The following is a 72089-nucleotide window of genomic DNA, read 5'->3' on the forward strand; positions in this document are numbered from 1 at the left end:
CAAAATTTGACACCGAGCCACAAAAGGAGATATTAGGACAGGTGACCAAAAGCTTGGTCAAAGAGGTAGGTTTTAAGGAGCGTCTTAAAGGAGGAGAGAGAGAGGCGGAGAGGTTTAGGGAGGGAATTCCAGAGCTTAGGGCCCAGGCAGCTGAAGGCATGGCCGCCGATGGTGGGACGATGGAAAAAAGGGTCTCGATAGGGTGAAAAGTCTAACAAGAAGACAACAGGTTTTGCAGACAGAAAGTTGGCACGGGTCGAAGATTTTTGATGTATTACTAGTCGATCGCTCGTGCGGTGCACTCAGGGAGTAAAGAGCAAGTGTAGTCTTCATTGTTAGCAATTATCCCCCACCTTCTAACCCTGCTTCACATGGAGACTACACTTGTTCTTCACTCCCTGAGTGCAATGCATGGGAGATAAAGCTTTTTTCATTCATGGGCCAACATTTTTTCTTCAACTCCACTAATTTTTAGTAGCTCTTGTCACCAACAAATATACTTGTTTCACTGAGATAAAGCTTTTTTTGTTGTCTTATGAGGAAAGATTGAACAGGTTGGGTCTATACTCATTGGAGTTTAGAAGAATGAGAGGAGATCTTATTGAAACATACAAGATTCTGAGGGGACTCGATAGGGTAGATGCTGAGAGGATGTTACCCCTCATGGGGGAATCTAAAACTAGGGGGCATAGTCTCAGAATAAGGGGTCGCTCGTTTAAGACGGAAATGAGGAGGAATTTCTTCTCCCAGAGGGTCATGAATCTTTGGAATTCTTTACCCCAAAAAGCTGTGGAGGCTGAGTCATTGAATACATTCAAGGCTGAGTTAGACAAATTTTTGATCAGCAAGGGAGTCAAAGGATATGGGGAAAGGGCTGGAAAGTAGAGTTGAGGGAAAAATCAGATCAGCCGTGATCTCATTAAATGGTGGAGCAGGCTCGAGGGGCCGAATGGCCCACTCCTGCTCCTATCTCTTATGGTCTTATGGGAGAGTTCCACCCCCATTTTAATGTCACACATTCTGCTTATTTTTCCTATAAATTTGCCATGTCCACATTTGTAATGGAAACTGCCTATGTAAATTATCAAGCTGTAAGTACACCCACCCACCAGTGATGGCGCCTCTGGCAGGAGGGTGTAATTACAGCGTGACAAATTTACATAGGGGGTTGCCATTATAAATGTTGACATAGGAACTTATAATGGAAAAAATGGACACAAAGTTTTTAAATCATAGATGGATAGATGAAGAGTTTAGATAGGGTAAATAGGGAAAGATTATTTCCTCTGGTTGGGGAGTTAGTGATGAGACATCATCAATTTAAAACTGAATAAGGAGAGGGATCAGGAGAATTTTTTTTAATGCGGAGGGTTGTTGGAACATGGAATGCTTTGCCAGAAGGAGTGGTTGAGGCAGAGACTATCTTTTAAAGGAAAGGTGGATAACTATTGGAAGCAGAGCAAGATACAGGGCTCTGGGGAGAGAGCAAGTGAGTGGGATCAGTTTTGGATTGCCCTAATGAAGAGCTGTCACAGACATGATGGGCCAAATGGCCTCCTTCTGTGCTGGAAACCTCTATGGTTCCTCCCCCATCTTTCAGATGTGACCCTACTGAGGCTGCTTGACTGCGGGTGGCATCACCCAAATTTCAGCCACTGGACAACGATCAGGGGAGGGAACATTGGTCAATTCTTGCTCTAGTCCAGGGGTGCAGCGGCCAATCCTGAGATTGTACCTGGGGCCTTGCTGATCTGTACAACTCAGTACAGATGTGGTGCACTTACCAACTGAGGCGTCAGGGGTGATGTACAAACAGCTGTAACAAACACACCACAGGAATCAGTTGCTCACCAGGAGCAGAAGGCGAGTCCCCAATCAAATTAATTTTTCACATACAGAAAGGCTTTTCAAAGTTCCAGTGCTTGGTAGTTGCAAATAACTTCAAGATTTATTTACAGAGAACAAGGGGATCAAACACAGAGTAAGTAAAGCACTAGAAACGGTTCTGGAAAGTCTTTGCCTGTGGGATGCAGGTTTGTGACCCAGCAGCTGAGTTTGGAGGAACGTAAACCCACTGCGATGATATCGGACAGAGAACACTGTCAGCCGGCTGTCACTCTGAACGGGCGCTTGCGAGGGAACGAGCGTCTGGCAGAAGGTGGGTGTTCAGTGGTCAGACAAAGCCTGGCTCTCACTGCGATGCTGCTCGCTCATAAATCTATTCTGAGAGAAATGTAAATTGCAGCAGTTAATCCAACAGCAGCGAAACGAGCGAGTCAGTGGAGAGAATTACTTTAAGATCATTTTATCTGACCATTACCAGCATTCCCTCCAGTTCATCGATCTCCTCTTTATCCAACAGCGCCCTGTAAAACACAGTCATCAGTAAGGGTGCGCGTTATATTCAGTACATTACGGTAACTTTTCCTATTTCGACAGCCCGCGTTGTTTCTTCTCTCAGTCAAATCTGTGTGTGTGAGAGCCCAGACAGTGAATGCTGCCACACTACTCCACCATGGGGGTATCATAGTCAAGCATGATCCCTTCTACACCGGTTGCTTGTTTTAAATGGGAGGGGGAACACTGGGTCGTTCCTGAATGGCACCGAGGCACACCACCGCCCTCCCTCGAATGGCACCGAGGCACACCACCGCCCTCCCTCGAATGGCACCGAGGCACACCACCGCCCTCCCTCGAATGGCACCGAGGCACACCACCGCCCTCCCTCGAATGGCACCGAGGCACACCACCGCCCTCCCTCGAATGGCACCGAGGCACACCACCGCCCTCCCTCGAATGGCACCGAGGCACACCACCGCCCTCCCTCGAATGGCACCGAGGCACACCACCGCCCTCCCTCGAATGGCACCGAGGCACACCATCGCCCTCCCTCGAATGGCACACCACCGCCCTCCCTCGAATGGCACTGAGGCACACCACCGCCCTCCCTCGAATGGCACCGAGGCACACCATCGCCCTCCCTCGAATGGCACACCACCGCCCTCCCTCGAATGGCACTGAGGCACACCACCGCCCTCCCTCGAACAGCACTGAGACACACCACCGGCCCCTACGAATGGCACCGAGGCACACCACCGCCCTCCCTCGAATGGCACCGAGGCACACCACCGCCCTCCCTCGAATGGCACCGAGGCACACCACCGCCCTCCCTCGAATGGCACACCACCGCCCTCCCTCGAATGGCACTGAGGCACACCACCGCCCTCCCTCGAACGGCACTGAGACACACCACCGGCCCCTACGAATGGCACCGAGGCACACCACCGCCCTCCCTCGAATGGCACCGAGGCACACCACCGCCCTCCCTCGAATGGCACTGAGGCACACCACCGCCCTCCCTCGAATGGCACTGAGGCACACCACCGCCCTCCCCCGGCCAAAGCCAGAGGGACCCTTCCTGGTCTGAAGGGCTAAGTGAGCGGGGCATTTAACCACTCCAGTCGCCAGGGGGAGCTAGAGCGCGATTTATAGTCGGCACATTACGGTAACGGACACCGTGCGCGTTCCGCGTATTACGGTACGGCCTCATGAATATTAATGAGCGGCAATGAATATTCCGGGTGCTGATTATCACCTCTCCAGGCTGCCGTTCATGTGCCGGATGTTCTGGGTCAGGGCCCGGGTGACGGCGGTCAGCTGCTGCAGGGCCGCGGCTAGCACGGCCGCCTCGGTGTGTCCGGGGGGCAGCTGGGTGAGGAGGCCGCTCTGCCCGGCCTGCGTCTCGCTGCGGCGCTCCGGTGCCGCCGCCGCCGGCTCCGGCCCGACTCTGGCGCTCGAATCGCCCGCCTCCGCCATTTGCAAAAAGCCGTGCCGCGTCACTGCGTACGAGCGCACGTCGCCTTGCGTCACACTCGCGGACGTCATCGCCGCACGGAATTGTGGGAGTTGTAGTCCTTGGGTCCAGAGCTGGTTGCACAGAATCAATCCCCCATTTGGCTCCCTCTATGGCAGCACACGTGCTATGTTAATTTATAATTATATTTAAATATACATTTATTATTATATTAATATATATTTATTTCAAATAGATCATTCATTTCCTACCCCCCCCAACCCCATGGCTAATTGGGAATCCAGATGTGGCTGATTGGGAATCCAGATGTGGCTGATTGGGAATCCAGATGTGGCTAATTGCATTAAGAACCAGAGGACACAGATTTAAGGTGATTAGCAAAAGAACCAAAGGTGACTTGGGGAAAAACTTTTTTACACAGCGAGTGGTTAGGATCTGGAATGCGCTGCCCGAGGGGGTGGTGGAGGCAGATTCAATCATGGCCTTCAAAAGGGGAACTGGATAAGTACTTGAAAGGAAAAAATATGCAGGGCTACGGGGATAGGGCAGGGGAGTGGGACTCGCTGGATTGCTTTTGCGTAGAGCCGGTACGGACTCGATGGGCTGAATGGCCTCCTTCCATGGTGTAACCTTTCTACGATTATGAAATAAAAAATGAGTATTAGACATCGTGGTGGGACCTGTCATCTCAATCCTTATTTGCAGTGTACGTGCACACACTTTAATGTTTTTGTGCATTTGCTTGTAAAATGGTAAGATGAAAAGATGGGCGTGCAAGTGTTTTTTGATCCTTGTGTGTGCTTTACTTCCTTGGTTACTGCTAACTGGTTATCTGCTAAAATGGTGTGTAAGATCGGGGCGGGGGAATGTCAGACTTCCGCACCATGGAAACACCAGCTGTCATCGTGGAACGGGGCTCATCATTGCAAAGGACAAGCAGTATCCAACTGTGTTCTGGATGGAGAGCAGGAGCAGGGTCTGGCGTCTCTCAGTGAGTGAGTCAACATTTTCAGTAATCTCAAAACCATCAAACACTACCAGGGCAGGAACACTGCATAGTACAGAATAAAACTCCCTCTGGAGTATCCCATCAAACACTTCAAGGGCAGGTACAGGATGGGTTAGATAAAGAGTAAAGCACCATCTATACTGCCCCATCAATATGAATTCATCCAAAGCAGGAGTGCTCTTTAGTGCACCAGTTTAGACATTTTTTCCATTTCCCACACCAGCCATCTGTTTCAGTAAGATTTCATACTGATTTAGGACCCTTTTGCACTAGAGACCCCAATTAATAGGAACTGGACTGAGGTCTTCCAAACTTACAGGAGTGTGCACTTTTAAAGTAGCTTAACTGTACAGTTCAGTTGTGAAGTTGACAATGCAGTGACTGTAATGTTAGCAGTCATTTCAGTTTTACAGTGCACAAGCTGAAATCCTACAAAACAGACAGGTCCAGGAAGACTAATTTTTCTCAACCCATTTGGTTTAGTAAAATGGAAAAGAATGACAGGTTTATGTAACACCTCATCATATCTCTTATGAATTTGCATTTAAATAACATCTTTCACTTCCTCAGGACGTCCTAAAGCACTTCACAGCCAATAAAGTATTTTTGAAGTGCAGTCACTGTTGTAATGTAGGAAACACGGCAGCCATTTTGCACTCAGCAAGTTCCCACAAACAGCAATGAGATAAATGACCAGATAATCTGTTCCAGTGGTGTTGGTTGAAGGATAAATATTAGCCCCGGGACACTGGGGAGAACTCCCCTGCTCCTCCTCTTTTACATCCACCTGAAAAGGCAGACGGGGCCTCAGTTTAACATCTCATCTGATAGTGCAGCTCTCCCTCTGTACTGCACTGGGAGTGTCAGCCTAGATTATGTGCTCAAGGCTCTGGAGTATGACTCGAACCCATTACCTTCTGACTCAGAGGCAAGAGTGCTACCACTGAGCCATGGCTGACACCGAGCAGTGCACTAGTCAAACCAGGAGATGTGGCGTGGTGAGCATTTCACTGACGCGGAGGTACAGCCATTGTTACCTAGCCACAAACAATGAAATGAATGACCGGTTAACCTAATTTTGGTGGTGTTTATTCAAGGAGGAATGCTGCTCGATGGTACCAGTGCTGTGGCATCTTTTACCTCCACCCAAACAGTCGATGGGGCCTGGGATTATCGTCTCACCTGAAGGGTACTAACTGGAGAAATCAACTGTGCATCGTCCTTGTGGAAGCAGAAATTTACATCGAATTTACAGCACACAAACAGGCCATTTGGCCCAACAGGTCTATGCTGGTGTTTTATGCTCCACTTGAGCCTCCTCCCATCCAATTTCATCTCATCCTATCAGCATAACCTTCTATTCCTTTCTCCCTCATGTGTTTATCGAGCTTCCCCTTAAATGCATCTATTCTATTCGCCTCAATTATTCCTTGTGGGAGCGAGTTCCACATTCTCACCACTCTGGGTAAAGAAGTTTCTCCCGAATTCCCTATTGGATTTATTGGTGACCATCTTATATTTATGTCCCCTAGTTTTGGTCTTCCCCCCACAAGCTGTTTATATTTGCTCAGTAACATCGTGCCCGCAGCAGGTAGAGTAACAAAATGATGCACAGACAGGACACTTACAGCAAATCTTTTATTTACTGAATTTTTCCATTTTCCATTTAAAATCTCTGGGTTTTGTACTACCTTACCGTTTCACTACCGCTAGGCAGCGCCGTGCCCAATTACAGACACAAACTCCATTGTACACACATTTATTATACCAGACAGTCCCATTTTCCTGCATTGCCAATGGGTTTCCCCCCCGCCCCCCCACCCCCTTCCCCGTAGGTTAAAAAGAGAGACAATGCAAGTCAGCATTACAAATCAAGGAGAATGCAGAACAGCAGGGCCGATGTGTAGCGTGGCCACAGGGCTGGGCTTTCAGAGTTTCGTTACACGAAGATAGCTCGCGGCGCAGTCTGTCCACGACAGCGGCTCCACACGCATGGTGCTGCTCGTCACGCGCGCCTTCTGCACAACCACTCGAGGTGCATCAATGAAAAGCACTGAATAGCTGCGGTGAAGTGTCAGTTGTAACTCTAGGACTCAGACGCATTTTGGGCTGATGAACATTTTCTGTTTTTGACAATTATTTTTGGAACTAGCTGCTCTCCCCGTGGCATTGCTCACAGCAGGTACAAGGATGGACTACATTTTAAGGATAAGAGCTTTATACCACGTACAATGTATTATTCTGGTGCTATAGTGCAGCTGTGAGTAATTTAGTATGTCCTTTTGTAAAGCCATGGTGCAATTATTATGCCTTCCTGGGTCAATCAGAGGCTAATTGTTCCAAGGCAGATCCTTGGGTTAATCAGAGGCTAATTGTTCCGAGGCAGATCCTTGGGTCAATCAGAGGCTAATTGTTCCGAGGCAGATCCTTGGGTCAATCAGAGGCTAATTGTTCCGAGGCAGATCCTTGGGTCAATCAGAGGCAAGACTAACTTTTAAAACTTTTTTTTAAAAATAAGAAGTGTTAAGCCTGGAGCCAATCACCAGGTATTTTCCGTTGCTGTGGAAGTTTCTCTGTACATTGCAAAAGATTGGCTTTCTTTCTCTTTTCTTTAAAACTAATCACACAAATTTGCATGAGTGATACCTGAATTATGACTGGTGCGTCTCAAAAACTTTAAATATACATATAACGTTCCAGACAAAAAAAAAGTTTTAAAGACCGAGTTGGTCAGATAGAACAGCTTGGTCGGTCTGGCCCCTAACAGATCTATGGGGGGGGGGGGGGGGGGGGGAGGAGAGAAAGGAGTGGAACCCTTGTATGGTTTCAGAGGGACATGTGCTATGTTCTGAAGTCAGCGAGTGCCCACAGCAGTGGTCAGTCTTCACGGGAGATTTTACAATGGCGGAGTGCTGCCCGATGCAGGTCTGAGGCTCACCTGGTGGTGAGATAGGCCCATAAGCGTCTGCCGTATCCATTAGAGGGTGAAAAACCTCATGCACAACTTTCTGGCCAACAGTCTGGGTGGGGGGGGGGAAGCGACCGGTGGCCAACTTCATGACGATTCCTCCAGACTCATGAAGACGAGCTCGTGGTTCTGGGTCACGACCAGCGTTACAGCACAGCAAACACAGGGAGCTGGCCTCACGGGTTCCTGCAGTGGGTCTCTATCACACACTGCAGCTCATGGGAGGCTGGCCCCTGATACCAGGCGTAAAGGAGGGAGTGGGGGGGGGGGGGGGGGGTGCGGAAGAAAGGCAGTGCGTTAAGTCATGAACTAGCAAAACTCAAATGAAGTAAAGGAAAAAAAAAGGGGGCCCAGGAGACTTTCTGGGACAAGCCAGCCTTGGCTTTCAGTAACCACGTTTATGGGCGGTGAGCAGCAATGATCACACACAACAGCTGAACACAGGAAACTCCAACCAAAATTCGCTACTGAACTCCATAAGCTTTCAAAACGACTCCGAGTTTACTGATTCCCCAGACTACACAATTCTGTGACGTTCAAGGGACCAGATTTTCTGCCCAGCTACGAGCAGGCAGAACACCCAGCCACGTGTTTCATGCGCCTTTCTCAGATGCAGAGGGGAAGACGGAGGCTGCCGAGAGCTCGCAGCGTTTTCTCTTATCTATAAAAGTCTATAACCAAAGTAGAATTTATTTTAAAAACCAGAGTTCTTTTTAAATCAGTAGCCAAACCTTTTTGCTAAGTATTTCTTCCTAAACATTCACCTCCCAATTTTCACCCACTCCCAAGTATTCACTGAAAATCTAACCCTCTGAAACGGAAGAATCCAAAAGGTATTATGCAAAGTCCTTTAATTAGAAGGGACACTTCACGCAGGCATTCTCTACAGGTGTTGTGTGGTGCACTGACTTGGGGTGGGTGGGCGGTCAGTGAACAAAGGGACTTGCCTATAATCGGTCCAGCCTGGCACTGCACCAGTTACTACATGTCTAAGTATTGTACTAACCCCCCACCCCCCACCTTGGCATGTGCCCACTAACGCACACCTCTAGAGCGCTATGGGGAGGGCCGACTACTCTTCCGTTAGGTGCAATCGCGGATCGGAAACCTGTAGCCGACCGGAAGCAATCTTGGACCGGTGATATCGGAGCTCCCCCAACCCCACCGGATTCCCGGCGATGGTACAGGCAGTGTCACTGCGCACATCTGTGCCGATCACTGGTCCGACATGCTGCGGACCAGCCAGATGTGCGCCGGGCCTTTCCCCGTACTCTTAAAAGGAACGACAAACGCATTTATCTGAAAATAGTCCCATCTCTTCCCCGCTAATGCCCCCCCACCCCTAAACTTGACATTAAAAAGACTGCGTCATACATTAATAACCAGCAGGCTAATGATTGGGAAACATCGCTCCAGTTGAAAAGCAATTTTTTTTTTTGTAAAAATTAAAAAAAAAACACGCACGCACACAAATCCAAAGCTTGCTGGAAGGCTGTGGCATAAGACTGTACAAAGTTCGAAGCATCGTAAATACAAAAAGCAACTTCATTGACTGCTGAGCTTTTTTTTCTCGTCTAGTTCAGGTCCCCACCTGTTAAGCGTTAATTTGGAAGGCAAGCTTTCCGAGAGGAGCTTTAGGAGTGAAATCAAAAGCACACAAAAAAAAGATAACACATAACAGAGCCTCCTCCCTCCCCAAAAATACATGGAGCTCATCCTGGACAGGCAAAGGGGCTTTCCCCCCACCCCACAATAAATCTCTAATCGAGTTTATTTAACGGTGCAGTAGGTCTGCACTACCTGCTCATAAGACTGAACTCAATGTCTGCAGGTGCGCAGAGTACGGCAATCTCGAACAGGGCTGACGTACGTACTGGGAGAGGTGGTTAATGGAGAACTTTGGGGAGAAGTTGAGGACGCTACAGTATGGATATATCAACATTATATTGACAGGACGTGATTTTCTGCCCCATGTCCCCATGAGCACAGCAGTAGCTTCAAGTTCCTCTCTCTTCTTCCCCATCAACCGCCCCCCCCCACCCCCGACATTTTAAGAAGCTTGACTCCCACCATAATATTTGTCTGGCGACACGTGACAGTCACCGTACCAACCCAGGGGGCTGCTCTGGCACCGCGCGGAGAAATGTAACAAAGGAGGAACGACACACTGCAAGACGCGACTTCTGCTGCTTTGTTGTGGCGTTGGGTTGTGGGAATGGGAGAGGCACGCAGAGAGAGGGGGAGAGGCTTCTGCGTGAAGTTAGGTTCCTTCGAGCCATGGGGAGCAGGTAGTGTCGGCTTCATGAGGCGGTTTCAGCTTCACACCAGTTAACGCGGGGCATGCACAGTAGTGTCGGCGGGCGAGTCTTTAGGTAGGGGCAAGTCCCGGGAAGGAGTCTCTGTACACTGGTGGGCTGGTGCGGGGTGGGAAAGAGAGGAAGTGGTGGGGGGGGGCTCGCTATGCAGAACCTGAAAGGGCTGTTACTTCTCTGGGAACTCCCACATGCCTCCCTTTCTACACGTGGGCACGGAAGCAGCTTAAGATCACATCTCGCAGCGTGCAAGACATTTCCCCCCCCAGAAAAGTTTTTGTTCGCTCCTCAGGATTTGTGCGGAGTTGGCACGGTTTACTGCCCATCCCCCCACTTGCCCTGAAGAGGTGCCACTGGGCTTCTGCTTGATAACAACTGTTTGTACAACCGAAAAGCTTCGATGGGGCATTAAGAGTTAACCACAGCGTGGGACTAGAGTCACGTGTAGGCCAGACTGTGATAAAAACCCTGGCTCTCTTAGTTAGGTTTTCACTACAACTCAGTTAGTCATTTTATCTGGTGCCAGATTTATTGAATTCTATTTCATAACTTGAACTGACGGGTTTTGAACTCAACTCGAGTTGCTAGTCTAAGCTCTATACCACTGCACCACCGTACTTTTACTACCACAGGTAAACTGTGCCTAACTGCGCCCCACTTCCCCCTCGAATTGAATGCAAGACCGCATGCCTGATACCCGACATGCACACGACAGCCTCTCATCAAAGGCAAGGGCCCCGCGGATACCGAACTTGCCCATATTTACAAAAGTCAGCACCGAAACATTCCCCGCAGAGGCAAGCGGCAATCTGCCAACGGGCGCCATTCTGTGCAACTCCACCCAGGGCGCATCCACAGAGCAGGTCAATCGGCGTTAAATACATATAGTTACGAAAAGTCGAGCACGTCATTGGCCCGTGAGTGTGAGTGCAAGAGTGTGTGCTAGTGAGATTGTGTGTGCACGAGAGAGACAGCGCATGCGCAAGTGCGAGACGAGGAGCGAGAGACAGGGAAGTGAGAGGGAGGGAGCGGGGGAGAGTGCGTGCGCGAGGGGGGGGGGGAAGGAGAGGGAGGGAGCGGGGGAAGAGTGCGTGCGTGAGGGGGGGGGGGGGGGAAGTGAGAGGGAGGGAGCGGGGGGAAGAGTGCGTGCGCGAGGGGGGGGGGGAAAAGGAGAGGGAGGGAGCGGGGGAAGAGTGCGTGCGCGAGGGGGGGGGGGAAGTGAGAGGGAGGGAGCGGGGGAAGAGTGCGTGCGCGAGGGGGGGGGGAAGGAGAGGGAGGGAGCGGGGGAGAGGGCGTGCGCGAGGGGGGGGGGGAAGGAGAGGGAGGGAGCGGGGGAAGAGTGCGTGCGCGAGGGGGGGGGGGGGGGAAGTGAGGAGGGAGCGGGGGGGAAGAGTGCGTGCGCGAGGGGGGGGGGGGGGAGGAGAGGGAGGGAGCGGGGGAGAGGGCGTGCGGGCGGACGGAGAGAGGGAGGGCGTGCGGGCGGCTGGAGAGAGGGAGGGCGGGCGGGCGGCCGGAGAGAGGGAGGGAGGGCGGGCGGCCGGAGAGAGGGAGGGAGGGCGGGCGGCCGGAGAGAGGGAGGGAGGGCGGGCGGCCGGAGAGAGGGAGGGAGGGCGGGCGGCCGGAGAGAGGGAGGGAGGGCGGGCGGCCGGAGAGAGGGAGGGAGGGCGGGCGGCGGAGAGAGGGAGGAGGGCGGGCGGCCGGAGAGAGGGAGGGAGGGCGGGCGGCCGGAGAGAGGGAGGGAGGGCGGGCGGCCGGAGAGAGGGAGGGAGGGCGGGCGGCCGGAGAGAGGGAGGGAGGGCGGGCGGCCGAGAGAGGGAGGGAGGGCGGGCGGCCGGAGAGAGGGAGGAGGGCGGGCGGCCGGAGAGAGGGAGGGAGGGCGGGCGGCCGGAGAGAGGGAGGGAGGGCGGGCGGCCGGAGAGAGGGAGGGCGGGCGGCCGGAGGGAGGGAGGGAGGGCGGGCGGCCGGAGGGAGGGAGGGCGGGCGGAGGGAGGGAGGGAGGGAGGGAGGGCGGGCGGCCGGAGGGAGGGAGGGAGGGCGGGCGGCCGGAGGGAGGGAGGGAGGGCGGGCGGCCGGAGGGAGGGAGGGAGGGCGGGCGGCCGGAGGGAGGGAGGGAGGGCGGGCGGCCGGAGGGAGGGAGGGAGGGCGGCCGGAGGGAGGGAGGGAGGGCGGGCGGCCGGAGGGAGGGAGGGCGGCCGGAGGGAGGGAGGGAGGGCGGCCGGAGGGAGGGAGGGCGGCCGGCCGGAGGGAGGGAGGGCGGGCGGCCGGAGGGAGGGAGGGAGGGCGGGCGGCCGGAGGGAGGGAGGGCGGGCGGCCGGAGGGAGGGAGGGAGGGAGGGAGGGCGGCCGGAGGGAGGGAGGGAGGGAGGGCGGGCGGCCGGAGGAGGAGGGAGGGCGGGCGGCCAGAGGGATGGAGGGAGGGCGGGCGGCGGAGGAGGAGGGAGGGAGGGCGGGCGGCCGGAGGGAGGGAGGGAGGGCGGGCGGCCGAGGGAGGGAGGGAGGGCGGGCGGCCGGAGGGAGGGCGGGCGGCCGGAGGGAGGGCGGGAGGGAGGGCGGGCGGCCGGAGGGAGGGAGGGAGGGCGGGCGGCCGGAGGGAGGAGGGAGGGCGGGCGGCCGGAGGGAGGGAGGGCGGGCGGCCGGAGGGAGGGAGGGAGGGCGGGCGGCCGGAGGAGGGAGGGAGGGCGGGCGGCCGGAGGGAGGGAGGGCGGGCGGCCGGAGGGAGGGCGCGCGGGCGGCCGGAGGGCGCGCGGGGAGAGAGGGCGCGCGGGGAGAGAGGGCGCGCGGGGAGAGGGCGGCGCGGGCGGGGAGAGAGGGTTCGCAGGCGGAGACGGAGCGCACGGGCGGGGTGAGCGAGCGGGCCTGCGGAGTGAGGGGGAGCGCACACGTGGAGGGAAAGCGCCGCGCGTGCAGGGTGAGCGTGGGAAGAGCGTGCGCATGCGCCTGCAGGTTGAGTGTGCTTGTGTGCAGAGAGCGCGGGCGGGGAGGGAGAGGGCGCGCGCGTGGGCGGGGAGAGAAGGCGGCCGGCGGGCGAGGAAGGAGGGCGCGCGCGCCGGCGGGGAGGGAGGGCGCGCGCACGCCGGCGGCCGGAGAGAGAGCGCGGGCGATCGAGCGCGGCGCGGGCGGGGAGAGAGGGTTCGCAGGCGGAGAGGGAGCGCGTGAGGGGTGAGCGAGCGGGCCTGCGGAGTGAGAGCGAGCGCACACGTGTGGAGGGAGAGCGCCGCACGTGCAGGGTGAGCGTGGGGAGAGCGTGCGCATGCGCCTGCAGGTTGAGTGTGCTTGTGCGCGGAGAGCTAGCGCGGGCGCGCGAGAGTTAGTGAGCGAGTGTGTTTTGTACATTGTGGTATTTTATATGGTGGTATGTCTGTTGAGGAAAAGCTGAAATGCCCGGTAAAGCCAGGCACTCACTTTGTTTAAACAAGAGTAAAAATAAAATTAAAAACAGAACATCTAACACTAGCCGAAAACTTGAGTAAAACCCCCACAGCCACTTGCTGCTCCACTGGAATGAAAACTATGTTGGAGGCTGGCTGAGAGCCCGGGCTGGGGGACGCACACAGTCGTGCTTTCATCGGTAGCCGTAGTAACTGTTATAGTAGCGGTTTCGCTCCTCGTAATAGCGGTGCCACTGGAGATAGAAGGAAAAATAAAATCAAATGGCACATTGATGGTTAAAATGACTTGTCTTCACCCACCCAGTTATCACCGCACCTCACCCAACTACACTGCACTACACACCCAGAGGTGCCCACCGCACCTCACCCAACTACACTGCACTACACACCCAGAGGTGCCCACAGCACCTTACCCAAGTGGTCATTCATCACATGCAAGCATGGACAGTTTGCGCTGGGGAGTTATTCAACCATGGGGAGCATCACAGCATACCCTGATCCTGCCGTTGCTCTGCACGTGTCACACACACACACACACACACACACTCACCAATGTGCATGACTGGCTAATGATGAATGGGGGGAACCCTGGCTGCCGTGTCCCCTCCCTCGCCAGAGAGGGCACCGATGCCAATTGCACCACTGCCCTACCATCCCCCGTTGCTGCTCTGGCTAGTTTGTGGACTAAAGATCAAACCTGGGACATTCTGGGCGTAGCACAGTGACACGTTGAGCTGTCGGGGTTCCAGAAAACACATGGATGCACCCACCTCTTTCCCAGGTTACAGGGAACCAGTTACAAGTCACCGACAGGCACTAACCCCACCCCCGGTCCAGATCATGCTGCAGACACAGACAGGCACGTACCTCACGGGCATATTCCCGGTAATACTCCCGGTATCTGTGGTAGTCGTAGGGCTGCGCATAGGCCCGGTCGTACTGCTGCCTGTACCGGTCGTAGGCTTTCTGGTAATCCTGTAGTAACAAATCACCGGTCAGCGTGTTACAAAATGTTGGGGGTGTATGGCCGGCCAGCTGATACCACTTTGCACCCCTCTTCACTACTGACGCCACTATTCACACCCCCCCCACAACTAACCTCTCGTGCGCCCGATCCTTGTAGATTCGATACTCACTGACTGTTAACTGGTAACTACACGTCCCAGCATCTTACTGCCACTCTATCCTTTTCCTCATACCTTCCCAAGCCATCCTGATACTCCGACGACTCAGATTCCGTCCAATTTGGCCACGGCCACAAAGTCAAGTTTGAACAATGACCAGTCAACACGAGGTGCGTTTGCTGCCAAGGTGGAGTGTCAGTTTCTCTTTGCTATCCGACTCTTCCCCTGGGCCTCCCCTCACCCTCCACCCCCCCTTACGGCAAGATCCTTTACTGCTCTACACCATCCTAATCCTAGCTGAGGACTGTGAACTGATGCATTTTGGAAGGAAGAATGAGCAGAGGCAATATAAATTAAAGAATACAATTTTAAGGGGGTGCAGATAAGGTTACGGGCAGGTTTAATGGAGGTGTTCAAAATGATGAGGGTTTTGATAGAATAAATAAGGAGAAACTGTTTCCACGGGCAGGAGGGTCACAGATTGAAGATAATTAGTAAAAAGGTCGGCGGTGAGGGGGGAGATGAGAGATTTTTTTTTACGCAGCGAGTTGTTATGATCTGGAACGCGCTGCCTGAAAGGGTGGTGGGAGCAGATTCAATAGTAACTTTCAAATGGGAATTGGATAAATACTTGTAAAGGAGAAATTTGCACGGATATAGGGAACGAGCAGGAGAGTGGGATTAATTGGATAGCTCTTTCAAAGGGCTGGCACAGGCACGATGGGCCAAATGGCCTCCTTCTGCGCTGTAAAATTCTATGATTTGTTGCTACTCATTACCAGGTGCCCGGCAGACTGGAACGTTGGCACACAATGGGTTAACCTGCAACGCTAGCCAGAGGTGTGGAGCTGGCAAATGTGTTGAGACTCCTTCACCCAAATCACAGAGAGATAAGCAACAGGAACGTTTACCAAGGAAACCTGGAAAACTGAACTAGGAAACTCATCTCACCAGACTCTCACGTGCAAAGCAAGAGGATATCAAACTGAGGGGGCAAAACCCAGGCCAGGAAAGAGATCAAGTCCCGTGTTCTATTCCTACCCAATTCTCTAGTGTGTATATCCGGCAGCACGTTCTTAACTTGGTTCTAACGGAACCAAGGCAGGTAGATGGAGTTAAGATGGACATTAGCCATGACCTAATTGAATGGCGGAACAGGCTCGAGGGGCTGAATGGCCTCCTCCTTTCCTACATACCTGCGATCGAGCATCTCTTTCTTACCTCTCTGTACGCTGGGTTGTTGCCGTAGGCCGCGCCCCAGCCCTGCCCGTACTGAGGCCGATCGTAGCTCCTGTTGTCCCACCTGCCCATACGGTTACCACCTAGCACAACAGAGAGCCAACGTGAGGGCAGTTTATTTTTTTGCACGCACGCACGCACGTCTGAAACAAATGCCTTGGTTCGGAGGTGGGGTGGAAACAGAGTTTGAAAACCCCCACACCGCAGAACGTCACTGCCCGGGGAGTACCCACACAGTGCTGGTGGTTGGGCTGCCGATCGAGCGGGCTGCTTTGTCCTGGATGGTGTCGAGCTTCTTGAGTTGTTATTGCAGCTGCACTCATCCAGGCAAGTGGGGGGTATTTCATCACACTCCTGACTTGTGCCTTGTAGATGGTGGAGAGGCTTTGGGGAGTCAGGAGGTGAGCCACTCACCACAGAATACCCAGCCTCTGACCTGCTCTAGTTGCCACAGTATTTATGTGGTTGGTCCAGTTGAGTTTCTGGTCAATGGTGACCCATAGGGTGGGGGAATTCGGTGATGGTAATGCCACTGAATGTCATGGGGATGTGGTTAGACTCTTCCTTGTTGGAGATGGTCATTGCCTGGCACTTGTCTGGCGCAAATATTACTTGCCACTTATCAGCCCAAACCTGGATGTTGTCCAGGTCTTGTTGCATGCGGGCTTGGACTGCTTCATTATCTGAGGGGTTGTGAATGGAACTGAACACTGTGCAACCATCAGTGAACATCCCCACTTCTGACCTTATGATGGAAGGAAGGTCATTGATGAAGATGGTTGGGCCTAGGACCCTGCCCTGAGGAACTCCTGCAGCAATGTCCAGGGGCTGAGATGATTGGCCTCCAACAACCACAACCATCTTCCTTTGCGCTAGGTATGACTCCAGCCACTGGAGAGTTTTCCCCCGGATTCAGGGTTAGTTAGGGGATTCCCCCGTTTACTCTCCCCTCTTCGAAAACCTGGGCTTTCTAGGAAGCTGGGAGTACAAGGGATAAAATGTGGAATTACTTCCATTCCAACATGGAATTGATCTGTGGGAACAGAAAGATGAGCCCGGGTGGTTTCTCACCATAGTTCCTGTCTCGGTCATTACGGTTGCGATAGTTACGCCGATCCTGCCGCTTCTCCTGCTGTGGACGGGCTTTCTTTGTCTCGTCTCGGTACTTGTTCACCAGTTTGTTGGCCTGCTCCTTCTCCAGCTCCACGTAAATCACCTTGTCCAGGAAGTCGCTGGTCTCGGGGAGCGTAAAATTGGCTGAAAACAACACAAAAGGGATTAGGGAAAGGAGAGTCGGCTGGGAAAGCCGGACGCAACAACACCAACTGCAGGTTAATGGTACAGAGCCGCACAGGCCAGGATGGCCCCGGTTCCACTGCCAGCTCATGTCAAGTTAGCTGGTCTCAGCTGGGGTGCTGTTTCATGCAGTGCCTTCTGGGTTAGTGAAGAAAGGAACGCGGTCTCCGCCCCCGACCGCAGTCATAGAATCATACAACACAGGAGGCCATTCGGCCCATTGTGACTGTGCCAGCTCTTTGAAAGAGCTATCCAATTAGTCCCACTCCCCCTGCTCTTTCCCCATTAGCCCTACAAATTTCTCCTTTTCAAGTATTTATCCAATTCCCTTTTGAAAGTTATTATTGAATCTGCTTCCACCGCCCTTTCAGGCAGCGCATTCCAGATCATCACAACTCGCTGCGTAAAACAAATTCTCCTCATCCCCTCTGGTTCTTTTGCCAATTATCTTAAATCTGCGTCCTCTGATTACCAACCCTCCTACCAGTGAAAACAGTTCCTCCCTATCTACTCTATCAAAACCCCATATAATTTTGAACACCTCTGTTAAATCTCCCCTTAACCTCCTTCTGTTCATGTGAGAGCCCAGACAGTCCCATCGATCAATGGGGCACCACAGCTAGGCTCGACAGCTGTGCTCGCCTGACATCTACAAGCGGGCGCAATTCTAGCAGAAGGCACTGGATAGAGATCAACACAAGCAGGAGGGGAGAAGACAAACATCAGAGGTGTAGCATGTGCCACTAAAACAAACACACCCCCCCTCACCTTTCATTTCATGCAGTGCAAAGTCTGGCACGTCCTCGCCCTCGTCCGCAAATCGCAGCTTCATCCTAGTCTTCCAGTCCTCGTCACTCGGGCAGATCACCACAGCCTTACGATAAAAGCCTTTGAACGGGATCATCTTCCGCCGCTGAGCCGAGCTGTATACATTGGTCTGAAAAAGGGAGGTGGGCACAGAGGCTGTTAACAGGAGAAATGTCACCACCCTTTCAGAATTCTAACGGTAGATAGGAGTGACCTCAAATTGTCACCTCCCTCTTTGCTCTACCCTCCTCTCCTGGCGGTGCTGCCTCTTACTGCCGATGGAGCCCCACAGTCCATAAGACCATACTAAGAGATAGGAGCAGGAGTAGGCCATTCGGCCCCTCGAGCCTGCTCCGCCATTTAATGAGATCATGGCTGATCTCATCAGCACTTTGGTACCTCGCCAAAATGGCCATCCTTCACGTGCTAGCACAGACGCTACCGGTGGGCTAACCCACCATGGAGGGCAGCATAGCCGCGTGCGCGCGCACACACACACACACACACACACACACACACACGTTTCCAGCTGCAGATGGGCCACGAACCAGAGGCCACAGATTTAAGGTGATCGGCAAAAGAGTCAGAGGCAACATGAGGAAACATTTTTTTTTTAAGCAGAATGTTGTAATGGTCTGGAATGCGCTGCCTGAAAGGGCGGTGGAAGCAGATACAACAGTAACTTTCAAAGGGGAATTGGATAAATACTTAAAGGGAAAAAATTTACAGGGCAACGGGGAAAGAGCAGGGGAGTGAGACTAATTGGATAGCTCTTCCAAATAGCCAACATAGGCATGATGGGCTGAATGGCCTCCTTCTGTGCTGTACCTACTATGAAACTTCAGATCATAACCACTGATCTCATTTTTCGGACAGCAGATGCTGATAATGGTTCTGCTGTTGTCAGTTGCACCTCCTCTGGACCCATCTTTAATGTTATTTGCCTTGCACCATCATCCCTTTTGTCATTTAATCGATCCTGCCCTTCACCCTTTCACAGACCTTCTCTTTTGTTCTTTCCTCCCCCCCCCCCCCACCTTTCTCTGGCTCTGTACTTGCTTCTAAACTGTTAAACCTCTGACTTCTTCCAGTTCTGATGAAAAGTCATTGACCTGAAACGTTTACTCTGCTTCTCTCTCCACAGCCTGACCTGCTGAGTGTTTCCAGCATTTCCTGTTTTTACTTCAGAAGGACGGTACCTGATCGAGGATGTAGTTCCGCTTCTTGCAAGCAGCGATCTGGATCAGCTTGCTCAAGGACTGCGTCGCCTGCTGGATGAGAATATTCCGACGCTCCGCATTCATTTCAGGACCCTCCAGCCCTTTGACCTAGGAGGACAGGACCAAAAGAGCTCACCGTGAGCGTTATCATTGAACAATGTGAGCGATTTTATCGTAAACAGCTACTCCTGTTGTGGGTGCTCACCACCTCCCCTTTTCTGCTGAAAGGACCGACTTCACGCTGGAGTAGTTCCATGAGTAAGTCTGGATGGAATCTACAGGATATTCAACTGTGGGGGGCATTGCAGCCAAGCCCGATCCTGTCCACACTGGACCCAAGGTGAATGAGTCATTAACCCATTATTTTTGTGGCGTTGATTGAGGGAGGAACATTGGCTAGGACACTGAGGGCAACTCCCTGCTCTTCCTCAGATTGTGCCACGAGATCAGCTTGCTCAAGGACTGCGTCGCCTGCTGGATGAGAATATTCCGACCTGAACAGTCTCATCCAAAGGATGGCACCTCCAACAATGCAGCACTCTACACAGTACTGCTCCAGCAGGCTAGATTGCACGCTCAAGTCCTGGTTTGGTACTTGAGCCCACAGCTTCCTGACCCACAGTCAAGTGAGCCAAGATGATCTATGCAGGGTTACAAACTGCTTGAAGTTACAGTTAACGTCCAACAAACCAGCTCGTAAGGATTTTTGGACTTTTCAATACCAGTTTTAAGGAAACTAACTGATTGACTAGAACCCTGGATTAATTACCTGATAAAGGAGCTGAGTTTGGTTAAAAGAACTGTTCAACTGACTGTTCAACAAGGCATGCTGGGAAGGTTGACCAAATTCCAAGAGTCTTACACAGACTGTCAGGAAGGCTACGGATAAGGAGGCCTAGAGAGACTGTGGGAAACACCAGGTGCTGTTTGGTAGCATCAGTCTGTGTAACCGTGGGAGAGAGAGAATGGAAAGTTACTGGAAAGCTGTTTTTTGTCAGCAAGGGTATAAAACCAGCCATTTCAGTAACTTCCACAAGACAGACCGAACACAGTCCACGAGACAGACCAGGAGAACAACACGCAGGATGTCGATGAATTATTAACCTCTCAGTCTCCTGAAGCAGAGGAATTGGCCATTCTGAGTTTCGAGGTTGTACTCTCTGTAAAACTCGCTCTATTTTAATATTAATAAAACCAATTAGTTAGAAAAATGTAAAGCCCTGGTTGATCTCATCTCTGATTACCCTAGAGAGTAAAGAGGGAGAGTAAACATAAACCCAAGGTCTCTTACCCTCATCCTGTCCAGAATGTTGAGTGTTCCCAGTACGGTGTACCTTTTCTCTGGATTCTCAGCCACGTGATTCTTCACCCAGGTAGTCTTACCAACTCCTGGCATCCCAACCATCAGTATAACCTGTAGGAAGAGGAGAGATTCCCTTAACAATTACCCTCAATCCAAGTCTAGGGTATAACACACACACCCTCTTCCCCACTTTTATATTCTCACCAATGTAACTCAATAAGATTCAACCCTTCTTCGAAATGTGAGTGACATGCAATATTCTTAAGAGCTCAACTTCACAAAGGCCAACAAACACCTTTTATCCCTTGTCTGTGCTAACTTTGAGGCAAGTACCCAAGGCGACCGCTCCCAGTCCACTGCTGAGCCTTGGGGGGGGGCTCTTCCATTCCCCCCGTTCCATCTCTTCCCCTGCACTAACGTCCCTCAAACCGATCAGCGCAAAAACTCATCCATCCAAAAAATGAAGCTGAGAAGAGAATTCCTGGTTTAGCAATTAAAAACTGAAATGAGTGGATGTTGTCAGGAGGACAAACACGAGTCACATTTTACACAGCTTCTTAAAACAGAGTAGTGGTGTTTCTCTTTTAATTTTCTGGATGTGGGTGCTGCGGGCATGGCTGCATACTGCCCGTTCCTGGTTAATGACCACTGGGGGGGCCGAGCAAGCCCCCCCAAGTTGTACAATTGCTACAACCCCCCCGCCCCCCCCCACCACTGCCACCTTCTCATGGTGTTAAGAATCAGCCACGTAGTGCGGACTGGAGTCCTGTGCAGGGGAGGCCAGGTAGGCAGCGGTCTCTGCAGGGCATTAATGAACCAGTCGGGTTTTTGCTACCATCCGGCAGCTTTCATGGTCTTTATTTTCTGGTGCAGGCGCACAGGCAACCAGATTTACTGAAATACATAACTTTCCCATGGTGGGATTTGAATTCTTGACCTCTAGATTGCTAGACCAGGGCCACTGTGTAATACACTACCGTACTGTATAATAAGGGATATCTGAGGTACAGTTCCCCGGTACCTCACTCAAGCAGCAACACGTGAGCACTTGACACCGGGGCTTCATTGAATAATCAAGATCAGGGGCCTTGGCTGCTTTCTCTCCTCCCAGCCATGGCTCGAAGGGCCAATTGCAGCACCCCAACTGCTGCCCTGGTTGAGAGCAGCTAACTCAGCACAGACTGGGAATCAAACCTGGGACCAACTGGCTCAGTACATCATGTGGGTCACGGATCAATCGAATGGGGTTCTTTCTAACACGCTGTACTTAGCAAGGATTCCTTGGTTATTTACGGTACTTACTTCACAGGCGTCCTTAGCTTTGGGCCCAACTGTCCCACGAACACGGTCCTCCAGGGGAACATTCTGGGTGAGAGTGTAATCCTCTGGGATTGGGAAGAAAGGTTCCTCCTTGTGACCAAAGTTGCACTCCACTGCGCAGTTTTTAGACAGGACGTGCGGGAACAGTGCCTTCTCGGCGAGAGACTCTTTGCTAACCGTGAAGGCGACGCCGAGACATACTCCGTTCTTTGAAAAGGAAAGTTCCACCTCCTCGCCATCAAAATTCTGTGAACAGAAAGCAACAAACCGGTTACAGTGGACTCCAGGCAACCCAAAAACACTACCTTGAGTTCTTATCCCAATCACTCTCACTGCAGAGATTTCCGAAAGGCCAAGCCCCTTCCCATCACAGAATTTCCAATCTCTTATCTCTGGGACACGGGTTCCAATCCAGCCCAGGATAATGGGATGAAAGTCTCCTGAGTCTGATAACTGTAAGGATTCTGTGAGAACGGAGTGTGGCAGTCTCAATGCAGTCCCTACTGGCAAAAGGCCAACAGTACAAAACTGCCTCAGTTCGGCACTAATTAGCCTCTGAGAGGCCAAAGGACGGCTGGTGTGGGAAATGCAATACGGTCACAATGGTGCAGCAGAGGTTCTCCAAGATTGGGACTGAGGCACATTGCTTGGGGCAGTGTACAGGGAGCTTTACTCTGTATCTAACCCATGCTGTACCTGCCCTGGGAGCATTTGATGGGCAGTGTAGAGGGAGCTTTAATCTGTATCTAACCCATGCTGTACCTGCCCTGGGAGCATTTGATGGGACAGTGTAGAGGGAGCTTTACTCTGCATCTAACCCATGCTGTACCTGCCCTGGGAGTGTTTGACGGGACAGTGTAGAGGGAGCTTTACTCTGTATCTAACCCATGCTGTACCTGCCCTGGGAGTGTTTGACGGGACAGTGTAGAGGGAGTTTTACTCTGTATCTAACCCGTGCTGTACCTGCCCTGGGAGCATTTGATGGGCAGTGTAGAGGGAGCTTTACTCTGTATCTAACCCATGCTGTACCTGCCCTGGGAGCATTTGATGGGACAGTGTAGAGGGAGCTTTACTCTGTATCTAACCCATGCTGTACCTGCCCTGGGAGTGTTTGACGGGACAGTGTAGAGGGAGCTTTACTCTGTATCTAACCCATGCTGTACCTGCCCTGGGAGTGTTTGACGGGACAGTGTAGAGGGAGTTTTACTCTGTATCTAACCCGTGCTGTACCTGCCCTGGGAGCATTTGATGGGCAGTGTAGAGGGAGCTTTACTCTGTATCTAACCCATGCTGTACCTGCCCTGGGAGTGTTTGATGGGACAGTGTAGAGGGAGCTTTACTCTGTATCTAACCCATGCTGTACCTGCCCTGGGAGTGTTTGACGGGACAGTGTAGAGGGAGTTTTACTCTGTATCTAACCCGTGCTGTACCTGCCCTGGGAGCATTTGATGGGCAGTGTAGAGGGAGCTTTAATCTGTATCTAACCCATGCTGTACTTGCCCTGGGAGTGTTTGATAGGACAATATAGAGGGAGCTTTCTAACCTGTGCTATGGGGATTGCTCGATTCCAATGGCCAAAATGAAATGTGATTTCAGTCCCAGCACAGAATAAAATGTTGAGAGAAGAATTTGCAGTGGAGGCAAAACAACCATCAGGCTGAGTCGGAATACTTACAGCGAAACAACCAATTACATCATTTTCATCAAACTTCTCTCCGTAATCCTCAAACTTGGAGTTTTCCCACTTTCTTCCAGCTCCATCATAGCCATAGGAAAACTCCCCGTCTCCTGCAATGTGTTAAAAATCCAGTATTATTGAAAGTAAGAACAATCAGTGGCAAGGCCAGATGACTGCCCAAACATGTGAGAAACATTGCAGTCAGTCAGTCAGTCAGTCAGGGTGTGGAGCGACAGGAAAGGAGGAGCCATTTCTACGGGTTCCTTACCCAGCTGTAGTGAGGAGCTGTCCAGCGACCAACCCACACGAACAATGTGTCGCTCACTTTCGCTCTCAGGCAGTTGCTTCACGGGGAACTTCTGGGTCACCTGGAATCGAATTTGAAAGGGCTCCCGTTAATGCAGACTCGCCCACAGGTAATGCCCATTTAGATTTCCTCGCCCCCAAACCCCTCCCCACTCCACAACAATTTTTCCGTTCCTCTCTTTGGAGACACAATTCACTTGATCACGGCAACCATCCGATATTTCACCTAAACGGCCATTCTGAGTGCTCCCAAAACTAAACGGCCAGTGTCTGCAGTCTATTCGACCACAGTAGGCTTATCGCAACGGAGTCTGATGCTCTCCTCACCGAACAGCCGCACTTTCCAGCAGGGGCTCTGGATAGAGACTGGGCTTAAACCCATTTCCACATCGTGGTTCAGAAAAGGGGTGGGGCCACACAGGAGCTTCCGCATACAATTCCACAGGTGGTAGTCACCCTGCAGCATCTCAGCCAAGCGGCCGTCCTTCACGAGGGAGCGTAGACAGGGGGCGTCAGCAGGCTTTTCAACTATAGGCAGCATCACTGCAAATCCTCAACCTACCCTCACTCAAAGGCACATTTCTAGTACATGGCGCTGGATACGAATCAGATCTAATTACCCTGTCCCAGAGGCACTGCAGCTTCCTGTAACTCCCACCGAGATCAGCTAACTATGCACACAATAGGGGAAAGAATATGTATGAACTGTTAAACACGATGCGATTAACATGTATTTGTGGGAATAATGTTCGATTGAAGTATCAGGTGATTTTTTAAAACTATACAGACACACAGTGGCCTGTATTAAGATGGGGCGTCTAAAAGCCACCAGTGACTCAGTGTGGATATAATGCCAGGGTCTCCAAGTGAATACATCAAATTTGGGTCAACTGCAGCTCACAGCAAAAGTGTTGGGACAATCAGGTCTTACCTTCACCTCGAAGCAGACTTTGCCCTTCGTCACTCCGTAGGTAGCCCTCGCACCGCCCCAGAGATACGCAAACTTCTCGGGGGAGAGCGGCTGCCCACCGTAGCGGTCTTTGGCAACTTGGAAGTGAAGGTCAGAGTTATCTGTTCAAAAGGAAGGAGAGGTGAAACACTCGGCACATGCAAAACATCAGGCTGTTGGGTACATAACCAAACCACAGCTTGCCCGAGATTGAGACACAGCAAAAATTGCTCGATTTAAGATCACAGGTTAATAGAAACAGGACACAATACAATCTTAAATGACCACCCCGATGGCTCAGTTGGTAAAGTCAACGTGTAACTAGACCAGAAAGGCCAGGAGCAGCCACGAATCACAGCAAACCCGAATCACTCCCCACTCCGGAACCTGTAAGGTACAAAGTCTGTTCTGCTGGCCAATGTAAACCCCACAAGTCAGTTTTAACCTCTGTTGAGCGCATTTATCGTCCAATATGTGCAGCGAGAAAACGGCACACGCAATGAGAGCCCTTGAGAGACGACCAGTCGATAAAGCGTCTTGGAGCGCTGGCTGAACACAGCCTGGTTGTCCGGAATTTTTAGATCTCTCGGGAAAATTAGCAACAATCTCACGAGACCAATAATCTTCACGTCTTCCGATTCCCCCAATTCCTGCAAACCCCAAAGCCATTCTGCGCGATCCGTTCTCCAGGCTTAATATAAAGATTCAAAGACCATTTTTTAAACTGATGGAGTGCACGTTGACCTTTGCCTCACAGAATGTCACACTTACAGGTGTCGAGACACACTAAACTGTCGTCAAATTCTTCTTCAGCCTCCTCATTCCCCACAGGCACCGGGGACCTGGCCCTGTAGGGATCAACAGACACAACTTAGAGATAGGTGCAGAAATCAGGGGATGGGGAGAGCAACACAGTGGCACAAGAGATTCAGGGAGCCGAGCAGAAGCCCAATGTCAGCAGGGGGCCATTTGCACTTCCCAAAACCATCTAGGGCTCACTCTGGGATCAGTTTCGACGTTGGGGCTGGCTGCACTTCTGATTAATGGTTTGGGGGAGGGGGTGGGGGGGGGGGGGGGGAAAGAGGGAAGGGGTAATGATCATGGAGGAGAGACTGTACATAGAATTTACGGCACAGAAAATTCAGCCCAACTGGTCTATGCTCCACATGAGCTTTAAAGCAAGTAGTACAGCCACTTAATGTAACAGGCAGATCATACATTATTAGACATGTACATTATAATCGAACTTTGGTACTTAAACTCATCCAATACTCGAAAGAGATTGCTGGCATGGCTCCAAGGTAATTAGATTACAACCACCAGAAAACTCTCGAGTACTTGGTACATTGTAATCAGGATCAATATTTAGACACATTTTTTTGTTCTCCTCTCTCTCTCTCCCCACCCGCCCCCCCACCCCACCAATTTTCTACCCTCTACTCCACTCTCAAAGACATCGATTCTTTACAAGGTGTATTTGCACAGATGCTAGAAGCCCTCTAATACGGCAGCATATTTGGTTTTTTTACACAAGAGGTTTGACAGTATCAGTATGCTGTCTTAGCTCAGGAGGCACCACAGAGCATCCCAACATGCACTTCCAATGAGGGTTGCTGGACAGCGGTCAAGAGGGGGAACTCTAGTCTATTTCCCCCTCCCTATCCTGGGGCACTGAGGCCAACTGCAGCCCCCAATCACCACCCTGGCTGAGATCAGCTAAAATCAGCACAGACCAGATATAGAACCCGGGATCTTGCTTGCCTCTTGGGTTCAGTTCCTCACTTCATAAGCCCGTTGAGAAATCAGGGAAAAAGCAGAGTGGAAACTTTTAATGCACTGGGGTGTTTTTAATATTTACTTGTAAACAGTCTGTGGCATTGCCTAGAATCTGCTGATGAATATAATTCTTTATATACACATACAAGGGGTGAAGGAGTTGGAAGAAAGACTTAAGAAACACGCTATATGGAGCCGTCTAGTGTCAGAGGCTGTGACAGCATTGCAAATTGCTTTGCCAACTGTCGCAATGTGAAATGTGGACACAAAAGCATGACAAATAAATCAGAGAATGTTACAGCACAGGAGGCCGCCATTCGGCCCATGCTGGCTCTTTGAAAGAGCTATTCAATTAGTCCCACTCCCCTGCCCTTTCCCCATAGCCCTGCAAATTTTTCCCCTTCAAGAATTTATCCAATTCCCTTTTGAAAGTTATTATTTAATCTGCTTCATGAAAACAGGAAGTGCAGACCCAAAACAAGATTGACAAGATGCACACACGCACACACTAGTCAATTGCCTAAAGGCACTGCACACAGGGGGTGAAGTATAGTTTTCCAAGTGATAGGGCGTGAGAGGGCAGAGGACAATTGGACCAGGGCGTGCAAACGAGATTCAGTCCCCACTTTATTTAATATATTATCGATAGATGTTCTAAGATCTTCCTTTGAATTTGTACAAAACATCTAACTGGATCAAAGTTGGATAGATTTACTTTCAGCACCAGGAGATTAACCATTAGAAATATACAGAAGCGGGGAAAAGTCCCACATTAACTCCCCAATTAAAGTGAATGATTGGTGTTACTTGACCCCAGTGGCCATTTTTGTGAACAGGTTTAACAGTCGCAGTAATTCTCTCACCGATTGTAGTACGTCTCCTCCCTGAATTCGTAGTATCCACGACCGCGATCCTCGTGACGTCTCTTCTGCCCACGCCTCTCGTTGTCAGACGGTCGCTCCTCGCTGCCCGAAGCTCGCTCTTCACTGCCTCCCTCTCCGGGCTCCTGCTCGCTATTCGGTTTACCTGCCCACACGGACAAAAGGATTACTCCTATTGCTCGTTACAAAGGAGTCCTGAACCAACTACCATATCGGGGCAACTGCATTCCCACCTCTCGCTGTTCACGCTCAGCAAGAACAGTCTGGGCCGGGGCATTCCACACCCACAGACTCCACTGCTTTAAACACGACGTTAAATCAACACATTGCTCAGGGTCTCTACCACTTGTCAAACAAACCTCAAGATCGACACAAAAAAAAGTTAACGGCAACTAGATACCCTTTCGTAGTCCTAGGTGGAGGGGAGCATGACCCAGGTACGTTGTGACGTCATGAAAGGCACTATATAAATGTACGGCTTTCTTTCTTTCCATAAGCCAGCCTGGATAGCTCAACCAAATTCACTTAACATGGCGTAGAGGACGAAAGTCAGCCGCCTTCAACATTAGCAGAAGAGCTCCCGATGTGAGGGACAGACAGATTAAAATGGGGGTAACAGCAAAGATCCAGACGCTCAGTCATAAACACACAGATCGACAAGCCCAACAGTGGATGATTGGCTTGGGTAGGGGTCTCCACGGTCCTTTAACAGATGGGTCACTAGCAGAATAATACAAGCAGACTGCTCGGGTTCATTTTTCCCCAAACAGTTTCACTTCCAACATCCCTCATTTATTTTTACAGTGTCCAAAACAACAACAGTTATTGTTGTGCATGCAAAAGGACGTCTCCTTGGGAGCACTGCCAACGCCAGCCTCCTACAGATAAGATATTTTCAGGGTCTCGCTACAGCAACGTCAGCACGCAGTCATTTCTGGTTGAAGTTGCCCCCTGGCTCCGTCCTCTCTTTTTATCAAAGTGTAAATACCTGCTCTCAGATATGGAGCCCTGATTCTTGTCCTCAAGCAAGTATTGCGGGGGTGGAGGGGGGGGGGGGGGGAAAGAGAAAGGAGTGGTCCTTCCCATAGTACATCAGTCAAACCAACACTTCGTTTAACATGACAGGGAGGACAAAAGTTGCTCACCTTCAAAGTTAGCAGAAGAGCTCCCGCTGTGGGGAGGGATGCGAGGGACGGACAGATTGAAATGGGAGCAATGACCAAAACAAAAGTTGGCCACAATGCTAAGTGCTACTGTCACCACAATCAGAACTATAGCACAGGAATAACCCTGTGCACAAGCACCTTCTGGGAGACACAGAAATTCAACAGGAGGTTTATACTTCATGCTTGTTCCGCCCTCCTGGCTTCTTTCAGGTTCCATGGGTGCGGGTGACCGCCGGGACCTCACTCAAGTGAGGTCTTGATGTGTGAGCCCAGGCAGTGAGCGTCAGTAGGATATTCAAACATATAGGAACACAGCAACAGGAGTAGGCCATTCAGCCCCTCGAGCCTATTCCGCCATTCAATTCAATCATGGCTGATCTGTATTTTAACTCCATCTACCTTGGCCAAGTCCAGATCCTGCCCTTCCCAGAAGTCCCCATGCACAAACTTTCCAGCAGGAGCCAATGGATAAGTGATCAGAAGTAGGAAGCGTTGAGACTACCAATGACAGGGAATCAAACCCGGGAGCCTCTGATTTGTGTAACTCAGTTACAACCTGCTGTAAACAAAGAACATTAGCCAGCACGAAGTGTGGAATGGGTGGGACTGAAGGACAAGTCTATCATTTACTCTAGGGGCTCAGCTGACGTCACTCCTGCAAAGACAAGCCTCGAGTGGTTTATGGATGTGATCGGAAACCTGATTAAATTACAGCATTTCATTCCCTACTCCACCATAGCCTCATTAAAAAGAAAACAAGATTAACGATGATATCCAAAAGGAGATGAAATGACATTCTCATTTTTTTTTTCACAGAAGTGAAAGGTCCTCAACTCTGCATTGACTTCTTTCACGAGACTCCTCCTTGGTGCTCGAAAGCTGCAAGTGCCTTGAATTATGTTTAACAAAAAAATAAAATGGGCCAATGCTGCCCCCAGAGGCTCGGAGTTTATGCAGTGAGTCGTTGACCTGTTCAGGCTCCCACCATTTTCTACACTACAACAGTGACCACAGTTCAAAAGTACTTAATTGGCTGTAAAGCGCTTTGGGACGTCCCGAGGTTGTGAAAGGCGCTATATAAATATAAGTTCTTTCTTTCTTACCAAGGACCCAGGTTCAAACTCTACTCTGCGCTCAGTTAGCTGATCTCCACCAGGAAGAAAGGAAGGGTGTTACAATCAAGATCGGTGCTTTTGGCTCAGGTTAGATGTAAAAATGGCCACGGTTCCAAGTCATGATCCCCAACTACTAACTTTTGCTCAAGCAGCACATCTGTGGACGTCAGGTGAGAATATTGGGTTTGGCTGTAAACTACTCTCAATCCACTAAGAGCAACCAGAATCATTCTCCCCCACCTCAACAACCAAAGTGCTCATGTATATAAAGACATCTCAAAATACTTTATAAAACCTAAATGTTCCATTCTATCCTCACCCCAGCTGAGATCAGTTAACTGAGCACAGATCAAGGATTAACTGGGGACTTCCCAGATCTGTGTGGGTCAGCTAGAGACACCATTGCAATTATATCACTGCAAAAATCAATCTGTAGATTCTAAAGCAGAACTGTAAGAAAATAAAGGCTGGTATACCTCATATTTGTACACAAACACTGCAATGTCACTCTGATCTTTACAATGCCATACAAGTTCTCTCACAATACCAGAAAGTAGGTGAACTGCCCTCAATGTTGACGCTGGGCACAGTGTGTTCTATGGTTTTGCAATACACTCTCTATGTGCTGGTCTTACCTCAAATTGCTCCCACCACCACCAATGACAGATCTGCAACCACCAGTACATCATCCTACTGTTGTAGAGTTCAAAATGCTCTCTCCAGGCACAGCCCAAGCGCGGAAAGATAAAACGTACATTTGTATCACAGGCTGTTTTCACAATTCGAGCAGACACAGTATGAATACTGCAAATTCCATGATTTCACTTAACTGGAATTGTCTTAAAACATTGTCAATTCTCTCAACATGAATCTCCACCCGTGCTCTAGACCATCTCAGGAACAAAAATACTGAGCGCTGTGCTCCAGTGGAAATTCTGCCCCCTCTAGATATGCATTACCTGGAACAGCAGAAACTACCTTGCTTTTGGTTTTCAACACTGGTTGGACAATCCTATATATTTCAGGTCACAAACAGCTTTTTGGCAACATACCCTTCCCTGACCAAAAACATCAGCCACATCAAACCCAACACAAAAAGCAAGGCTCAAAATTACAGCTGACCTCAGAGAATCATGACTACCCTGGGACCAACAACATTGATGGTAAACTGTAACATGTGTAGAGAATAGGCCGCAGGGAATTAAAATACCAGTGATTATATATATCACCAGAATGGCATTACAATGACATTTTCAAGCAGCTTAAATTGATTTTCTTGGGCTCAACTTATTACAAAGTGCCTATTGAGGTAGGGAATTCCCTAGCCCAGTGTTGTCCAATACGGTAGCCACTAGCCACATGTGGCTAATTGGGAATCCAGATGAGGCTAATTGCTTTTCCGATTAGTAAATAAAAAGTGAGTCCTCGACACCGTTGTTGGGCCTGTGATCTCAATACTCATTCACACAGTGTATGCACCTGTACTTTAATCTTTTTAGGCGGTTGTCAGTAAAATGATAAGACAAAAAGCAGGGTAGGCAAGTGCTTTTTGATTGTGAGTGCTTTACTTCTTTGGTTCCTGAACAGCGGTAGATGTTTTTAAAGTAATTATACACATATTAAGTACATTTATCAGGCGAGTGTATGTAAGGCATTTTCTACTAAAATTAATGCATGCGGCTAGTCAGTGATTTCTATTAGACAATACTGCCCTAGCGAACTCTGAGATAGGATAGAGTTTAATTGTGAGCAGAGAACACAACTCAGTCATTGTGGTTCTATGTACATATAGACACACACACACATATTATAAATATACTCAACACAGGCTCATAGCTGGAACTTTCCTGGTCTATATGGCTCGAAATACAGTGGACAGTGCATTTACAGGGAGCTGTGATATCAAGTCAGTGGGGTCACTGAGCTCATTAACGAATCGGTATGGAAATGTCATAGATAAAATATTGTTTTAAATGACATATAAGCCAATATATTTCAATGCCGTACCTTCTTGTGGGTTGATTTTAATTAACTATCTTAAACTGCAACCCTTAGTGATAGTATTTTAAGCTGATTTCTGGTGGTTACAAATCTAACTAGTTTGAATCAGGTGAACATTTTTCCACAATTGAAGCAGACATAGTATAAAATTTCACACACCCACTATTACCCACACTGAAATCCTAGTGACAACACTGCAGGGCATTTGCTGGTCATGTGCCAGGACAGTGATAAATTACGGACATTACATCTTAAGTTTAATGCAGAGCCTCAATCACAAATTAGGAACCCCTTCACACTGACACTGCAGTTAAAGTGTAAAGACAGCCTGAATCCAGTCAGAAACCCCTTCACATTGAGACTAGTTAAAGTGTAAACACAGTCAGAATCAGAGTCAGAAACTCCTTAACACTGACACTACAGTTATAGTGTAAGCACAGACTGATTCAGTCAGAAACCCTTTATACTATAACTGCAGTCAGTGTGAACACAGCCTGAATCAGTCAGAAGGCCCTTCACACTGACACTACAGCAATAGTGTAAACACAATCTGATTCAGAGCGAGAAACCCCTTCACACTGACACTGAAATTGTAGTGTAAACACTGCCTGAATCAGAGGCAGAACCTTTCACACTGACACTGCAGTTACAGTGTCAGTCAGAAGCCCCTACACACTGATACTGCAGTTGTAATGTAAACACCGCCTGAATCTGTCTGAAACTCCTTCACAATGACACTAGCTATAGTGTAAACACAGACTAATTCGGAGCGAGTTACCCCTTCACACTGATACTGCAATTATAGTGTAAATACCGCCTGAATCAGTCAAACTCCTTCACACTGACACTGCAGTTATTGTGTAAGCACAGCCTGAATCAGAGGCAGAACCCCCTCACACTGACACTGCAGTTATTGTGCAAACAGATACTGAATCAGTCAGGAATCCCTTCACACTGACACTGCAGTTGCAGTGTAAACACAGACTAATTCAAAGCGAGAAACCCCTTCACAATGACACTGCAGTTATAGTGTAAACACAATCTGATTCAGAGCAAGAAACTCTTTCATACTGACACTGCAACTGTAGTGCAAACACCGCCTGAATCAGAGGCAGAACTCCTTCACACTGACACTGCAGTTACAGTGTGTACAGATATTGAATCAGTCAGAAGCCCCTACACACTGACACTGCAGTTATAATGTAAACACAGCCTGAATCTGTCAGAAACTCCTTCACACTGACACTGCAGTTATAGTGTAAACATTGCCTGAATCAGTCAGAAACTCCTTCACACTGACACTGCAGTTATAGTGTAAGCACAGCCTCAATCCAGTCAGAAGCCACTTCACACTGACGCTGCAGTTACAGTGTAAACAGAGACGGATTCAGAGCAAGAAACCCCTTCACACTGACATACGAACATATGAATTAAGAGCAGGAGTAGGCCATTTGGCCCCTCGAGCCTGCTCTGCCATTTGATAAGATCATGGCTGATCTGATTGTGACCTCAATCCTACTATCCATTCTATCTTTGACTCCCTTGTTAATCAAGAATCTATCTAACTCAGCCTAAAAAATATTCAATGACCCTGCCTCCACTGCTCTCCGGGGAAGGGAGTTCCACAGAGTCACGACCCTCAGAGAAAAAAATTCTCCTCATCTCCATCTTAAATGGGAGACCCCCTATTTTTAAACTGTGTCCCCTAGTTCTAGTCTCTCCCACAAGGGGAAACATCCTCTCAGCATCTACCCCTTCAACCCCTCAGGATCTTATATGTTTCAATAAGATCACCTCTCATTCTTCTAAACTCCAATGTATACAGACTCAACTTGTCCAACCTTTCCTCATAAGATAATCCCCTCATCCCAGGAATCAGTCAAGTGAACCTTCTCTGAACCACCTCTAAAGCAATTATGTCCTTTCTTAAATAAGGAGACCAAAACTGCACACAGTATTCTAGATGTGGTCTCACCAATGCCCTGTACAACTGTAGCAAAACATCACTACTTATATATTCCATTCCCCTTGCAATAAACGACAACATTCCATTTGCCTTCCTAATCACTTGCTGTACCTGCATACTAACTTTTTGTGATTCATGTACTAGGACACTCGGATCCCTCTGTACCTCAGAGTGTCGGCAATCTCTCCATTTAAATAATATACTGCTTTTCTATTCCTCCTGCCAAAATGGACAAGTTCACATTTACCCACATTATACGCCATGTGCCAAATTTTTGCCCACTCACTTAACCTATCTATATCCCTTTGCAGGCTCCTATGTCCTCTTTACAACTTACTTTCCTACCTACCTTTGTGTCATCAGCAAATTTAGCAACCATACATTCGGTCCCTTCATCCAAGTCATTGATATAGATTGTAAATAGTTGATCCCTGTGGCACTCCACTCGTTACATCTTGCCAACCTGAAAATGACCCATTTATGCCTACTCTCTGTTTCCTGTTAGCTAACCAATGCTATTATGTTTATTATTGCTAATGTACACTATGAGCTCTTATTTTGTGTAGTAGCCTCTGATGTGGCACCTTGTCAAATGCCTCCTGGAAATCCAAGTACACCAGGATCCTCTTTATCCACGTTGCTTGTTACTTCCTCAAAGAACTCTAACAAAATTAGTCAAACACGATTTGCCTTTCACAAAGCCGTGTTGACGCTGCCTGATTGCATTGAAATTTTCTAAGTGCCCTGCTATGATCTCCTTAATAATAGATTCTAGCATTTTCCCTATGACAGATGTTAAGCTAATTGGCCTGTAGTTTCCTGCTTTCTGTCTCCCTCCTTTCTTGAATAGAGGAGTTACATTTGCTATTTTCTAATCTGATGGGACCCTTCCAGAATCTAGGGAATTTTGGAAAATTAATACCAATGCATCTACTATCTCTGCAGCCACTTCTTTTAAGACCCTAGGATGAAGTCCATCAGGACCTGGGCACTTGTCAGCTTTTAGTTCTAATAATTTTTTCAGAACCCTTTCCCTGGTGATTGTAAATGTTTTAAGTTCCTCCCTCCCTTTCACCTCTTGATTCACAATTATTTCTGGCATGTTGTTTGTATCCTCTACAGTGAAGACGGATGAAAAATATCTGTTCAGTTCATCCGCCATTTCCTTATTCTCCATTATTAATTCCCCAGACTCACTCTCTAGAGGACCAACGCTCACTTTACTTACTCTTTTCCTTTTTAAATACCTGTAGAAACTCTTACTATCTGTTTTGATATTTCTAGCTAGCTTTCTCTCGTACTCAAATTTCTCCCTCCTTATTATTCTTCTAGTCATTCTTTGCTGATTTTTATATTCTGTCCAATCTTCTGACCTGCCTCTAATCTTCACGGAATTGTATGCTTTCTCTTTCAATTTGATACTATTTTTAACTTCCTTAGTTAGCCACGGATGGTACGTCCTTCCTCTGGAGTCTTTCTTTCTCACTGAAATGTATCTTTACACTGTGACTGTAGTGTCAGTGTGAAGGAGTTTCTGACTGGTTCAGGTGGTGTTTACAATTGCAGTGTCAGAGCTGGGGCCAGTGTTCTAGCAAATCGTATAACTAGGGCGGTAGACAGGGCTTTGAACTAAATAGTGGGGGCGAGGGATAGAAATATAAAAACAGATCGTATGATCATCTTGTGTTATGAAATATCTCATTAAATGTCTGCCACCGCATCTCTACTGACCTATCCCTTAAACTAATTTCCCACTTCACTTTAGCCAGCTCTGTCTTCATGCCCTCATAATTGCCCTTATTTAAGTTTAAAACACTAGTCTCAGACCTACGCTTCTCTCCCTCAAACAGAATGCGAAATTCAATCATATTGTGATCACTACTACCTAGAGGCTCCTTTACAATGAGGTCATTAATTAATCCTGTCTCATTACACATTACCAGATCTAGAATAGCCCGCTCTCTGGTTGGTTCTAGAACGTGCTGCTCTAAGAAAATGTACCGAAAGCACTCTATGAACTCATCTTCCAGGCTACCTTTGCCAATCAGATTCTTCCAATCTATACGTAGATTAAAATCAACCATGATTATCGCTGTTCCTTTTTCACAAGCCCCCATTATTTCTTCCTGTACACCCTGTCCTACAGTATGGTTACTGTTAGGGGGCCTATAAACGACTCCCACAAGTGACTTCTTGCCTTTACTATTTCTTATTTCTACCCAAACTGATTCCACATCTTGGTCTTTAGAACTAAGGTCATTTCTCTCTATTATACTCACGTCATCCTGAATCAACAGAGCTATCCCTCCACCTTTTCCTAGCTTCCTGTCCTTCCGAAATGTCAAGTACCCTTGAATATTCAGGTTTCAGCCTTCGTCATCATGCAGCCGTGTCTCTGTAATGGCTATCAGATCGTACATATTTATTTCTATTTGAGCTGTCAATTCATCCATTTTGTTACGAATGCTTTGCGCATTCAGATACAAAGCCTTCAGTGCTGTCTTTTTACTATTTTTGGAACCTCTAGCCTTATCTGCTGGCGCACTCTTAAGTTTGCATGCTCTGTCCCTTTCTGCCACTCTGATTATCATTTCCCTTATGGCTAACTTGGTCTCTTGTCTTGTCTTCTTTCTTTATCAGATCTTCCCTTACTTGACCCCTTCTCACTCAAACCAATTAGTGTGTAAACACAGCCTGAATCAGAGTCAGATACCCCTTCACACTGACACTAGTTATCGTGTAAACACAGCCTGAATCAGTGAGCAACCCCTTCTCACTGACACCAATTCATGTGTAAACACACCTTGAATCAGTGAGAAACCCCTTCACACTGACACAAGTTATAGTGTAAACACAGCCTGAATCAGTGAGAAACCCCTTCTCACTGACACTAGTTTATTTATTCGTTTTTTTTTTATTCGTTCATGGCATGTGGGCGTCACTGGCGAGGCCGGCATTTATTGCCCATCCCTAATTGCCCTTGAGAAGGTGGTGGTGAGCCGCCTTCTTGAACCGCTTCAGTCCGTGTGGCGACGGTTCTCCCACAGTGCTGTTAGGTGGGGAGTTCCAGGATTTTGACCCAGCGACGATGAAGGAACGGCGATATATTTCCAAGCCGGGATGGTGTGTGACTTGGAGGGGAACGTGCAGGTGGTGTTGTTCCCATGTGCCTGCTGCTCTTGTCCTTCTAGGTGGTAGAGGTCGCGGGTTTGGGAGGTGCTGTCGAAGAAGTCTTGGCGAGTTGCTGCAGTGCATCCTGTGGATGGTACACACTGCAGCCACTGTGCGCCGGTGGTAAAGGGAGTGAATGTTTAGGGTGGTGGATGGGGTGCCAATCAAACGGGCTGCTTTATCTTGGATGGTGTCGAGCTTCTTGAGCGTTGTTGGAGCTGCACTCATCCAAGCAAGTGGAGAGTATTCCATCACACTCCTGACTTGTGCCTTGTAGATGGTGGAAAGGCTTTGGGGAGTCAGGAGGTGAGTAACTCGCTGCAGAATACCCAGCCTCTGACCTGCTCTCATAGCCACAGTATTTATATGGCCGGTCCAGTTAAGTTTCTGGTCAATGGTGACCCCCAGGATGTTGATGGTGGGGGATTCGGCGATGGAAATGCCGTTGAATGTCAAGGGGAGGTGGTTAGACTCTCCCTTGTTGGAGATGGTCATTGCCTGGCACTAATGTCACTTGCCACTTCTGAGCCCAAGCCTGGATGTTGTCCAGGTCTTGCTGCAAGCGGGCTCGGACGACTTCATTATTTGAGGGGTTGCGAATGGAACTGAACACTGTGCAATTATCAGTTCTAGTGTAAACACTGCCTGAATCAGAGTCAGAAACCCCTTCACACCGACATTAGTTATCGTGTAAACACAGCCTGAATCAGTGAGAAACCCCTTCTCACTGACACGAGTTACAGTGTAAACACAGCCGGAACCAGAGTGAGAAACCCCTTCACACTGACACCAATTACTGTGTGAACAAAGCCTGAATCAGAGTCAGAAACTCCTTCACACCGACACTAGTTATAGGGTAAACACAGCCTGAATCAGTGAGAAACCCCTTCACACTGACACCAATTAATGTGCAAACACAGCCTGAATCAGAGTGAGAAACCCCTTCACACTGATACTAGTTATAGTGTAAACACAGCCGGAACCAGAAAGATAAACTCTTTCTCACCTGACACCAATTACTGTGTAAACACAGCCTGAATCAGAGTCAGACACCCCTTCACACTGACACTAGTTACAGTGAAAACACAGCCTGAAAGTGAGTCAGAAACCCCTTCATACTGACACTAGTTATAGTGTAAACACAGCCTGAATCAGAGTGAGAAACCCCGACACACTGACACTAGTTACAGTGTAAACACAGCCAGAATCCGAGTCAGAACCCCTTCACACTGACACTAGTTACAGTGAAAACAAAGCCTGAAAGTGAGTCAGAAAACCCTTCACACTGACACTAGTTATAGTGTAAACACAGCCTGAATCAGAGTGAGAAACCCCTACACACTGACACTAGTTACAGTGTAAACACAGGGTTTCTCATTCTGATTCAGGCTGTGTTTACACAGTAATTGGTGTCAGTGTGAAGGGGTTTCTGACTCGGATTCTGGCTGTGTTTACACTGTCACTAGTGTTAGTGTGAAGGGGTTTCTGACTCTGATTCAGGCTGTGTTTACACAATATCTCGTGTCAGTGTGCAGGGGTTTCTGACTGTTTCAGGCTGTGTTTACACGATAACTAGTGTCAGTGTGCAGGGGTTTCTCACTGATTCAAGCTGTGTTTATACAGTAATTGGTGTCAGTGTGACAGGGTTTCTCATTCTGATTCAGGCTGTCACACTGACACCAATTACTGTATAAACACAGCTTGAATCAGAGTGAGAAACACCTTCTCACTGAAACTAGTTACAGTGTAAACACAGCCAGAATCCGAGTGAGAAACTCTTTCTCACTGACACCAATTACTGTGTAAACACAGCTTGAATCAGCGAGAAACCCCTGCACACTGACACGAGATATTGTGTAAACACAGCCTGAATCAGAGTCAGAAACCCCTTCACACTAACACTAGTTATAGTGTAAACACAGCCAGAATCAGTGAGAAACCTCTTCACACTGACACTAGTGACAGTGTAAATACAGCCAGAATCAGAGTGAGAAACTCCTTCACACTGATACTAGTTATAGTGTAAACACAGCCGGAACCAGAATCAGAAACTCTTTCTCACTGACACCAATTACTGTATAAACACAGCTTGAATCAGAGTGAGAAAGCCCTTCACACTGACCCTAGTTACAGTGTAAACACAGCCAGAATGCGAGTCAGAAATCCCTTCACACTGACACTAGTTACAGTGTAAACACAGCCAGAATCAGAGTCAGAAACCCCTTCACGCTGACACTAGTTACAGTGTAAACACAGCCAGAATCCGAGTCAGAAACCCCTTCACACTGACACTAGTTATCATGCAAACACAGCCTGAATCAGACTAAGAAACCCCTTCACACTGAAACTACTTGCAGTGTCAACACCGCCTGAATCAGAGTGAGAAACCCGTTCACAATGACACGAGTTATAATGTTAACACAGCCTGAATCAGAATGAGAAACCCCATCACACTGATACTAGTTACAGTACAAACACAGCCGGAACCAGAATCAGAAACTCTTTCTCACTGACACCAATTACTGTATAAACACAGCTCGAATCAGAGTCAGAAATCCCTTCACACTGACACTAGTTATAGTGTAAACACAGCCTGAATCAGAATGAGAAACCCCATCACACTGATACTAGTTACAGTACAAACACAGCCGGAACCAGAATCAGAAACTCTTTCTCACTGACACCAATTACTGTATAAACACAGCTCGAATCAGAGTCAGAAATCCCTTCACACTGACACTAGTTATAGTGTAAACACAGTCTGAATCAGAGTCAGAAACCCCTTCACACTGACACTAGTTACAGTGTAAACACAGCCGGAACCAGAGTGAGAAACCCCTTCACACTGACACCAATTACTGTGTGAACAAAGCCTGAATCAGAGTGAGAAAACCCTTCACAATGACACGAGTTACAGTGCAAACACAGCCTGAATCAGTGAGAAACCCCTTCTCACTAACACTAGTTTATTTATTCGGGGTTTTTTTATTTATTCGTTCATGGCATGTGGGCGTCACTGGCGAGGCCGGCATTTATTGCCCATCCCTAATTGCCCTTGAGAAGGTGGTGGTGAGCCGCCTTCTTGAACCGCTGCAGTCCGTGTGGTGACGGTTCTCCCACAGTGCTGTTAGGTGGGGAGTTCCAGGATTTTGACCCAGCGACGATGAAGGAACGGCGATATATTTCCAAGCCGGGATGGTGGTAGAGGTCGCGGGTTTGGGAGGTGCTGTCGAAGAAGTCTTGGCGAGTTGCTGCAGTGCATCCTGTGTATGGTACACACTGCAGCCACTGTGCGCCGGTGGTGAAGGGAGTGAATGTTTAGGGTGGTGGATGGGGTGCCAATCAAGCGGGCTGCTTTATCTTGGATGGTGTCGAGCTTCTTGAGCGTTGTTGGAGCTGCACTCATCCAAGCAAGTGGAGAGTATTCCATCACACTCCTGACTTGTGCCTTGTAGATGGTGGAAAGACTTTGGGGAGTCAGGAGGTGAGTAACTCGCTGCAGAATACCCAGCCTCTGACCTGCTCTCGTAGCCACAGTATTTATATGGCCGGTCCAGTTAAGTTTCTGGTCAATGGTGACCCCCAGGATGTTGATGGTGGGGGATTCGGCGATGGTAATGCCGTTGAATGTCATGGGGAGGTGGTTAGACTCTCTCTTGTTGGAGATGGTCATTGCCTGGCACTAATGTCACTTGCCACTTCTGAGCCCAAGCCTGGATGTTGTCCAGGTCTTGCTGCATGCGGACTCGGACGACTTCATTATTTGAGGGGATGCGAATGGAACTGAACACTGTGCAATCATCTGTTCCAGTGTAAACACTGCCTGAATCAGAGTCAGAAACCCCTTCACACCGACACTAGTTATCGTGTAAACACAGCCTGAATCAGAGTGAGAAACCCCATCACACTGATACTAGTTACAGTGTAAACACAGCCAGAATCAGTGAGAAACCCTGTCACATTGACACTAGTTATAAGGTAAACACAGCCTGAATCAGAGTCAGAAACCCCATCACACTGACACTATAGTGTAAATACAGCCAGAATCAGAGTGAGAAACTCCTTCACACTGACACTAGTTATAATGTAAACACAGCCTGAATCAGTGAGAAACCCCTTTACACTGACGCCAGTTACAGTGTAAACACAGCCTGAATCAGAGTGAGAAACTCCTTCGCACTGATACTAGTTACAGTGTAAACACAGCCGGAACCAGAATCAGAAACTCTTTCTCACTGACACCAATTACTGTATAAACACAGCTCGAATCAGAGTGAGAAAGCCCTTCTCACTGACCCTAGTTACATTGTAAACACAGCCAGAATCCGAGTCAGAAATCCCTTCACACTGAAACTAGTTACAGTGTAAACACAGCCTGAAAGTGAGTCAGAAACCCCTACACACTGATGCAAGTTACAGTGTAAACACAGCCTGAAAGTGAGTCAGAAGCCCCTTCACACTGACACCAGTTACAGTGTAAACACAGTCAGAATCAGAGTCAGAAACTCCTTCACACTGACACTAGTTATAGGGTAAACACAGCCTGAATCAGTGAGAAACCCCTTCACACTGACACCAATTAATGTGTAAACACAGCCTGAATCAGAGTGAGAAACCCCTTCACACTGACACGAGTTATAGTGCAAACACAGCCTGAATCAGAGTGAGAAACCACTTCTCACCTGACACTAATTATAGCATAAACACAGCCAGAATCAGAGTGAGAAACCCAATCACACTGATACTAGTTATAGTGCAAACACAGCCGGAACCAGAAAGATAAACTCTTTCTCACCTGACACCAATTACTGTGTAAACACAGCCTGAATCAGAGTCAGACACCCCTTCACACTGACACTAGTGATAGTGTAAACACAGCCTGAATCAGAGTAAGAAACCCCTTCACGCTGACACTAGTTATAGTGCAAATACAGCCTGAAAGTGAGTCAGAAACCCCACACACTGACACTAGTTATAGTGTAAACACAGCCTGAATCAGAGTCAGAAACCCCTTCACACTGACACTAGTTATAGTGTAAACACAGCCTGAATCAGAGTCATAAACCCCTTCACACTGACACTAGTTATAGTGTAAACACAGCCTGAAAGTGAGTCAGAAACCCCTTCCAACTGACACTAGTTGTAGTGTACACACAGACTGAATCAGAGTCAGAAACCCCTGCACACTGACACTAGTTACAGTGAAAAGACAGCCAGAATCAGAATGAGATACCCTGTCACATTGACACCAATTACCGTATAAACACAGCTTGAATCAGAGTGAGAAACCCCTTCTCACTGATACTAGTTTCAGTGTAAACACAGCCAGAATCCGAGTGAGAAACTCTTTCTCACTGACACTAGTTATCGTGTAAACACAGCTTGAATCAGAGTGAGAAAGCCCTTCACACTGACCCTAGTTACAGTGTAAACACAGCCAGAATGCGAGTCAGAAATCCCTTCACACTGACACTAGTTACAGTGTAAACACAGCCAGAATCAGAGTGAGAAACTCTTTCTCACTGACACCAATTACTGTGTAAACACAGCTTGAATCAGTGAGAAACCCCTGAACACTGACACCAGTTATCGTGTAAACACAGCCTGAAACAATGACAGAAACCCCTTCACACTGACACTAGTTATAGTGTAAACACAGCCAGAATCAGTGAGAAACCCTGTCACACTGACACCAATTACTGTGTAAACACAGCTTGAATCAGAGTGAGAAACCCCATCACACTGATACTAGTTATAGTGTAAACACAGCCGGAACCAGAAAGATAAACTCTTTCTCACCTGACACCAATTACTGTGTAAACACAGCCTGAATCAGAGTCAGTCACCCCTTCACACTGACACGAGTGATAGTGTAAAAACAGCCTGAATCAGAGTCAGAAACCCCTTCACACTGACACTAGTTATAATGTAAACACAGCCTGAATCAGAGTCAGAAAGCCCTTCACACTGACACTAGTGATACTGTAAACACAGCCTGAATCAGAGTCAGAAACCCCTTCACACTGACACTAGTTGTAGTGTAAATACAGCCTGAAAGTGAGTCAGAAACCCCTTCACACTGACACTAGTTGTAGTGTACACACAGACTGAATCAGAGTCAGAAACCCCATCACACTGATACTAGTTACAGTGTAAACACAGCCGGAACCAGAAAGATAAACTCTTTCTCACCTGACACCAATTACTGTGTAAACACAGCCTGAATCAGAGGCAGACACCCCTTCACACTGACACTAGTTATAGTGTAAACACAGCCTGAATCAGTCAGAAACGTCTTCACACTGATACTAGTTATAGTGTAAACACAGCTGGAACCAGAATGCGAAACTCTTTCTCACCTGACACCAATTACTGTGTAAACACAGCATGAATCAGAGTCAGACACCCCTTCACACTGACACCAGTTATAGTGTAAACACAGCCTGAATCAGAGTCAGAAACCCCTTCACACTGACACTAGTTATAGTGTAAACACAGCCTGAAAGTGAGTCAGAAACCCCTTCCAACTGACACTAGTTGTAGTGTAAATACAGCCTGAAAGTGAGTCAGAAACCCCTTCACACTGACACTAGTTGTAGTGTACACACAGACTGAATCAGAGTCAGAAACCCCATCACACTGATACTAGTTATAGTGTAAACACAGCCGGAACCAGAAAGATAAACTCTTTCTCACCTGACACCAATTAATGTGTAAACACAGCCTGAATCAGAGGCAAACACCCCTTCACACTGACACTAGTTATAGTGTAAACACAGCCTGAATCAGTCAGAAACCCCTTCACACTGACACTAGTTACAGTGAAAAGACAGCCAGAATCAGAATGAGAAACCCTGTCACATTGACACCAATTACCATATAAACACAGCTTGAATCAGAGTGAGAAACCCCTTCTCACTGACACTAGTTTCAGTGTAAACACAGCTTGAATCAGTGAGAAACACCTTCTCACTGAAACTAGTTACAGTGTAAACACAGCCAGAATCCGAGTGAGAAAGTCTTTCTCACTGACACAAGTTATCGTGTAAACACAGCCAGAAACAGAGTCAGAAACCCCTTCACACTAACAAGAGTTATAGTGTAAACACAGCCAGAATCAGAGTGAGAAACCCCATCACACTGATGCTAGTTATAGAGTAAACACAGCCAGAATCAGAGTGAGAAACTCTTTCTCACTGACACCAATTACTGTGTAAACACAGCTTGAATCAGTGAGAAACCCCTGAACACTGACACTAGTTATCATGTAAACACAGTCTGAAACAATGTCAGAAACCCCTTCATACTGATACTAGTGATAGTGTAAACACAGCCTGAATCAGAGTCAGAAACCCCTTCACGCTGACACGAGTTATAGTGTAAACACAGCCTGAAAGTGAGTCAGAAACCCCTTCCAACTGACACTAGTTGTAGTGTACACACAGACTGAATCAGAGTCAGAAACCCCTTCACGCTGACACGAGTTATAGTGTAAATACAGCCTGAAAGTGAGTCAGAAACCCCTTCCAACTGACACTAGTTGTAGTGTACACACAGCCAGAATCAGAGTGAGAAACCCCATCACACTGATACGAGTTATAGTGTAAACACAGCTGGAACCAGAATGCGAAACTCTTTCTCACCTGACACCAATTACTGTGTAAACACAGCATGAATCAGAGTCAGACACCCCTTCACACTGACACCAGTTATAGTGTAAACACAGCATGAATCAGAGTCAGAAACCCCTTCACACTGACACCAGTTATAGTGTAAACACAGCCTGAATCAGAGACAGAAAGCCCTTCACACTGACACCAGTGATACTGTAAACACAGCCTGAATCAGTGAGAAACTCTTTCTCACTGCCACCAATTACTGTGTAAACACAGCTTGAATCAGTGAGAAACACCTTCACACTGACACAAGTTATAGTGTAAATACAGCCTGAAAGTGAGTCAGAAACCCCTTCACACTGACACTAGTTATAATGTAAACACAGCCTGAATCAGAGTCAGAAACCCCTTCACACTGACACTAGTTATAGTGTAAACACAGCCTGAATCAGAGTCAGAAACCCCTTCACACTGACACTAGTTATAGTGTAAACACAGCCTGAAAGTGAGTCAGAAACCCCTTCCAACTGACACTAGTTGTAGTGTACACACAGACTGAATCAGAGTCAGAAACCCCTTCACGCTGACACTAGTTATAGTGTAAATACAGCCTGAAAGTGAGTCAGAAACCCCTTCACACTGACACTAGTTGTAGTGTACACACAGACTGAATCAGAGTCAGAAACCCCATCACACTGATACTAGTTATAGTGTAAACACAGCCGGAACCAGAAAGATAAACTCTTTCTCACCTGACACCAATTACTGTGTAAACACAGCCTGAATCAGAGGCAGACACCCCTTCACACTGACACTAGTTATAGTGTAAACACAGCCTGAATCAGTCAGGGGCTATGTGGCCGGGTCCTGCTCCGACTTCTTGTGTTCTTTAGATTTGTGGTTGGGATCAGATCAGCCATGATCTTATTGAATGGCGGAGCAGGCTCGAGGGGCCGATTGGCCTACTCCTGCTCCAATTTCTTATGTTCTTATGTTCTTATGAAACGTCTTCACACTGATACTAGTTATAGTGTAAACACAGCTGGAACCAGAATGCGAAACTCTTTCTCACCTGACACCAATTACTGTGTAAACACAGCATGAATCAGAGTCAGACACCCCTTCACACTGACACCAGTTATAGTGTAAACACAGCCTGAATCAGAGTCAGAAACCCCCTCACACTGACACTAGTTATAATGTAAACACAGTCTGAATCAGAGTCAGAAACCCCTTCACGCTGACACTAGTTAGTGTAAATACAGCCTGAAAGTGAGTCAGAAACCCCTACACACTGACACTAGTTATAATGTAAACACAGCCTGAATCAGAGTCAGAAACCCCTTCACACTGACACTAGTTACAGTGAAAAGACAGCCAGAATCAGAATGAGAAACCCTGTCACATTGACACCAATTACCATATAAACACAGCTTGAATCAGAGTGAGAAACCCCTTCTCACTGACACTAGTTTCAGTGTAAACACAGCTTGAATCAGTGAGAAACACCTTCTCACTGAAACTAGTTACAGTGTAAACACAGCCTGAATCAGAGTCAGAAACCCCTTCACAATGACACTAGTTATAGTGTAAACACAGCCTAAATCAGTGAGAAACCTCTTCTCACTGACACGAGTTACAGAGTAAACACAGCTTGAATCAGTGAGAAACCCCTTCACACTGACACTAGCTCATAGTGTAAACACAGCCTGAATCAGAGTGAGAAACCCCATCACACTGACACTATTTACAGTGTAAACACGGACTGAATCAGAGTGAGAAACCCCATCACTCTGACACTAATTATAGTGTAAACACAGCCTGAATCAGAGTCAGAAACCCCTTAACACTGACACTAGTTATAGTGTAAACACAGCCTGAAAGTGAGTCAGAAACCCCGTCCAACTGACACTAGTTGTAGTGTAAACACAGCCTGAATCAGAGTCAGAAACCCCATCACACTGACACTAGTTACAGTGAAAAGACAGCCAGAATCAGAATGAGAAACCCTGTCACCTTGACACCAATTACCGTATAAACACAGCTTGAATCAGAGTGAGAAACCCCTTCTCACTGACACTAGTTTCAGTGCAAACACAGCCAGAATCCGAGTGAGAAACTCTTTCTCACTGACACTAGTTATCGTGTAAACACAGCCAGAAACAGAGTCAGAAACCCCTTCACACTAACACGAGTTATAGTGTAAACACAGCCAGAATCAGAGTGAGAAACCCCATCACACTGATGCTAGTTATAGAGTAAACACAGCCAGAATCAGAGTGAGAAACACTTTCTCACTGACACCAATTACTGTGTAAACACAGCTTGAATCAGTGAGAAACCCCTGAACACTGACACTAGTTATCGTGTAAACACAGCCTGAAACAATGTCAGAAACCCCTGCACACTGACACGAGTTATTGTGTAAACACAGCCTGAAACAGTGTCAGAAACCCCTTCCAACTGACACTAGTTATAGTGTAAATACAGCCTGAAAGTGAGTCAGAAACCCCTTCACGCTGACACTAGTTATCGTGTAAACACAGCCAGAAACAGAGTCAGAAACCCCTTCACACTAACACGAGTTATAGTGTAAACACAGCCAGAATCAGAGTGAGAAACCCCATCACACTGATGCTAGTTATAGAGTAAACACAGCCAGAATCAGAGTGAGAAACACTTTCTCACTGACACCAATTACTGTGTAAACACAGCTTGAATCAGTGAGAAACCCCTGAACACTGACACTAGTTATCGTGTAAACACAGCCTGAAACAATGTCAGAAACCCCTGCACACTGACACGAGTTATTGTGTAAACACAGCCTGAAACAGTGTCAGAAACCCCTTCCAACTGACACTAGTTATAGTGTAAATACAGCCTGAAAGTGAGTCAGAAACCCCTTCACGCTGACACTAGTTATAGTGTAAATACAGCCTGAAAGTGAGTCAGAAACCCCTTCACACTGACACTAGTTATAGTGTAAACACAGCCTGAATCAGAGTCAGAAACCCCTTCACACTGACACTAGTTATAGTGTAAACACAGCCTGAATCAGAGTCAGAAACCCCATCACTCTGACACTAGTTATAGTGTAAACACAGCCTGAAAGTGAGTCAGAAACCCCTTCACGCTGACACTAGTTATAGTGTAAATACAGCCTGAAAGTGAGTCAGAAACCCCTTCCAACTGACACTAGTTGTAGTGTACACACAGACTGAATCAGAGTCAGAAACCCCTTCACGCTGACACTAGTTATAGTGTAAATACAGCCTGAAAGTGAGTCAGAAACCCATTCACGCTGACACTAGTTATAGTGTAAATACAGCCTGAAAGTGAGTCAGAAACCCCTTCACACTGACACTAGTTATAGTGTAAACACAGCCTGAATCAGAGTCAGAAACCCCTTCACAATGACACTAGTTATAGTGTAAACACAGCCTAAATCAGTGAGAAACCTCTTCTCACTGACACGAGTTACAGAGTAAACACAGCTTGAATCAGTGAGAAACCCCTTCACACTGACACTAGCTCATAGTGTAAACACAGCCTGAATCAGAGTGAGAAACCCCATCACACTGACACTATTTACAGTGTAAACACGGACTGAATCAGAGTGAGAAACCCCATCACTCTGACACTAATTATAGTGTAAACACAGCCTGAATCAGAGTCAGAAACCCCTTAACACTGACACTAGTTATAGTGTAAACACAGCCTGAAAGTGAGTCAGAAACCCCGTCCAACTGACACTAGTTGTAGTGTAAACACAGCCTGAATCAGAGTCAGAAACCCCATCACACTGACACTAGTTACAGTGAAAAGACAGCCAGAATCAGAATGAGAAACCCTGTCACCTTGACACCAATTACCGTATAAACACAGCTTGAATCAGAGTGAGAAACCCCTTCTCACTGACACTAGTTTCAGTGCAAACACAGCCAGAATCCGAGTGAGAAACTCTTTCTCACTGACACTAGTTATCGTGTAAACACAGCCAGAAACAGAGTCAGAAACCCCTTCACACTAACACGAGTTATAGTGTAAACACAGCCAGAATCAGAGTGAGAAACCCCATCACACTGATGCTAGTTATAGAGTAAACACAGCCAGAATCAGAGTGAGAAACACTTTCTCACTGACACCAATTACTGTGTAAACACAGCTTGAATCAGTGAGAAACCCCTGAACACTGACACTAGTTATCGTGTAAACACAGCCTGAAACAATGTCAGAAACCCCTGCACACTGACACGAGTTATTGTGTAAACACAGCCTGAAACAGTGTCAGAAACCCCTTCCAACTGACACTAGTTATAGTGTAAATACAGCCTGAAAGTGAGTCAGAAACCCCTTCACGCTGACACTAGTTATAGTGTAAATACAGCCTGAAAGTGAGTCAGAAACCCCTTCACACTGACACTAGTTATAGTGTAAACACAGCCTGAATTAGAGTCAGAAACCCCTTCACACTGACACTAGTTATAGTGTAAACACAGCCTGAAAGTGAGTCAGAAACCCCTTCACGCTGACACTAGTTATAGTGTAAATACAGCCTGAAAGTGAGTCAGAAACCCCTTCCAACTGACACTAGTTGTAGTGTACACACAGACTGAATCAGAGTCAGAAACCCCTTCACGCTGACACTAGTTATAGTGTAAATACAGCCTGAAAGTGAGTCAGAAACCCATTCACGCTGACACTAGTTATAGTGTAAATACAGCCTGAAAGTGAGTCAGAAACCCCTTCACACTGACACTAGTTATAGTGTAAACACAGCCTGAATCAGAGTCAGAAACCCCTTCACACTGACACTAGTTATAGTGTAAACACAGCCTGAAAGTGAGTCAGAAACCCCTTCCAACTGACACTAGTTGTAGTGTACACACAGACTGAATCAGAGTCAGAAACCCCTACACACTGACACTAGTTATAATGTAAACACAGCCAGAATCAGAGTGAGAAACCCCATCACACTGATACTAGTTATAGTGTAAACACAGCCGGAACCAGAAAGATAAACTCTTTCTCACCTGAATCAGTGAGAAACTCTTTCTCACTGCCACCAATTACCGTGTAAACACAGCTTGAATCAGTGAGAAACACCTTCAAACTGACACGAGTTATTGTGTAAACACAGCCAGAAACAGAGTCAGAAACCCCTTGACACTGACACTATTTACAGTGGAAACACAGCCTGAATCAGAGACAGAAACCCCTTCACAATGACACTAGTTATAGTGTAAACACAGCCCAAATCAGTGAGAAACCTCTTCTCACTGACACGAGTTACAGTGTAAACACAGCTTGAATCAGTGAGAAACCCCTTCACACTGACACTAGCTCATAGTGTAAACACAGCCTGATTCAGAGTGAGAAACCCCATCACACTGACACTATTTACAGTGTAAACACAGACTGAATCAGAGTGAGAAACCCCATCACTCTGACACTAATTATAGCATAAACACAGCCAGAATCAGAGTGAGAAACCCCATCACACTGATACTAGTTATAGTGTAAACACAGCCGGAACCAGAAAGATAAACTCTTTCTCACCTGACACCAATTACTGTGTAAACACAGCCTGAATCAGAGGCAGACACCCCTTCACACTGACACTAGTTATGGTGTAAACACAGCCTGAATCAGTCAGAAACGTCTTCACACTGATACTAGTTATAGTGTAAACACAGCTGGAACCAGAGTCAGAAACCCCTTCACACTGACACTAGTTACAGTGTAAACACAGCCTGAATCAGAGTCAGAAACCCCTGCACACTGACACTCGTTATAGTGTAAACACAGCCTGAATCAGTGAGAAACTCTTTCTCACTGCCACCAATTACTGTGTAAACACAGCTTGAATCAGTGAGAAACACCTTCACACTGACACGAGTTATTATGTAAACACAGCCAGAAACAGAGTCAGAAACCCCTTCACACTGACACTAGTTCATAGTGTAAACACAGCCTGAATCAGAGTGAGAAACCCCATCACACTGACACTATTTACAGTGTAAACACGGACTGAATCAGAGTGAGAAACCCCATCACTCTGACACTAGTTATAGTGTAAACACAGCCTGAATCAGAGTCAGAAACCCCTTCACACTGACACTAGTTATAGTGTAAACACAGCCAGAATCAGAGTCAGAAGCTCCTTCACACTGACACTAGTTATAGTGTAAACACGGCCTGAATCAGAATCAGAAACTCTCTCTCACTGACACCAATTATTGTGTAAACACAGCTTGAATCAGTGAGAAAGCCCTTCACACTGACACCAGTAAAAGTGCAAACACAGCCAGAATCAGAGTCAGAAACCCCTACACACTGACACTAGTTATAGTGCAAACACAGCCTGATTCAGAGTCAGAAACCCCTTCACACTGACACTAGTTACAGTGTAAACACAGCCTGAATCAGAGTGAGAAACGCCCTCACACTGACACTAGTTATAGTTTAAACACAGCCAGAATCAGTGAGAATTCCTGTCACACTGACACTAGTTATAATGTAAACACAGCGTGAATCAGAATGAGAAACCCCATCATACTGACACTAGTTATAGTGTAAACACAGCCTGAAACAGTGAGAAACCCCATCACAGTGAAACTAGTTTTAGTGTAAACACAGCCTTAATCAGTGAGAAACAACTTCACACTGATGCTGGCAACACTGTAAACACAGCCTGAATCAGAGTCAGAAACCCCTACACACTGACACTAGTTACAGTGTAAACACAGCCAGAATCAGAGTGAGAAACCCCTTCACACTGACACGAGTTATAGTGCAAACACAGCCTGAATCAAAGTGAGAAACTGCTTCACACTGACACTAGTTATTGTGTAAACACAGCCTGAATCAGAGACAGAAACCCCATCACACTGATGCTAGTTATAGTGTAAACACAGCCAGAATCAGAAGAGAAACTCTTTCTCACTGACACCAATTACCGTGTAAACACAGCTTGAAACAGTGAGAGACCCCTGAACACTGACACTAGTTATCGTGTGAACACAGCCTGAAACAGAGTCAGAAACCCCTTCACACTGACACGAATTATTGTGTAAACACAGCTTGAATCAGTGAGAGACCCCTTCACACTGACACTAGTTACAGTGTAGACACAGCCAGAATCAGTGAGAATCCCTGTCACACTGACACTAGTTATAATGTAAACACAGCGTGAATCAGAATGAGAAACCCCATCATACTGACACTAGTTTTAGTGTAAACACAGCCTGAATCTGATTCAGAAACCCATTCACACTGAAACTCGTTATGGTGTAAACACAGCCTTAACCAGTGAGAAACAACTTCACACTGATGCTGGTTACACTGTAAACACAGCCTGAATCAGAGTGAGAAACTCTTTCTAACTGACACCAATTACTGTGCAAGCACAGCCTGAATCAGAGTCAGAAACCCCTTCACACTGACACGAGTTTTTGTGTAAACACAGCCAGAATCAGAGTGAGAAACCCCTTCACACTGACACGAGTTATAGTGCAAACACAGCCTGAATCAGAGTGAGAAACCGCTTCACACTGAAACTATTTGCAGTGTCAACACCGCCTGAATCAGAGTGAGAAACCACTTCACACTGACACTAGTTGTAGTGTAAACACAGCCAGAATCAGTGAGAAACTCCTTCACACTGACACTAGTTGTAATGTAAACACAGCCTGAATCAGAGTCAGAAACCCCTTCACACTGACACGAGTTATCGTGCAAACACAGCCTGAATCAGAGTGAGAAACCGCTTCACACTGACACTCGTGAAAGTGTAAACACAGCCTGAATCAGAGTGAGAAACCCCATCACACTGATACTAGTTACAGTGTAAACACAGCCGAAACCAGAATCAGAAACTCTTTGTCACTGACACCAATTACTGTATAAACACAGCTTGAATCAGAGTGAGAAAGCCCTTCTCACTGACACTAGTTACAGTGAGAAACAACTTCACACTGATGCTGGTTACACTGTAAACACAGCCTGAATCAGAGTGAGAAACTCTTTCTCACTGACACCAATTACTGTGCAAACACAGCTTGAATCAGTGAGAAACCCCTTCACACTGACACTAGTTATAGTGTAAACACAGCATGAATCAGAGTCAGAAACCCCTTCACACTGACACTAGTTATAGTGTAAACACAGCCTCAATCAGAGTCAGAAACCCCATCACAGTGACACTAGTTACACTGTAAACACAGCCTGAATCAGAGTTAGGAACCCCTTCACACTGACACTAGTTATAGTGTAAACACAGCATGAATCAGAGTCAGAAACCCCTTCACACTGACACTAGTTATAGTGTAAACACAGCCTCAATCAGAGTCAGAAACCCCATCACAGTGACACTAGTTACACTGTAAACACAGCCTGAATCAGTGAGAAACCCCTTCACACTGACACTAGTTATAATGTAAACACAGCCTGAATCAGAGTTAGGAACCCCTTCACACTGACACTAGTTATAGTGTACACAGCCTGATTCAAAGTGAGAAACCCCTTCACACTGACACTAGTTATAGTGTAAACACAGCCTGATTCAAAGTGAGAAACCCCTTCACACTGACACTAGTTATAGTGTAAACACAGCCTCAATCAGAGTCAGAAACCCCATCACAGTGACACTAGTTACACTGTAAACACAGCCTGAATCAGAGTTAGGAACCCCTTCACACTGACACTAGTTATAGTGTAAACACAGCCTGAATCAGAGTCAGAAACTCTCTCTCACTGACACTAGTTATAGTGTAAACACAGCCTGATTCAAAGTGAGAAACCCCTTCACACTGACACTAGTTATAGTGTAAACACAGCCAGAATCAGGAGCCCGAAGCCGGGCCCTTGCGGTGTGGATGTCTCCGGGCCCCGTTCCAATTCCCGCTTCACCGGGTACCGACTGGGCCGCGGCGGCGCTCACCGGACTGTCGCTGGGCCTTCCCCGCACACGGCGGCTTCTCGCCGTTTTGCACCTCCGTCTCCGCTCGGTCCTCCCGCTCCGGCCCGGCCTCTTCCTGCAGCTGCTCGTCCTGGGCCTCCTCCCGCTGCTGCTGCTGCTCCTTCACCGGCTGCGGCGCTGCTCCTTCCAGCTCGCCGCTCACTTCCATGGGCTGGGGGGCCGAGGCCTCCTCCTCCTCCTCCTCCCCCCGCTTCCCCATCTCTGTCAGCGGCTGCTTTGGCGCCGCCTCCGCCTCCGCAGGCCGCACACGATCCCCGGCCTCGCCTGCTGCGTGCTGCCGGCCCTCTCCTCCCTCAGGCCGGGCGGCGGCGGCGACCGCCGCCTCCTCGTCTTCCTCCTCATCGTCCTCGTCCTCCTCCTCCTCCTCTTCCGCCAGCAGCTGATCGTCCTCGTCCTCGCCGGCCTCCTCGTCGTAGGCCTTGGTAGGCCGCGCCTCGTCCCCGCCCTCGCCTGCCTCCTCCGACAGCAGCTCGGCGTCGAGGGCCTCCTGCAGCCGCTGGGCCAGCTCGGCCTTCAGGCCGCGGGTGTCGAGGCCCCTCTCCTGGAGCTCCTGCCGCAGCTCGGCCACCTTCAGCTTCTTCACGTCCAAGGCGCTCATCCTCGACAGGAAATGGAAAAAAAAAACCCCCCGCTCCGCGCGCCAAACTGGCGTTTTTTTTTTGAAAAAAAACAAAAAAAAAATTAACGGTTTTTTTTTAACGGCTCAACTTTTTAAAAAAACAAGATGGCGTCACCAGCGTTTATTTTTAAAAAAAACACCGAGCGCGGCTCCCGGACCCCCCCCCCCCCACCGCGTGATTCCCCCCCCCCCCCCCCCCACCCCATGCTGAGTCGGATTTTCTGATTGGGCCGTCCGCTTAGCAACAGGGCGCCCCGACCAATAGTCTGCGCCCACACATCCAGCCGTCGGCGGCGGCCGCGCTTGCGTTGCACCCCGGGCTCCGATTGGCCGACTCGGCGGATAAGTGGGCGGGGCGCCGCATTCTCCGCCAATTGGGGTCCTGGAGACATTTTTTTTTGGGGTTGGCGGCCGACGGCGGGTCGCGCAGTGGCGGGCCTTCTGGGAGATGTAGTCTTTGACCTCTCCCCATCGGGATCAGGAGGAGGCCATTCAGCCCCTCCAGTCTGTACTGCCCATTCAATTAGATCATGGTTGATCTGTATCTTGAGTTCATTTACCTGCCTTGGTTCCCTTACCCAACAAAATACCCTTACCCAACAAAAATCTACCAATCTCAATTTTGAATTTCCTTATTGACCCCCAGCCTCAACAGCTTTTTTTTGGGTGGGGGGAGAGAGTTCCAGATTTCCACTCCCCTTTGTGTGAAGAAGTGCTTCCTGACATCACCCCTGAACAGCCTAGCTCTAATTTTAGATCACCCCTTAATCTGTTATACTCGAGAGAATACAAGCCTAGTCTATGCAACCTGTCCTCATAGAATCATATTGAATCACAGAATGGTTACAGCATAGAAGGAGGCCATTCGGCCCATTGAGCCCGTGCCAGCTCTTTGTAAGAGCAATCCAGTTAGTCCCATTCCCCCGCTTTTTCCCCGTAGTCCTGCAAATTTTTTCCCTTCAAGTATTTATCCAATTCCCTTTTGAAAGCCACGATTGAATCTGCCTCCACCACCCTTTCAGGCAGCGCATTCCAAATCGTAACAACTCGCTGCATAAAAAGTATTTCCTCATGTCACCTTTGGTTCTTTTGCCAATCACCTTAAATCTGTGCCCTCTGGTTCTCGACCCTTCTGCCAATGGGAACAGTTTCTCTTTATTTACTTTATCTAAACCCTTCATGATTTTGAACACTTCTATCAAATCTCCTCTTAACCTTCTCCGCTCCAAGGAGAACAACCCCAGCTTCTCCAGTCTATCCACGTAACTGAAGTACCTCATCCCTGGAAACATTCTAGTAAATCTCTTCTGCACCCTCTCTAAGGCCTTCACATCCTTCCTAAAGTGCGGTGCCCAAAATTGGACACAATACTCCAGCTGTGGCCGAACCAGTGTTTTATAAAGGTTTAACATAACTTCCTTGCTTTTGTACTCTATGCCTCTATTTATAAAGCCCAGGATCTCGTATGCTTTTTTAATCGCTATCTCAACCCGTCCTGCCACCTTCAAAGATTTGTGTACATATACCCCCCGGTCTCTCCGTTTCCTGCACCCCCCTTTAGAATTGTACCATTTAGCTTATATTGCCTCTCCTCATTCTTCCTGCCAAAATGTATCACTTCTCACTTGTCTGCGTTAAATTTCATTTACCATGTGTCTGCCCATTCCACCAGCGTGTCTATGTCCTCTTGAAATCTATCACTATCCTCCCCTCTGTTTACTACACTTCCAAGTTTTGTGTCATCTGCAAACTTTGAAATTTTGTCCTGTATACCCAAGTCCAAGTTATTAATATATATCAAGAAAAGCAGTGGTCCCAGCACCAACCCCTGGGGAACACCATTGTACACCTCCCTCCACTCTGAAAAACAAACGTTCACCACTACTCTCTGTTTCCTATTACTTAGCCAATTTTGTAGCCATGCTGCCACTGCCCCTTTTATTCCATAGGCTTCAATTTTGCTAACAAGCCTATTATGTGGCACTTTATCAAATGCCTTTTGAAAGTCCATATACACAATATCAACTGCATTGCCCTCATCTACCCTCTCTGTTACCTCATCAAAGAACTCAATCAAGTTAGTTAAACATGATTTGTCTTTAACAAATCCCCGCTGGCTTTCCTTAATTAACCTACACTTGTCCAAGTGACTATTAATTTTCTCCCGGATTATTGTTTCTAAAAGTTTCCCCACCACTGAGGTTAAACTGAGTGGCCTGTAGTTGCTGGGTTTATCCTTACACCCTTTTTTGAACAAAGGTGTAACATTTGCATTTCTCCAGTCCTCTGGTACCACCCTCGTATCTAAGGATGTTTGGAAGTTTATGGCCAGTACCTCCGCAATTTCCACCCTTACTTCCCTCAGCAACCTAGGATGCATCCCATCCGAACCCAGTGATTTATCTACTTTAAGTACAGCTAGCCTTTCCAGTACCTCCTCTTTATCAATTATTAGCCCATCCAGTATCTCAACTACATCTTTTTTTACTGAGACTCTGGCAGCATCTTCTTCCTCGGTAAAGACAGATGCAAAGTACTCATTTAGTACCTCGGCCATCCCCTCTGCCTCCATGAGTAGATCTCCTTTTCGGTCCCTGATCAGCCCCACCCCTCCTCTTACTACCCGTTTAGTGTTCACATGCCTATAGAAGACTTTTGGATTCCTTTTTCTGTTGGCCGCCAGTCTATTCTCATACTCTCTCTTTGCCCCTCTCATTTCCTTTTTCACTTCTCCTCTGTACTTTCTATATTCAGCCTGGTTCTCACTTGTATTATCAACCTGACATCTGTCATACGCCCCCTTTTTCTGCTTCATCTTACTCTCTATCTCTTTCATCATTCCTTTCGTTTAACCCTTTTAGCGCCAGTATCATTCTGGTGAACCTGGACAGCACCCCCTCCAAGGCCATTATTTCTATCTCCTGCCATGTAGAAATATATAAGGGGACAGAATGTACTTCATTCAGTCTTAGTGGGAGCTTGAATATAGAAGATTGAGGGATGATCTAATTGAGGTGATCCTCTGGTGGGAGAGTCCAGAACAAGGGGGGCATAACCTTAAAATTAGAGCCGGGCTGTTGAGGGGTGATGTCAGGAAGCACTTCTTCACACAAAGGGGGAGTGAAAATCTGGAACTCTCTCCCCGCAAGAAGCCGTTAAGGCTGGGGGTCAATTGAAAATTTCAAAATAGATGGATAGATTTGTCAGGTGAGGATATCAAGGGATATGGAGCAAAGGCAGATAAATGGAGATGAGGTACAGGTCAGCCATGATCTAATTGAATGGCGGAACAGGCTCTAAGGGCTGAATGGCCTCTTCCTCTTTCTATGTTCTATCCATGCCGCTACATTCCCTTTAATGCCATGTGTCTTAATTTTTGCAACAAGTCTCTCATGTGGCACCTTAGCAAATGCCTTCTTGAAATCTATTACACAAAAAAAATTCATTGTATTTCCTCTATCAATACACTGCCTCAATAAATTCAGTGAGTTTAGCCATAGCTTACCCTTGATAAATTCACACTGACTGTCCCTGATTAGTTCATGTCTTTCTAAATGTTCGCTAATGTTCTTTACTCTCGACTCTAGAAATTTCCCCATTGACTGAGGCAAAACTAACTGGCCTGTTACAGGGTTGTCCAATAGAATTTGCTGACCAGCCACAGGTGTGGCCATGGCAACACCATTTTAGCCACAAGCACTAATTTTAGTAATTATTTAAGGTAATTATCAAAAGAAGCAGAGGCAGGATGAGAATTTGTTTTTACACAGCGAGATGTTATGATCGCTGCCCGACAGAGTGGTGGAAGCAGATTCAATAATAACTTTCAAAAGGAATTGGATAAATACTTGAGGGGAAAAAGTTCGGAGGGTTATGGGGTAAGAGCAGGGGAGTGGGACTAATTGAGTCGGCACAGGCACGATGGGCTGAATGGCCTCCTTTGGTGCTGTATCGTTCTATGGTACTATCAAATGCCTTATACACAATACAGGTAAATGAACTTCACATATGTACATTTATTTAACCAACAACTTTAAAAAAAAAATTCATTCCCAGCATGCGGGCGTCGCTGGCGAGGCCGGCATTTATTGCCCATCTCTCGTTGCCCCCTTGAGAAGGTGGTGGTGAGCCTCCTTCTTGGACCACTGCAGCCCTGGACATTAGTGAACCAGTTGGGATTTTAATGACAAACTAACAGCTTCATAGTCACTTTTCCAGATGTTTTAAAATTAATTCAAATTCTAAAACTGTCATGGTGGGATTTGAACTCATATTCTCTGGATTACTAGTCCAGTGTCTAACCACTACCTCATTCAGTAACCGAGGAAGTAAAACACTGACGGCAACCAATTAACACTCGCGCACTCTGCTTTCCGACTTACTATTACAACAGACGCACAAATAGGTTAACGTTTACAAGCGTACACCGTGCGAATGAGCATTGAGATGATAGGCCCATTGACGGGGTTCATTACCAATTTAAAATTTACAAATCAGAAACGCAATTAGCCACATCTGGATTTCCAATTAGCCACATGTGGCAAGTATTGTTAATACACTGGGCAATGCTGGCCTATTAAATAATTTCCTTTTGAATATCTGATTCCCCAAAACAGCTCATCTGTTCTCATCCTTGTGTTCAAATCCCCCCATGGCCTCGTCCCCCCACACCCTCCCTATCTCTGTAACCTCCTCCAGCCCCGACAACCCTCCCGGGTCTCTGAGCTCCTCCAATTCTGGCTTCTTGCGCATCCCCGATTTTAATCGCTCCACCATTGGCGGCCGTGCCTTCAGCTGCCTGGGCCCTAAGCTCTGGAATTCCCTCCCTAAACCTCTCCGCCTCTCTCTCCTCCTTTAAGACGCTCCTTAAAACCTCCCTCTTTGACCGAGCTTTTGGTCACCTGTCCTAATATCTCCTTATGTGGCTCGGTGTCAAATTTTGTTTGATAATCTCCCCTTGGGATGTTTTGGGAGGTCAAGTCACTGAATATATTTAAGAAGGAGCTAGATAGATTTCTAGACTCAAAAGGCATCGAGGAATATGGTATTGAGATAGAGGATCAGCCATGATCATATTGAATGGCGGAGCAGGCTCGAAGGGCCGAATGGCCTTTTCCTGCTCCTATTTTCTATGTTTCTATGTTTTCTGTGTTAAAGGTGTTATATAAATGCAAGTTGTTGTTGTTCCACTTTTGTGAAAGTGGAGGCAAAAATTTATATTTATATATATATTAAAATTCTTATGTCTGTGTGTACTTTCTGCCACCTTTTCCCATTATAAATTCCTATGTCCACTTTAACAATGGAAATTACCTATGTAATTTGTCACTCTGCAGCGCCACCACTGGTGGGAGGCTGTACTTACAGCGTGACAAGTTTACATAGGGAGTTTCCATTATAAGTGTGAATACAAGAACTTATAATGGCAATGTCAAAGTAAGGACAATATATATGACTTTGAAATGGGAGCTGAATATATCTGTGCACCCTGATGCAGCTGAAGATCGTAGTCTTGACTCCCAGTGTGCTTATTACTGGCACTTATTCAATATCACAACAAAAGAGAGAGATTCTCCAGTTATGAAATTAGTAGAAAACGAACCTAGCTGCAGAAAGCTAAAACATAAGTGAGGGGTGAAGGGTACGGGGTGAGGGGTGCGGGGTGAGGGGTGAGGGGTGCGAGGTGCGGGATGAGGGGTACGGGGTGCAGGGTGCGGGGTGAGGAGTGAGGAGTGCATGGTTTTTGACAGGGTGGCAGTGGCTCCAATAACTCACTGCCCCCAATGTGTCACTGCCCTCCCTTAACACACTGCCCCCCAATAACTCACTGCTCCCCAATAACTCACTGTCCCCCAATAACTCACTGCCCCCCCAATAACTCACTGCCCCCCCAATAACTCACTGCCCCCAATAACTCACTGTCCCCCAATAACTCACTGCCCCCCAATAACTCACTGCTCCCCAATAACTCACTGTCCCCCAATAACTCACTGCCCCCCCCAATAACTCACTGCCCCCCCAATAACTCACTGCCCCCAATAACTCACTGTCCCCCAATAACTCACTGCTCCCCAATAACTCACTGTCCCCCAATAACTCACTGCCCCCCCAATAACTCACTGTCCCCCAATAACTCACTGCCCCCCAATAACTCACTGCTCCCCAATAACTCACTGTCCCCCAATAACTCACTGCCCCCCCAATAACTCACTGCCCCCCCAATAACTCACTGCCCCCAATAACTCACTGTCCCCCAATAACTCACTGCTCCCCAATAACTCACTGTCCCCCAATAACTCACTGCCCCCCCAATAACTCACTGCCCCCCCAATAACTCACTGCCCCCAATAACTCACTGTCCCCCAATAACTCACTGCCCCCCAATAACTCACTGCTCCCCAATAACTCACTGTCCCCCAATAACTCACTGTCCCCCAATAACTCACTGCCCCCCCAATAACTCACTGCCCCCCAATAACTCACTGCCCTCCAATAACTCACTGCCCCCCAATAACTCACTGTCCCCCAATAACTCACTGCCCCCCAATAACTCACTGTCACCCAATAACTCACTGTCCCCCAATAACTCACTGCCCCCCAATAACTCACTGTCCCCCGATAACTCACTGCCCCCAATAACTCACTGCCCCCAATAACTCACTGCCCCCCAATAACTCACTGCCCCCAATAACTCACTGTCCCCCAATAACTCACTGTCCCCCAATAACTCACTGCCCCCAATGTGTCACTGCCCCCCAATAACTCACTGCCCCCCAATAACTCACTGCCCCAATAACTCACTGCCCCCAATAACTCACTGTCCCCCAATAACTCACTGCCCCCGATAACTCACTGCCCCCAATAACTCACTGCCCCCCAATAACTCACTGTCCCCCAATAACTCACTGCCCCCAATGTGTCACTGCCCCCCAATAACTCACTGTCCCCCAATAACTCACTGCCCCCCAATAACTCACTGTCCCCCAATAACTCACTGCCCCCAATGTGTCACTGCCCTCCCATAACACACTGCCCCCAATAACTCAGTGCCCCCAATAACTCACTGCCCCCAATAACTCACTGCCCCCAATAACTCACTGTCCCCAATAACTCACTGTCCCCCAATAACTCACTGCCCCCAATAAGAATATCCCAACACTGGACAAACAGGGGGCTCTAGGGGGGGAGGAGCTAAATACGATTAAAATCACTAAGGAATTGGTATTCAGTAAATTAATGGGACTCAAGGCGGATAAATCCCCTGGACCTGATGGCTTACATCCTAGGGTCTTGAGGGAAGTGGCAGTAGGGATTGTGGATGCTTTGGTAATAATTTTCCAAAATTCTCTGGACTCGGCAAAGGTCCCGGCAGATTGGAAAACTGCCAATGTAACACCCTTATTTAAAAAGGGTAGTAGGCAGAAGGCTGGAAATTATAGACCAGTTAGCCTAACATCTGTGGTGGGTAAAATTTTGGAGTCTATTATTAAGGAGACAGTAGCAGAACATTTGGATAAACATAATTTAATAGGACAAAGTCAGCATGGCTTTACAAAGGGGAAGTCATGTCTGACAAATTTGCTTGAGTTCTTTGAGGATATAACGTACAGGGTGGTTAAAGGGGAACCAGTGGACGTAGTGTATTTGGACTTCCAGAAGGCATTCGACAAGGTGCCACATAAAAGATTATTGCTCAAGATAAAGAATCACTGGATTGGGGGTAATATTCTGGCATGGGTGGAGGATTGGTTATCTAACAGGAAGCAGAGAGTTGGGATAAATGGTACATTCTCGGACTGGCAATCAGTAGCCAGTGGTGTTCCGCAGGGGTCGGTGCTGGGTCCCCAACTCTTTACAATCTATATTAATGATTTGGAGGAGGGGACCGAGTGTAACATATCAAAGTTTGCAGATGATACAAAGATGGGAGGGAAAGTAGAGAGTGAGGAGGACATAAAAAACCTACAAGGGGATATAGAGGGGCTGGGTGAGTGGGCGGAGATTTGGCAGATGCAATACAATATTGGAAAATGTGAGGTTATGCACTTTGGCAGGAAAAATCAGAGAGCAAGTTATTATCTTAATGGCGAGAAACTGGAAAGTACTGCAGTACAAAGGGATCTGGGGGTCCTAGTGCAAGAAAATCAAAAAGTTAGCATGCAGGTGCAGCAGGTGATCAAGAAGGCCAACGGAATGTTGGCTTTTATTGCTAGGGGGATAGAATATAAAAACAGGGAGATATTGCTGCAGTTATATAAGGTATTGGTGAGACCGCACCTGGAATACTGCATACAGTTTTGGTGTCCATACTTAAGAAAAGACATACTTGCTCTCGAGGCAGTACAAAGAAGGTTCACTCGGTTAATCCCGGGGATGAGGGGGTGGACATATGAGGAGAGGTTGAGTAGATTGGGACTCTACTCATTGGAGTTCAGAAGAATGAGAGGCGATCTTATTGAAACATATAAGATTGTGAAGGGGCTTGATCGGGTGGATGCGGTAAGGATGTTCCCAAGGATGGGTGAAACTAGAACTAGGGGGCATAATCTTCGAATAAGGGGCTGCTCTTTCAAAACTGAGATGAGGAGAAACTTCTTCACTCAGAGGGTGGTAGGTCTGTGGAATTTGCTGCCCCAGGAAGCTGTGAAAGCTACATCATTAAATAAATTTAAAACAGAAATAGACAGTTTCCTAGACGTAAAGGGAATTAGGGGTTACGGGGAGCGGGCAGGAAATTGGACATGAATTTAGATTTGAGGTTAGGATCAGATCAGCCATGATCTTATTGAATGGCGGAGCAGGCTCGAGGGGCCGATTGGCCTACTCCTGCTCCTATTTCTTATGTTCTTATGTTCTTATAACTCACTGCCCCCAATGTGTCACTGCCCCCCAATAACTCACTGCCCCCAATGTGTCACTGCCCCCAATGTGTCACTGCCCCCAATGTGTCACTGCCCCCCAATAACTCACTGCCCCCAATAACTCACTGCCCCCCAATAACTCACTGCCCCCAATGTGTCACTGCCCCCAATGTGTCACTGCCCCCCAATAACTCACTGCCCCCAATAACTCACTGCCCCCCAATAACTCACTGCCCCCAATGTGTCACTGCCCCCCAATAAATCACTGCCCCCAATGTGTCACTGCCCCCAATAACTCACTGCCCCCCAATAACTCACTGCCCCCAATAACTCACTGCCCCCCAATAACTCACTGCCCCCAATAACTCACTGCCCCCCAATAACTCACCCCCCCAATAGCTCACTGACCCCCAATAACTCACTGCTCCCAATAACTCACTGCCCCCAATGTGTCACTGCCCCCAATGTGTCACTGCCCCCCAATAACTCACTGCCCCCAATAACTCACTGCCCCCCAATAACTCACTGCCCCCAATGTGTCACTGCCCCCAATGTGTCACTGCCCCCCAATAACTCACTGCCCCCAATAACTCACTGCCCCCCAATAACTCACTGCCCCCAATGTGTCACTGCCCCCCAATAAATCACTGCCCCCAATGTGTCACTGCCCCCAATAACTCACTGCCCCCCAATAACTCACTGCCCCCAATAACTCACTGCCCCCCAATAACTCACTGCCCCCAATAACTCACTGCCCCCCAATAACTCACCCCCCCAATAGCTCACTGACCCCCAATAACTCACTGCTCCCAATAACTCACTGCCCCCAATGTGTCACTGCCTCCCAATAACTCACTGCCCCCAATAACTCACTGCCCCCCAATAACTCACTGCCCTCCAATAACTCAGTGCCCCAATAACTCTGCCCCCTAATAACTTACTGCCCCCCAATAACTCACTGCCCCCCAATAACTCTGCCCCTCAATAACTCAGTGCCCTCAATAACCCCGGGCCCTCAATAACCACGGGCCCTCAATAACCCAGGGCCCCCAATAACTCCATGCCCCCCAATAACTCCGTGCCCCCAATAACTCCGTGCCCCCCAATAACTCCGTACCCCCAATAACACACTGTCCCCAATAACTCACTGCCCCCAATAACTCAGTGCCCCCAATAACTCACTGCCCCCCATAACTCAGTGCCCCAATAACCCGGGGCCCCCAATGACCCAGGGCCCCCAATAACCCCGGGCCCCCAATGACTCCATGCCCCCAATAACCCCGGGCCCCCAATGACTCCATGCCCCCAATAACCCAGGGCCTCCAATGACCCAGGGCCCCCAATAACCCCGGGCCCCCAATGACTCCATGCCCCCAATAACCCTGGGCCCCCAATAACTCCGTGCCCCCAATAACCCCGGACCCCAAATGACTCTGTGCCCCCAATAACCCCGGGCCCCCAAAGACTCCATGCCCCCAATAACCCCGGGCCCCCAATAACCCCGGGCCCCCAATGACTCCGTGCCCCCAATAACCCCGGGCCCCCAATGACTCCATGCCCCCAATAACCCCGGGCCCCCAATAACCCCGGGCCCCCAATGACTCCGTGCCCCCAATAACTCTGTGCCCCCAATGACCCCGGGCCCCCAATAACCCCGGGCCCCCAATAACTCCGTGCCCCCAATAACCCCGGGCCCCCAATAACTCCGTGCCCCCAATAACCCCGGGCCCCCAATGACTCCGTGCCCCCAATAACCCTGGGCCCCCAATGACTCTGTGCTCCCCCAATGACCCAGGGCCCCCAATAACCCCGGGCCCCCAATGACTCTGTGCTCCCCCAATGACCCCGGGCCCCCGATAACTCTGTGCCCCCAATAACCCCGGGCCCCCAGTGACTCTGTGCCCCCAATAACCCCGGCGCCCAGTGACTCTGTGCTCTCCCAATGACCCCGGGCCCCCGATAACTCTGTGCCCCCCCTATAACCCCGGGCCCCCAATAACCCCGGGCCCCCAATAACCCCGGGCCCCCGATAACTCTGTGCCCCCAATAACCCCGGGCCCCCAATGACTCCGTGCCCCCAATAACCCCGGGCCCCCAATGACTCCGTGCCCCCAATAACCCCGGCCGCCCAATGACTCTGTGCTCCCCCTATAACCCTGGGCCCCCTATAACCCAGGGCCCCCTATAACCCCAGGCCCCCTCTCACCCCGGGCCCCCAGCACGGTGTCACTGGATACCAATCAGGATCTGGAACCCTGCCTTCTTTCTCCCCCTTAGCCCAGAGGCTGTAAGACCGTTTGCAGCGTCCCTACGAATAAAGTCAGTTGACCCAGAATTGGCTGGTGTTGAATGTTGGGTCTCCATATTAAAAAAAGGTTGTAGAGGCACTGGAGAGGGTACAGAAAAGATTCACGAGGATGATACCAGAACTGAGAACCTATCGGGAAAGGCTGAACAGACTGGGGCTCTTTTCTGTAGAAAAGAGAAGGCTGAGGGGTGACCTGATCGAGGTCTTTCCAATAATGAAGGGGTTTCGATAGGGTAGACGTAGAGAAGATGTTTCCACTTGTGGGGGAGACCAGAACTAGAGGTCATAAATATAAAATAGTCACTAATAAATCCAATAGGGAATTCAGGAGAAACTTCTTCACCCAGAGAGTGGTGAGAATGTGGAACTCGCTCCCACAAGGAGTAGTTGAGGTGAATAACAGATACATTTAAGGGGAAGCTCGATAAACACATGAGGGAGAAAGGAATAGAAGGATATGCTGATAGGGTTAGATGAAGCAGGGAGGGAGGAGGCTCGTGTGGAGCATAAATGCTGGCACAGACCAGTTGGGCCGAATGGCCTGTTTCTGTGCTGTAGTCAAGGTAACTCGATGTAACTGGGGACCCCCTGCTCTCCGTGGTTCAGTGCTGCTGGGCATTCAGTTACCACCAGGAGGAGCTCCTGTACCGACTCTTACCCCGGGCGGCCTGGGCCACCCTCCTCGGACATGTTATGTGAATCTAAATGTCCGCACTGAATGGAGCCTCTGCCCCCCCCGACCGCTCAGTGCATGAGTGAACCCTGCCGTGTGCGGTACTGAGCCATTCAGGACAGGACCGTCCCCGGTTCTTGTGTTTAAATCCCTCCCTGGACTCGCCCCCTCCCTCGTTCTGTCGTCACTTCCTCTCCTGTAACTTCCGATCTTCCGTGTATCGCTCCCTCCGTTCGCCCGGCTACGGGCAGCCGTGTCGCCCCCCCAACGCTCCCTGAACCTCGCCACCTCCCTCTCCTCCTTTAAGACCCTCCTTAAAACCCACCTCTTTGACCGAGCTTTTCGTCACCTGTCCCAATGCCTCCTTCTTTGCCTCCATTTTCTTTTTGATTGGGGCTTGGAATTTTTTTTCATGTTAAAGGAGCTTAATTAAACATGTCGTTGAAAGACTTGCATTTATACAGCACATTTCACGGCCTCAGGATGTCCCAAAGCACTTTACAGCCAATGAAGTACTTTTGAAGTGTCGCAATGTAGGAAACGCGGCAGCCGATTTGCGCACAGCAAGATCCCACAATCAGCAATGAGATGATGACCAGATCATCTGTTTTAGTGATGTTGGTTGAGGGATAAATTTTGGCCCCGGGACACCGGGAAGAACTCCCCCCTGCTCTTCTTCAGAACAGTGGCCATGGGATCTTTAGAGAGGGCGGACAGGGCCTCGGCTTAACGTCTCATCCGCATGGCGGCCCCTCTGACTGTGCGGCACTCCCTCAGTACCGGCACCGGGAGTGTCGGCCTGGATTACGGGGCTCAAGTCTCCGGAGTGGGGGCTCGAACCCACGACCTTCTGACTCAGGAGTGTGAGAGAGAGAGAGGCCCACTGAGGCACGGCCAACACTCCTTCCCCCCCCCCCGCAGTTAGCTGGTCTCAGTCAGGGTGGCACTGCAATCGGCTTCAGCTCCCCTCTTTTGGCCGGGGAAACATCTGCCAGGGTCCTAGTGACCCTCCCCCGGTGGGGAGCGGGGATGTCGGGGGGGGGGGGGGGGGGGTGGGGGGGAAGACAGGATCGGGGGCCACAGGGTCGTAAACAGACGTGCCTTCAGTCTCTTGGGCCTTTGTTTCCATGGGAACCTCAGGGAGCTCCCAGCTGTCTGACTTCTGTTTTTGTGGGAGTTAGGGTCACAGATGGGGCCAAGAGGGAGGCACGGAGAGATGTAGAGAGAGATCGATGCAGGGAGAGGGAGAGAGACGGAGAGATAGAGAGAGAAAGACACAGAGGGAGAGGTGGAGATGTAGGGAGAACTGCGGAGAGGGAGTTCTGTCGGGTGTGTCACCACCTGGAATTTAGGGTGGAAGATCAGCCTGGAAGGGATAGAGAGATATAGAAAGAAAGAAAGAAAGAAAGAAAGAGAGAGAGAGACAGAGACAGAGAGAGTGAGAGAGAGAGAGAGACAGAGGGAAAGAGAGACACGGAGATAGAAAGGGAGACGCAGAGAGAGAGAAAGAGAGTCACAGAGAGTGAGAGAGAAAGAGAGAGAGAGAGTCACAGAGAGCGAGAGAGACAGAGAGGGAGAAAGAGAGACAGAGAGAGAGAGAGACAGAGAGAGAGACAGAGAGACAGAGAGAGAGAGAGACAGAGAGAGAGAGACAGAGAGAGAGAGAGACAGAAAGAGAGAGATAAAGAGTCACAGAGCGAGAAAGAGACAGAGAGAGAGAGAAAGAGAGAGACAGAGACAGAGAGAGAGACAGAGAAAGAGAGAGAGAGAGAGAGTCACTGAGAGAGTAAGAGAGAGAGAGAGAGACAGAGCCTGCACAGACACGATGGGTCGAATGGCCTCTTTCTGGGCTGTATGATTCTGTGATTCAGAGAGATGTAAAGAGAGAGAGAGAGCGAGAGAGTTAAAGATTAAGACTGGAGTAATCTACACAGAACACAGTCTCATTTTTATTGTTGTTTAATAAATACAAATGGATCGCAGACAGAAATTTGCACAAATAATAACACTGTTTATACCAGTAAAAACTTAAAGCAGTTCGATAAAAAAGAATCCAGTTAATGAAACACAAGGGCCAGATTTGACTTTGTGCGACAGTGTAAAGTGGGTTATGGGGAGTCCACAGGCCCCCTGTTATATCTCTCCTCATTTCTATTCCCATTGACTCCGACTCGCTGTCACTGGCTACACACTATTGTACAAAGTCAGGGTTTACCCCCATACAGTTTATTATTTCACAGCTTTGATACATTCAGAGACAGGACCCCTGCCCCAGGACTCCGGACCCCCTCAGGTGGGGAGTCCCCGGCTTTATTCCATGATATTATTTTTCCGATTTTGTCCCCCCCACCCCCACCTTCACCCACCTGGTGACAGCACGGTTCCAGAGTCGCTGGCTGCATTCTGGTGCCATTGCCCAAATGACCATTCTTCACGGGCAGCCCAAAGTTAATGGGGCTATTCGACTATGTCAGGCGTCATGTATCGAGTGTAATGTATCCAAGTTTGCTGACGATACGAAGCTAGGTGGGAAAGTAAGCTGTGAGGAGGACACAAAGAGGCTGCAAAGGGATATAGACAGGTTAATTGAGTGGGCGAGAAGGTGGCAGATGGAGTATAATGTGGGGAAATGTGAGGTTATTCACTTTGGTAGGCAGAATAGAAAAGCAGAATATTTTTTAAAAGGTGAGAGACGAAATGTTGGTTGTCAGAGGGATTTGGGTGTCCTTGTACATGAGTCACAGAAAGTTAACATGCAGGTACAGCAAGCAATTAGGAAGGCAAATGGTATGTTAGCCTTTATTGCAAGGGGGTTGGAGTACAAGAGTAAGGAGGTCTTGCTGCAATTAGAGAGACCACACCTGGAGTACTGTGTACAGTTTTGGTCTCCTTATCTAAGGAAGGATATACTTGCCTTAGAGGCGGTGCAATAAAGATTGATTCCTGGGATGAGAGGGTTGTCCTATGGGGAGAGGTTGAGTAGAATGGGCCTATACTCTCTGGAGTTTAGAAGAATGAGAGGGGATCTCATTGAAACGTATAAGATTCTTAGAGAACTTGACAGGGTAGATGCTGAGAGGCTGTTTCCCACTGGCTGGAGAGTCTAGAACTAGGGGACATAGTCTCAGGATAAGGGGTCGGCCATTTAAGACTGAGATGAGGAGAAATTTCTTCACTCAGAGGGTTGTGAATCTTTGGAATTCTCTACCCCAGAGGGCTGTGGAGGCTCAGTCGTTGAGTATATTCAAGGCTGAGATCGATATTTTTGGACTCTAGGGGAATCAAGGGATATGGGGATCGGGCGGGAAAGTGGAGTTGAGGCCGAAGATCAGCCATGATCTGATTGAATGGCGGAGCAGGCTCGAGGGGCCGAATGGCCTCCTCCTGCTCCTATTTCTTACGTTTCTTTCTTATGTCACCGTCCGAAATCGGATCGCACCCTCATCCACGCACGGGAAACTTTCTGTCAGGGGTCACTGGATGGAGATCGGGAGCGGGTACCCTGGCTGATTTGCTCCCCCTCCCAACCCTCCGGAAAGGGAGGAGGTTGAGGGTGGGGGGAGAGGGGAGATTGTGACATTTAGATACTTTTAAATGTCAAGGCCAAAGGGAGTGGGAATTAGCACAGAATCATTTCTGAGTTTCAGGGACAGACCCATCAGCCTCCCCACCCCCCCCGACGGATGGTTCAGAGAGTTTGCCCAGTGCGGAGTTGAGCGAGACGGAGACAGGCTCAGGAAGGCCGCCTCCCTCCAGGGCCGAAGCCCGGGCCGTGCTGGGTTAGCTGCTCTCAGGTGTTGGAGTGAAGGTGGGCAGTACAGGTGGCCACAGCACCTCTGGGTCAGACAGGGGGATAGAAAAACAGACAGCAGTCTCCACTGCCTATTGATATTTGGAGATGGCGTGTGTGTGTGTACGTGTGTGTACGTGTGTGTATGACTGTGTCTGTGTGACTGTGTCCGTGTGACTGTGTCCGTGTGACTGTGTCCGTGTGACTGTGTCCGTGTGACTGTGTCTGTGTCTGTCTGTTTCTGGGTGTGTGCGCCTGTGCCTCTGAGTGTCTGTGCCTCTGAGTGTATCTGTCTGTGTGCCTCTGTGTGTGTGTGCCTGTGTGCGCGTCTGTGTGTGTGCCTGTGTGTGTGCCTGTGTGCGCGTCTGTGTGTGTGCCTGTGTGTGTGCCTGTGTGCGCGTCTGTGTGTGTGCCTGTGTGTGTGCCTGTGTGCGCGTCTGTGTGTGTGCCTGTGTGTGTGCCTGTGTGCGCGTATGTGTGTGTGCCTGTGTGCGCGTCTGTGTGTGTGCCTGTGTGTGTGTGTGTGTGCGCGCGCGCCTGTGTTTTGGGATGCTGACTGGACTGTGACTTCCCTCATGGTTGAATAGCACACTGACTCTAGCCTCACAGGTGACAAACGGCCGCTCGCAGCAGGTAGCAGAGGGAATCTGGCGCTGATGGAACCCATTCCCCAGCTCGAGTCGGGTGGGGATGGGTGAGGAGGGAAACCAGGAAATTAATAATAATTGGACGACGGGACTGAAACCAGGAGCTGGCCGTGTGGAGATTAACAGGGACGGAACCGTATCTCGTGGATCAGCGAGGCCCTTATGTTGGAACATTCCGGAATGGCCGTGGAGTAAGATACTGTGACCATCAACAAAAAAAAAGTCCCAGATCAATAACTTACTGTAAAATAAAACTCTTCAATGCTACTCACTCACCAGAGTGTGAATGGGGCAGGGGTTAACTTATCTGTCCCACTAAAGGCTGTTATAGAAAAGCCTGAGGCCTCACGACCTCTGATTTGACCTCTTCCCACAATGCATCGTCTTGACCGATTGGTGTGTGCTGTGCGCCGCCGGCCACCCGCTGGCTCAGATGAAGACGCTGGGGACGGCCTGCTGGTCCTGGGGGGTTCTGCCGCGGGACGAGTGGTCGAGGAGCAGCTCCTTCTCCCGGGCGAGGCACCGGGCCAGTTCCTTCCTCTTGTAGTTGCGATAGACCTTCAGGAAGGCCAGGACGCCCAGTACCACCCAGATCGTCCAAATGCTCCACAGCCCGAACTGAAAGGGGGAAAGGTCGGGTTGAGAGATAGTGCGCGCAGAATATTTGCGCACAGCAAGATCCCACAAACAGCAATGTCATAAATGACCAGATCATCTGATTTAGTGATGTTGGTTGAGGGATAAATATCGGCCCCAGGACAGCGGGGAAGAACTCCCCCCCCTGCTCTTTGAAATAGTGGCCGTGGGATCTTTTACGTCCACCCGAGAGGGGCAGACGGGGCCCTCGGTTTAACGTCTCATCCGAAAGACGGCACCTCCGACAGCGCAGCGCTCCCTCAGTGACACATGGGGAGTGTCGGCCTGGATTATGGGGCTCAAGTCTCTGGATCGGGGGCTCGAACCCACGACCTCCTGACTCGGAGGCGAGTAAACGAGAGACCCGAGGAGGCTGACACGGAACCACCTGCCAGGAGGTGGCTCTCTCCTTCCTGATTCTCCTCTTCCACCGGGCCGACCCGCTCGCTCCCGAGCCACGGAGTGGAAGAGGAGGAAGGGAGGGAGGGGGAGGCCAAGCCCCCCTCGACTCGCGAGGTATCCACGGCAACGGCAGGTGACTGGACTCACCTGGGCGATCCTGAAGTGGATGTAGAAGGCGGACGTGTCCACATCCAAGTGAAGGTTGGTTGCTTGGATCTCCTCGCAACTGCCAAGGAAAGAGAGTCGGATTAAATCCCAGAGCAACGCGGGGAAAAGCATGGGGACAGGAGGAGGCCATTCAGCCCCTCGAGCCTGTTCCGCCATTCAATGGCTGATCTGTATCTTAACTCCATTTTCCTGCCTTTGCTCCATATCCCTCGATACCCTTACCCAACAAAAATCTAACGATAGTCTTGAAAATTGGCGTTCAGGATAAATATCGGCCCCAGGACACCGGGGAGAACTCCCCCTGCTCTTCTTCCAATAGTGGCCATGGGATCTTTTACATCCGCCTGAGAGGGTCAGGCGGTGCCTCGGTTTAACGTCTCATCCGAAAGACGGCACCTCCGACAGCGCAGCACTCCCTCAGTGCCGCATGGGGAGCGTCAGCCTGATTTATGGGCTCATGTCTCTGGAGTGGGGGCTCGATCCGAAGACCTTCTGCCTCAGAGGCGAGAGTGCTACCCACATCCGACTCACCCTTCCTCGCTGATCAGCCTCTCGAGACTCATCGCACCGTCTCCGCCTC

The 72089-nt window shown here is 48.7% G+C and overlaps 2 protein-coding genes across 2 annotated transcripts in view; both read right to left on the reverse strand.

Moving 5' to 3' along the window:
- Positions 1–12737: 12737 nt before the first annotated feature.
- LOC137306450 (heterogeneous nuclear ribonucleoprotein U-like protein 2) lies at positions 12738–54179 on the reverse strand. The gene is made up of 14 exons (XM_067975661.1): positions 53367–54179; positions 27373–27535; positions 25505–25581; positions 24716–24855; positions 23747–23846; positions 23476–23588; positions 21783–22046; positions 20469–20591; positions 19157–19285; positions 17919–18087; positions 16926–17111; positions 15837–15937; positions 14359–14466; positions 12738–13724 (listed from the first exon to the last, which is right to left on the reverse strand). The coding sequence occupies exons 1-14, from the start codon at positions 54001–54003 to the stop codon at positions 13665–13667; spliced, it is 2370 nt and encodes a 789-aa protein (XP_067831762.1). The 5' UTR covers positions 54004–54179; the 3' UTR covers positions 12738–13664.
- A 13630-nt stretch (positions 54180–67809) lies between these two features.
- Positions 67810–72089, reverse strand: part of LOC137306451 (transmembrane protein 179-like) — a 9339-nt gene continuing 5059 nt past the window's right edge. Inside the window, exons 3-4 of the mRNA XM_067975662.1 lie at positions 71489–71567; positions 67810–70921 (exon numbers count right to left, since the gene is read on the reverse strand). Coding sequence (XP_067831763.1) covers positions 70733–70921; positions 71489–71567 — 268 coding nt within the window. The 3' untranslated portion in view covers positions 67810–70732. The remainder of the gene's footprint in view (positions 70922–71488; positions 71568–72089) is intronic.

Source organism: Heptranchias perlo, chromosome 43, assembly GCF_035084215.1.
Source record: "Heptranchias perlo isolate sHepPer1 chromosome 43, sHepPer1.hap1, whole genome shotgun sequence".
Taxonomy (NCBI): Eukaryota; Metazoa; Chordata; class Chondrichthyes; order Hexanchiformes; family Hexanchidae; genus Heptranchias; species Heptranchias perlo.

Coding starts and splice junctions, on each gene's coding strand:
- LOC137306450 (XM_067975661.1), bottom strand. CDS start 54,003: ATGAGCGCCTTGGACGTGAAGAAGCTGAAGGTGGCCGAGCTGCGGCAG. Junction 15,938..16,925: donor TGACCGAGACAGGAACTATG/GTGAGAAACCAC, acceptor CTGTTGTGCTAG/GTGGTAACCGTATGGGCAGG. Junction 14,467..15,836: donor ACAACCCAGCGTACAGAGAG/GTAAGAAAGAGA, acceptor TTGTTACTACAG/GATTACCAGAAAGCCTACGA.